Below are 72,089 nucleotides of genomic sequence, written 5' to 3'. Positions count from 1 at the left end.
GAGTAAATGACATAAAAATCCACTTCCGGGCCCACATGGTGTGTGCTTGGGCTGAGCATTGAAGCATTTTCGTGTAGAGACTCTTCTTGGAGTTAAACGCCAGCTTTGGTGCCAGTTTGGGCGTTTAACTCCCATTCTTGTGCCAGTTCCGGCGTTTAACGCTGGGAATTCTGAGGGTGACTTTGAATGCCGGTTTGGGACATCAAATCTTAGGCAAAGTATGGACTATCATATATTGCTGGAAAGCCCAGGATGTCTACTTTCCAACGCCATTAAGAGCGCGCCAATTGGGCTTCTGTAGCTCCAGAAAATCCACTTCGAGTGAAGGGAGGTCAGAATCCAACAGCATCTGCAGTCCTTTTTAGTCTCTGAATCAGATTTTTGCTCAGGTCCCTCAATTTCAGCCAGAAAATACCTGAAATCACAGAAAAACACACAAACTCATAGTAAAGTCCAGAAAAGTGAATTTTAACTAAAAACTAATAAAAATATACTAAAAACTAACTAGATTATACTAAAAACATACTAAAAACAATGCCAAAAAGCGTACAAATTATCCGCTCATCAGGTATACAGACACGAGTAAATGACATAAAAATCCACTTCCGGGATCCACTTGGTGTGTGCTTGGGCTGAGCATTGAATCTTTCATGTGTAGAGGCTTTTCCTGGAGTTAAACACCAGCTTTTGTGCCAGTTTGGGCGTTTAACTCCAATTTTTGTGCCAGTTCCGGCGTTAAACGCTGGGAATTCTGAAGCTGATTTGCAACGCCGGTTTGGGTCATCAAATCTCAGGCAAAGTATGGACTATTATACATTGCTGGAAAGCCCAGGATGTCTACTTTCCATCACAATTTAGAGTGCGCCAATTGGGCTTCTGTAGCTCCAGTAAATCCACTTCGAGTGCAGGGAGGTCAGAATCCAATAGCATCTGCAGTCCTTTTTTAGCCTCTAAATCGGATTTTTGCTCAGGTCCCTCAATTTCAGCCAGAAATTACCTGAAATCATAGAAAAACACACAAACTCATAGTAAAGCCTAGAAGAGTGAATTTTAAATAAAAACTAATAAAAACATACTAAAAACTAACTAAAATGTACTAAAAACATGCTAAAAATAGTGCCAAAAAGCGTATAAATTATCCGCTCATCAGAAAGCCGGAGCTGAACGGAAGTTGTAACTACAAGAATTAGAGAACCTTTGCCTAGAAGCTTATGAAAACTCCAGGCTGTATAAAGAGAAGGTGAAGGCTATGCATGACAAGAGCATTAAGAGAAGAGAATTCCAACCTGGGGACTTAGTCCTACTTTACAACTCCAGAATGTGACTCATGCCAGGCAAGCTGAGATCCAGATGGGATGGTCCCTATCGAGTAGAGAGGGTGGAACTATATGGAGTCTTTCACTTGAGCCATCCTTCAAGCTCTGAACTTATCAAAGTCAACGGACATCACTTGAAGTTATTCCATGGCGAAAAGATGGCAAAAAACCAGGAACTAGAGATCTTCCTCTTGGAAGATCTGCCCACAGCAGATGACTGAGCTAGTGGAGCGTCCAACTTAAGGACGTTAAAGCAAAGTGCTAGGTGGGAGACAACCCACCATGGTATGATCGTTCCTCCCCCTCTCCTTATCTTCCCTCGTCCATAACTCTTCTCAATACTAATGCCTATATTTTGCATCTCATCCGCATACTGCATATTGCATACTTTTACTTTAAAAAAACGCACGCGACGCGACAGTGTCGCTAACGCATCCGCGTCAAATGAGCGTTGGGAAGAAAATAAAATGAATAGAGAGTCACGCGAAGGTGTGGCTGGAGGTGTGCCTTCGGCACGATTTGACCCACGCGACCGCATGGAGGACGCAATCGCGTCATTTGTAAAATGGCCTCCCCACGCGTTCGCGTCAACCACGCGAACACGTGGCCCTGCAATTCGACTTAAAAAGGGTGTTTGGTAGTGAGTTGCGCTGGAGCTGGGCTGAACCTGTACTAGCCGCACAAGCCCTGTTGTGCGAATGCGTGCCCCACGCGTCCGCGCCATTTTCTCAAGTTGACCACTCACACGATCGCGTCAACCACGCGACTGCGTCACCCTGAAATTTGGCAAAAACATTTTTTAAACAGAGAGTTATGCGAGCGCGAAGCTACCCCTGTGCCCTAGCGCAAATCATATCACGCGTCCGTGTGACCAACGCGTCCGCGTGACCAACGCGTCCGCGTCATTTCCTTCAAGGGCTCTTCGCGTGACCGCGTCACTTGCACTGCCCAACCCATTCAAATCTGCCAGATTGTCTTTTCTTTTCTCACCCCAATCCTATTTCTCCCCCTTCTTCTTTCTCCTTTCTCCCTCCCTTCTACTCCCTCTTTCCTACCCCCATTATCAAGGTTTTTCTTCTCTTCTCCGCTCTCTACTTCTTCATTCTTCTTCTTATTTTCATGTTTTCTTTCTCTTTCTCTTCTACTTTCCTCATCCATATTTTCTTTTTTTATTTCTTCTTCCTCATATTGGTGTTGGAGATTTATTTGGGTCATTATTTTTATATGTTGCTTGTGGATTGTTTAGGACTTGTTTAACAATTATATAATATTATTATAGGATTGCTTGCATGTTCAATTTAATAATTTCCATACTTTATTTAACATGCATGCTATGTGTTTGTGAAATCGCCCATATGGCATTGTGCACTATTTTTTCTCCTACCCTAAATGCTTGCTTTTCACAAAACCTTTTTTTCTATTTTATTAATTAAATATAATTGTTATTACAAACATATTGTTAGTTTGAATGACTTGGTAATCTAACTTGGACATTGAATGCTTGATCTATGCTACTCATGCCCTTGCCGGCATGCCAATAAACACCTACCATTTAACTGTCTTCACATGCACTTGCTATATTTCAGTTGTTAATTTGCCACATGTAGTCATGACCATGTGTTCACATCATTATCCATTCTTGTGCATTGATTGCCACCTTCCATATTCTTTTCCTTGCTATAACCCTTGAAATATTCATATCTTTACTCGTTTCCTTTCAGGATGGCCACCAAGAAAGGCAAGGAGAAAGCCACCCCCAAATCCACAGCAAGGAGAGGAACAAAAAGAGCATTAGTGGAAGAGCCATCTTCAACTGCAGTTAAGCCCTCAACAAAAAGAATTAAAAGGATTATAAAGGTCGATGAAAAGGAGAAAGCATTCCCAGCAAAGGACACTGCAAGATTTCCCAATCGCTACTGTGAGCAGATGTTTCCCATTCTGGCAGCTCAGAATTACAACAACAAACACCTTCTTATCCTTCCACCTCGTATTGCTGAATTTGTTGAGCCGCAAATTGCAAAAAGACATTGGGAATTCCTACAGAGACAGCCACAACAGGTTAATCTTTCTTGGGTAGTTGAGTTCTACTCCAACTTCCACCTGCCGACCCTGTAGTCTGTTTATGTTCGTCAAAAATAAGTCCCCATTACAGAAGAGGCCATTTAGCGAGCCTTAGATCTTCCTCCTGCTCCAGAAAGACTGGACACATTTCAAGAAGCCGCACTCAAGCGCCAGGCGTACAAATTTGACTGGGACGCTATTCTCAGTGTTATCGCACAACCTGGCAGCAGATGGATTTTTGGATACCATCGTTCCCGTCCTAAGGGAATATCGGCTTCCGCACTCACCTTAGAGGCTCACGTATGGGCACAGATTATGTCCCATTACGTCTTTCTGAGCACTCATGAGTCCTCCTTCACTACTGACATGGCCGTTCTACTATGGTGCATACTCACAGACCAGCCTCTAAATCTACCAAGACACATCCGGAATGCTATGGGACACGTGCAAATTACGGGCAACCTACCTTTTCCCGCCTTAGTCTCAGATCTTGTCTCAGCAGCCAGAGCATCCTACAGAGCTGGGGTCACCAAGGCCATACTCCCATGGGATGATCAATACGTCCCCAACAGGAGATATTTCAGGCCACCACTAGCCACTACCAGCCAGTCCGCAGAACATGTTGCAGACATTCCACCTTCTACTAGTCAGCTGCTACAACAAATACTGGAGAGGCTAGACCGGCAAGACCAGAAAGCGAAGCTACGAGAGTGCCGTAACCACCGCCGCTTCAAATACCTCAAGGAGCTACTCACAGGCAACCACAGACCTGACGAGGACCCAGGAACTCCAGACTCCACTTCCTTTACCAGCACAGGGAGCCATGACGGTCCTGACTGTGGAGATACTGCCACAAGCCCACCCTTGTTCCTGACAGATGGCACCGAGGACGGTGCAAAGCCTTAAGTGTAGGGAGTTCGGTCAGTACCTGACTTCCAGAGGTAATTCTTCCCCCTTAACACCAATTTTTTTCTTTAGAATAGGATAGATTGCATAGTAGTAGGTTAATTGCATGCATGTTCTACCTAATTGAAAAGATAATAAGTTTCTTTTAAGACCATATATCTTTTTAAGAATTTCACTAATTTAAATCAAAACAATTATGTTAAATTTGTTTGAAGTTGAAATTGGAATAGGATTTTTGAGCTAAAAGAACACACAACCCGTGAGACTTTGAGACTAAATACATGGTTACACTATTTAACCATAAATATCTTTTCTTGTGTGTTTACTTCTCTATTATTGTAATCTGAATTTTGTTTTATCCTATATGTCCAATGTTAATGTGTTATGTGCATGCATATGATTGAGGCCATTGTTTGTTTAGCTCACGTATCCCAAATAAGCCGACCATTGTAATTACCTTTGTTAACCACTTTGAGCCGTTTTTAATCCCATTTGTTCTATATTTTACCACATTACTATCCTTAAGCAGAAAAACAATTGAAAATCCCTATTGAATCTTTGGTTAGCTTAAGATAGAATTTGTGTGTTAACTGAATATGGGAAAATTGTGGGAATAAAAGGTAATAGGAAAATATGTCATGATAAAATAAAGGAAATTTGGGCACCTATTCATGTGAAACCATAAAAGAAAGATTACAAATCTATGTGCATTGATATATAAAAAAATTTCTTTATTTTAGTGAATAAGGGGATAAAATCACCCCAATGATAAGTCAGAGCTTAATGATCAATGCACATGTGATAAAATTAAAATAAAGGTTGATGCATGAGTATGGAATGTGAAAAAGAAATTTGGGTAGCTAAGTATGAATGTTGAAATTATATAGAATATATGTATGTTAGGTAAGAGCTTAGGTTAATTAAAGATTCAATGTATAAGCTCACTTAGCCATATGTGTACCATCACCCTTACCTTAGCCCCATTACAACCATGAAAAGGCTTCATGATGTTTGCATTGGCATTTTAAAATTGTTGATTGATTAGATGAGAAACAAAATTTTTGAAAGCATGATTAGAGAAGGATAGAGTGATTACCCCATATGCTAGAGATGATTAGAGTGAACACGTACCAACAGTAAGGGTTCAATGCTCGATCTTGTGTTCCCTGCTTTCACGAGCTATCTTCTTACAAATTTACCTGCCTTTACTACATGATTTGAATTACTGAAATCTGCCCCATGTTTTGTCTTAGAGAACTTATCTATTTTTAATCATATAGACAAAATCATATAGTTGCATTCATATGTATATAGGTTGCATTGCATTGCATGAGTCTTACATGTCACTGTTCATTCAAATTTATCTCCTTCAACTTAGCATGAGGACAAGCTAATGTTTAAGTGTGGGGAGGTTGATAAACCACTATTTTATGATTCATATTGTGTTTAATTGTGTGGTTTTATCAAGTCTTCACCCGCTTATTCATATGATTTGCATGTATTTATAATTCCTTCCTAAAAATATTCTATGATTGAAAACTTGCTTCCTAAATACCTTTTAGTTGTATATTTTTATTTTCCTTCGTACCATTCGATGCCGTATTCTGTGTGTTAAGTGTTTCAGGCTTCATAAGGCAAGGATGGCATAAGGAATGAAGAGGAAGCATGCAAAAGTGGAAGGAATACAAGGAATTGAGGAGATGACCAGCGAGAAGTCACGCGGTCGCATGGCTCACGCGACCGCGTGAAATGGAAGAAATTACAGTGACGCGCACGCGTACCTAATGCGACCGCGCGGATTGGAAGCTACACGAATGACGCGAATGCGTGGACGACGCGCACGCATGGTATGAAAAACGCTGAGTGACACGAACGTGTGGACGACGCGGCCGCGTGACGTGCACGATCTGCAGAATTATAGAAGTCACTGGCATAGATTCTGGGCCGCATTTCAACCTAGTTTTTGGCCTTGAAACACAGATTAAAGCCAGGGAACATGCAAAGACAAAGGCAATAATTCATTCCGCATAATTTCAAGTTTTTTTAGATCGGATACTACTCCTCCCCTAGGTTTCTCTTTTTGACATTCCTAAATTAGGATTTGAATATTTTTGACATTAGCTTTTGAGAAGAGTCTACCTCTGGAACTGGTCATCATAGTTTGTTATCTATTTTTCACCTACTCTTCCATATTCTTAATTTGCCCAGAGTTGATATTGGATTATTTTCAGAATTTATTAGTACAAAAACTATTTTTACTTTTAATTAATCTCTTTCATTATTGTTTATTATGTCTCTTCTTATTTCCCCCATTGATTTTGTGAAGTATATATTTATGATGACGGAGTAGTCTCCCAACTTGATTGGGAGTTGATTAAAAGGAGAACCTTGAGTTGGAATACTCAAGAGCTCAATTGTAATTGGTTCATTGTTGGTCGGCTTGTTAGTCACTAACTCTAATCCTTCCCAAGGGAGAGGATTAGGACTTGTGAATAGGAGTTAACTTTTAATTTGACTTTCCTTCATTCGTTGAGGGTTAACTAAATGAAAACAATGACTAATTATTAATTAATCTTGACAAATTTCCAACAAGGATAGAACTTCCAATTAATCTTCTCCTGATCAAGATTTTATTTAATTCATATAAATTCTCTAATTTAATTTTCTGTTCATCAAACTCAAAACCCATTTTGAAAACCTCTTATTGATAAAATAGCACATGTTCCTGCAACTCGTTGGGAGACGACCTGGGACTCATACTCCTAGTATTTTATTTCAAAAAAATTTGTGACAACTCTTTTCTAAATTGATAAGTGGATTTTCGCCGGTTAAGAACTGTACTCGCAACGCCATTTTTCTAATTAATTCTTAATCTGCCAATTTTCGCTCACATCACTACCTAAAAACAATGCCAAAAAGTGTATAAATTATCCACTCATCACAACACCCAACCTAAATTCTTGCTTGTCCCCAAGCAACTGAAAATCAAATAGGATAAAAGGAAGAGAATATACTATAAATCTCAAAATATCAATGAATATTAGTTCTAATTAGATGAGCGGGACTTGTAGCTTTTTGCTTCTGAACAGTTTTGGTATCTCACTTTATCCTTGGAAGTTTAGAATGATTGACATCTATAGGAACTCATAATTTTAGATAGTATTATTAATTCTCCTAGTTAAGTATTTTGATTCTTGAACACAGCTACTTTATGAGTCTTGGCCATGACCCTAAGCACTTTGTTTTCCAATATTACCACCAGATACATAAATGTCACAGACACATGACTGGGTGAACCTTTTCAGATTGTGACTCAGCTTTGCTAAAGTTCCCAGTTAGAGGTGTCCAGAGCTCTTAAGCACACTCTTTTTGCTTTGGATCACGACTTTAACCACTCAGTCTCAAGCTTTTCACTTGGACCTGCATGCCACAAGCACATGGTTAGGGACACCTTGATTTAGCCGCTTAGGCCTGGATTTTTTTCCTTGGGCCCTCCTATCCATTGATGCTCAAAGCCTTGGATCCTTTTTACCCTTGCCTTTTGGTTTTAAGGCCTTCTTGAAGGACCAATGATGTCCTTGAGCTCCTCTATATCTCTTCCTTGCCTTTGTTGCTCCTCCCTCATAGCCATTTGATCTTCTCTAATCTCATTGAGAATGATGGAGTGCTCTTGGTGTTCCACCCTTAGTTGGTCCATCTTGTAACTCAAGTCTTCTAGAGAAGTGTTGAGTTATTCCCAATAGTTGTTTGGAGGAAAATGTATCCCTTGAGGCATCTCAGGAATTTCTTGATGATGAGCTTCCTCATGCGTCTCTTGAGATCCATGAATAGGCTCTCTTGTTTGCTCCATCCTCTTCTTAGTGATGGACTTTTCCTCTTCAATGAGGATGTCTCCTTCTATGACAACTCCAGCTAAGTTGCATAGATGACAAATGAGATGAGGAAAAGCTAGCCTTGCCAAGGTGGAGGGCTTTTCGTCTACCTTGTAGAGTTCTAAAGAGATGACTTCATAAACTTCTACTTCCTCTCCAATCAGGATACTATGGATCATGATGGCCCGATCAACAGTTACTTCGGATCGGTTGCTAGTGGGGATGATGGAGCATTGGATGAATTCCAACCATCCTCTAGCCACATGCTTCAGGTCCAGTCTTCTCAATTGGACTGGCTTGCCTTTTGAGTCTCTTTTCTATTGAGCTCCTTCCACACATATATCCATGAGAACTTGGTCCAACCTTTGATCAAAGTTGACCCTTCTAGTGTAGGGGCGTGCGTCTTCTTGCATCATAGGCAAGTTGAATGCCAACCTTACGTTCTCCGAACTGAAATCTAAGCATTTCCCCCGAACCATTGTAAGGTAATTCTTTGGATTCGGGTTCATACTTTGATCATGGTTCCTAGTGATCCATGCATCAGCATAGAATTCTTGAACCATTAAGATTCTAACTTGTTGAATGGGGTTGGTAAGAACTTCCCGACCTCTTCTTTGGATCTCATGTCGGATCTCCGGATACTCATTTTTCTTGAGCATGAAAGGGACCTCAGGGATCACCTTCTTCTTGGCCACAACTTTATAGAAGTGGTCTTGATGTGCCTTTGAGATGAATCTCTCCATCTCCCACGACTCGGAGGTGGAAGCTTTTGTCTTTCCTTTCCTCTTTCTAGAGGTTTCTCCGGCCTTAGGTGCCATAAATGGTTATGGAAAAACAAAAAGCTATGCTTTTACCACACCAAACTTAGAATGTTGCTTGCCCTCGAGCAAAGAAAAGAAAGAATAGAAGAAGAAAAAGAAGATATAGAGGAGAGGAAGAGATGTATGGGTTTCGGCCAAGGGAGAGAAGAGAGGGTAGTGTTGTGTGAAAATGAAGAAGGATGGAGGGGTTTGTATAATCGAGGGAGAGGGAATGAGGTTTGGTCATTTAGGGTGGGTTTGGGTGGGAAAGAGATTTTAAATTTAAAGGTAGGTGGGGTTTATGGGGAAGAGTGGATGGATGTGAGTGGTGAAGATGTGATGGGAAAGAGAGATTGAGGTGATTGGTGAAGGGTATTTGGGGAGGAGTGTTATTGGATTGTGTGAAGAAGAGAGAAGGTGAGTTGAGGTAGGTGAGGATCCTGTGGGGTCCACAGATCCTGAGGTGTCAAGGATTTATCATCCCTACACCAATTAGGCGTGTAAAACGCCTTCTGCATGCAATCCTGGCGTTTAATGCCAGGCTGAAGCTTATTTCTGGCGTTAAACGCCCGAATGAAGCATGTTTCTGGCGTTTAACGCCAGCCTTATCTTTCTGTATTGAGAGAAGCTTTTCATGCTTCCTCTCCATGGTTGTAGAGGAAGATCCTTGAGCTTTAAACACAAGGTAGTCCCCATTCAATTGAAGGACTAGTTCTCCTCTGTCAACATCAATCACAGCTTTTGCTGTAGCTAGGAAGGGTCTTCCAAAAATGATAGATTCATTCTCATCCTTCCCAGTGTCTAAGATTATGAAATCAGCAGGGATGTAAAGGCCTTTAACCTTTACCAACACGTCCTCTACCAATCCATAAGCTTGTTTTATTGATTTATCTGCCATCTCTAATGAGATTCTTGCAGCTTGTACCTCAAAGATCCCCAGTTTCTCCATTACAGAGAGTGGCATAAGGTTTATACCTGACCCCAGTTCACACAGAGCCTTCTCAAAGGTCATGGTGCCTATGGTACAGGATATTAAGAATTTACCAGGATCTTGTTTCTTTTGAGGTAGAGTTTGCTGAACCTATGTATCTAATTCACTAATGAGCAAGGGAGATTCATCTTTCCAAGTCTCATTACCAAACAGCTTGGCATTCAGCTTCATGATGGCTCTTAGATATTGAGCCACTTGCTCTTCAGTTACATCTTCATCCTCTTCAGAGGAAGAATAGTTCTCAGAGCTCATGAATGGCAGAAGGAGGTTTAATGGATTCTATATGGTCTCTATATGAGCCTCAGATTCCTTTAGGTCCTCAATAGGGAACTCCTTTCTATCTGGGAGACGTCCCAAGAGGTCTTCCTCATTGGGATTCACGTCCTCCCCTTCCTCTTTGGATTCAGCCATTTTGATAATATTAATGGCCTTGCACTCTCTTTTTGGATTCTCTTCTGTATTGCTTGGGAGAGTACTAGGAGGAATTTCAGTGATTTTTTTACTCAGCTGACCCACTTATGCCTCTAAATTTCTAATGGAGGACCTTGTTTCATTCATCAAACTTAGAGTGGCCTTAGATAGATCAGAGACTATGTTTGCTAAGCTAGAGGGACTCTGCCCAGAATTCTCTGTCTGTTGCTGAGAAGATGATGGAAAATGCTTGCTATTGCCGAGCCCGTTTCTTCCACCATTATTAAAGCCTTGTTGGGACTTTTGTTGATCCTTCCATGAGAGATTTGGATGATTTCTCCATGAGGGATTATAGGTGTTTCCATAGGCTTCACCGATGTAATTCACCTCTGCCATTGTAGGATTCTCAGGATCATAAGCTTCTTCTTCAGAAGATGCCTCTTTAGTACTTTTGGATGCATTTTGCAATCCATTCAGACTCTGAGAAATCATGTTGACTTGCTGAGTCAACATTTTTTTCTGAGCCAATATGGCATTCAGAGCATCAATTTCAAGAACTCCCTTCCTCTGAGGCATCCCATTACTCACAGCATTCCTCTCAGAGCTGTACATAAATTGGTTATTTGCAACCATGTCAATGAGTTCTTGAGCTTCTGCAGGCGTTTTCTTTAGGTAAATGGATCCACCTGCAGAATGGTTCAGTGACATCTTAGAAAACTCAGATAGACCATAATAGAATATATCCAAAATGGTCCACTCTAAAAGCATGTCAGCAGGACACTTTTTGGTCAATTGCTTGTATCTTTCCCAAGCTTCATAAAGGGATTCACCAGCTTTTTGCTTGAAGGTCTGAACATCCACTCTAAGCTATCTCAGCTTTTGAGGACGAAAGAACTTGGCCAAGAAGGTCGTGACCAGCTTATCCCAAGAGTCCAGACTATCTTTAGGTTGTGAGTCCAACCATGTTCTAGCTCTGTCTCTTACAGCAAAAGGGAAAAGCATGAGCCTGTAGACTTCAGGATCTACTCCATTAGTCTTAACAGTCTCATAGATCTGCAAGAACTCAGTTAAAAACTGATAGGGATCTTCTGATGGAAGTCCATGAAACTTGCAGTTCTGTTGCATTAAAGCAACTAGTTGAGGCTTTAGCTCAAAATTGTTTGCTCCAATGGCAGGGATTGAGATGCTTCTTCCATAAAAATTGGAAGTAGGTATAGTATAATCACCAAGCATCCTCCTTGCATTATTGTTGTTGTCATTATTTTTGGCTGCCATCTCCTCTTCTTTTTCGAATATTTCTGCAAGGTTGTCTCTGGATTGTTATATTTTAGCTTCTCTTAGTTTCTTCTTCAGAGTCCTTTCAGGTTCAGGATCTGCTTCAACAAGAATGTTCTTGTCCTTGCTCCTGCTTATATGAAAAAGAAGGGAACAGAAAATAATAACAGGGATCCTCATTACCACAGTAGAGAGATTCCTTTATGTGAGTATAAGAATAAAAGAATAGAAGAAGGAGAAGAGAAAAATTCAAACACAGAAGGGAAGAGAGGGTTCGAATTTTGAGATGAAGAAAAGTGTTAGTAAATGAATAAATAAATAGAAAAAGATGAGAGAGAGGAGTTTTCGAAAAATAACTAAAATAAAAGAAAAATATTTTTGTTTTTATTTTAAATTAAAGTTAAAATTCGAAAATTAAGAAAAGGAATAAGATAAAAAAGTTAAAACAATTAGTTAAATAAAAAGATTTTTGAAAAAGAGGGAAGTGACTTTTGAAAATTAGAGAGAGGAAAGTAGTTAGGTGATTTTGAAAAAGATAAGAAACAAACAAAAAGTCAATTAGTTAGTTGAAAAAGATTTGAAAATCAATTTTGAAAAGATAAGAAGTTAGAAAAGATTTTTGAAATTAAATTTTTGAAAAAGATATGGTTAAAAAGATATGATTGAAAATATATTTTTAAAAGTTAAAATTGATTACTTGAATAACAAGAAACTAAAAGATATGATTCTAGAATTTAAAGATTGAACTTTTCTTAACAAGAAAGTAACAAACTTCAAATTTTTTAATCAATCACATTAATTGTTAGTAAGGTTTTCAAAAAATTGAAATGAAATTAAGAAAAAGATTTTGAAAAACAATTTTTTGAAATTTTCGAAAATAATAAAAAAATGAAAAAAGATTTGATCTTTGAAAAAGATTTTGAAAAGATAAGATTTTTAAAATTGAAATCTTGACTTGACTAACAAGAAACAACTTATTTTAAAAATTTTTGACCAAGTCAACCCAAAGATTTCAAAATTTATGAGAGAAATAAGGAAAAGATATATTTTTTATTTTTGAAATTTTAATGATGAGAGAGAAAAACACAAATATGACCCAAAACACAAAAATTTTGGATCAAAACCAATGAAGCATGCAAGAACACTAAGAATGTCAAGATGAACACCAAGAACACTTTGAAGATCAAGATGAACATCAAGACTTATTTTTTAAAAAATTTTCAAGAAAAAGATACCAAACTTAGAAAATTTTCATGTCTAGACACTATGAATGCAAAAATGCATATGAAAAACAAAAAAAAAAACACAAATCAAGAAAATATGAAGATCAAACAAGAAGACTTACCAAGAACAACTTGAAGATCATGAAGAACACATGCATGAAGTTTTCGAAAAATGCACAAATTTTTAAAACATGCAATTGACACCAAACTTAAAAATTGACACTAGACTCAAACAAGAAACACAAAATATTTTTGATTTTATGATTTTATAATTTTTTTTCGAAAAGTATTTTTAGAAAAACGAAAAAAATAAAAAAATATTTTAAAAATATTTTTGAAAACATTTTGAAAACAGAATTACCTAATCTGAGAAACAAGATGAACCGTCAGTTATCCAAACTAAAATCCCCGGCAACGGCACCAAAAACTTGGTGAACGTAAATTGTGATCATCAACAATGGCGCCAAAGACTTGGAGCTCTCAAACGTGAATCATAATTTGTCACAACTTCGACAACTAACCAGTAAGTGCACTGGGTCGTCCAAGTAATACCTTACGTGAGTAAGGGTCGATCCCCCGGAGATTGTTGGTATGAAGCAAGCTATAGTCATCTTGTAAATCTCAGTCAGGCAGATTATAATGGTTACAATGGTTTTCGAATATAAAGGTAAATAAAGCATAAAATAGAGATAGAGATACTTATGTAATTCATTGGTGAGAATTTCAGATAAGTGCATGAAGATGCTGTGTTCCTTCTGAATCTCTGCTTTCCTACTGCTTCATCCAGTCATTCTTACTCCTTTCCATGGCAAGCTGTATGTAGGGCGTCACCATTGTCAATGGCTACATCCCATCCTCTCAGTGAAAATTGTCCAAATGCTCTGTCACAGCACGGCTAATCATCTGTCGGTTCTCGATCATGTCGGAATAGAATCCAGTGATTCTTTTGCGTCTATCACTACGCCCAACACTCGCGAGTTTGAAGCTTGTCACGGTCATTCAATCCCTGAATCCTACTCGGAATATCACATACAAGGTTTAGAATTTCCGGATTCTCAAGAATGGCCGCCAATCGATTCTAGCTTATACCACGAAGATTCTGATTAAGGAATCCAAAAGATACACACTCTAGCTCTCGCTTGTAGAACGGAAGTGGTTGTCAGGCACACGTTCATATGGATGGATGATGATGAGTGTCACGGATTATCACATCTATCAGGTTGAAGTACGAGTAATATCTTAGAACAAGAATAAGCGTGAATTGAATAGAAAACAGTAGTACTTTGCATTAAAACTCGAGGTACAGCAGAGCTCCACACCTTAATCTATGGTGTGTAGAAACTCCACCGTTGAAAATACATAAGAACAAGGTCTAGGCATGGCCGAAAGGCTAGCCTCCAAGACGTGATCAAAGGGTCATAAGGTAATCCAAAAATGTGGTCAAAAGACACCTAGTACAATAGTAAAAAGTTCTATTTATACTAAACTAGTTACTAGGGTTTACAAAAATAAGTAATTGATGCAGAAATCCAATTCCGGGGCCCGCTTGGTGTGTGCTTGGGCTGAGCTTGAGCTTTACACGTGCAAAGGCTTCTCTTGGAGTTAAACACCAAGTTGTAACGTGTTTTTGGCGTTTAACTCTGGTTTGTGACGTGCATCTGGCGTTTTACTCCAGAATGCAGCATGGAGCTGGCGTTGAATGCCAGTTTGCGTCATTTAAACTCGAATAAAGTATAGACTATTATATATTTCTGGAAAGCCCTAGATGTCTACTTTCCAACGCAGTTGAGAGCGTGCCATTTGGAGTTCTGTAGCTCCAGAAAATCTATTTCAAGTGCAAGGAGGTCAGAATCCAATAGCATCAGTAGTTCTTTGTCAGCCTGAATCAGAATTTTGCTCAGATCCCTCAATTTCAGCCAGAAAATACTTGAAATCACAAAAAAACACACAAACTCATAGTAAAGTCCAGAAATGTGAATTTTGCATAAAAATTAATGAAAATATCCCTAAAAATAGCTAGATCCTACTAAAAACTACCTAAAAACAATGCCAAAAAGCGTATAAATTATCGGCTCATCAGTGTAAACCAAAGGTGGAACAATAATTACCAAAAAAACCGGTATCAACAAGACCCTCCTTACCAATAACAAAACCAAGGTCAAAGATACCAACCACCTCACCAAAGGCAAGCCCAAGTACTTCAAATCATCCAACCACAAGTCCCTCAAATTACTTACCCTTCTTCATCCTCCAACCAAGCTCCCGCGGACGATACCCTTCGCACTATTCTTCAAGGGCAAAAGGAGCTTCAAACCATACTTAACTCTACCCCTCACTGGTTTCACCCATGCCCTCCAAGACCTTATATCCCATATGGCCCCACCCTCTACCTCCAATACTCATCCTTCAAGCTCTAATGCACTTCCCTCTCAACTCTTACCTAACTCCAAAGGTGGCATTGATGAATCCAATTCACTACCCCTTTTCAAAAATTAATGAATTAGTTATTTTGGCAAGCACACCAAAATTATCGCCAAGTAATAACCCATAGTGGAGTGGGATCGTATCCACAGAGATTGGCAAATCCAAGCAGTTTTAATTGATTGATGAATTAGTCAATCAGATCAATAAGATTGTTAAGTGCAGAATTGTAAATGATGACTTAAATGTAAATGACTAGAATATAAAGAGAAACAATAAAGTGCAGAAATGGAAATTGCAGAATATAAAGTGCTGAATCATAAATGACTTGAATGTAAATGGGAGTGGGGAATTGCTGAATGTAAAATTAAGCTGTAAAGAAATGGATAGATAAGAATGGGGAAGTTCATTGAGATTGGGAAATGTTGTCTCTTTGGATCAAATCTAGCTTATATCTTCTTCAATAATGCAACTCATTGACCTCTTGGCAATCATGATTGATTGAGCCCCAATCCCTTGGTGACTCAATCTCTCAGATCTTGATCAATAGCCAATTCCTTGGTCTAATTGCTCATGAAGAGAGATATGCTTGGTCCCTGATTATACCACACACCCTCATAGGTCTAGGTAGAAGGGGGATTATATGTCACGTATCCCATCACCAAAACCCAGATTTTACTCAAGTGTGAGAAGGAATTTCAAGCATGGTTTCATGTTTCCTTTCCCAAGGTTCCCATGAAACCCAATTGCATTCAATCTCTTTCCCAAGATAATTGAACACTAAGCATTAAGAACGAAATTCCTTCTAGCAAATCAAGAGAAGATGAAGAGAAGAAGAATTTCACTATTATCAATCCATCAAGTACAACAGAGCTCCCTCTCTCAATGAGAGGGAAGTTAGCTACTCATAGCTTGAAAAGTACTCAAAAGTGGAGTGTAAAAGTGGATCTAAAACTAACTGCTTAACCCCTCTTCAGTACTCCTTGGTGGTATTTATACTACTCCTAGTAAAATTAAAAGAATTACAAAAGTGAAAAAGGGAAAATTACATTTTGGAGGGAAAGAAGACACTCAATAAGCATGACTTCTTAGCTGGCGTGTGGCTGGCGCTTTACCGGCGTGCACATGGCCTTCAAACTAGCTTGGCGTGCCACGCACAATCCTTCAAGTGGCACGCTCGTCCCTTTATCAACCTTGGCGTGCCATGCCTTTGAACTCAAGTGGCACGCCATAGTGGAATTCTTGTGTTGGCGTGCCACGCCTTCGAGCTCAAGTGGCACGCCCTTTGCTTTTTCCACCTTCCTTTGCCTCTGAAAACTTGAACTAGCGTGGCACGCCCAGGGTCAGGCGTGCCACGCCCTTGTTATGTGCTTGGATAAGCTCCTCTGGAAAGTTGCACTAGCGTGGCACGCCCAGGGTCTGGCATGCCACGCCCCTTTGTGAGTGAATGGTTCCTCTATTTGGTGTGCCACGCCACGAACTCAAGTGGCACGCCCCAATGCTTCTTTACCCTCTGAATGATACTGGCGTGCCACGCTTGGTTGCTCAAGTGGCATGCCTAAGTGAAGAATAGTGAATGGCGTGCCACGCTTTCGATACCAAGTGGCACGCCCCATGTAATTGGCCTCTTCCATCCTCTCTGGAAACTTATACCAACATGCCACGCCTAAAGGTTGGCGTGCCACGCCCATGATCTTGTCTTGTTCCAGTAGTTGGCGTGCCACGCCTCGGCCTTCAAGTGGCACGCCATAGTGACATGCTCGAATTGGCATGCCACGCCTTCGACACCAAGTGGCATGCCCAGTCCTTGCTCATGTTATCTTGCACATTGGCGTGCCACGCCTGGTTGCTCAAGTGGCACACCTAAGTGAGGTTGAGAGGTTGGCGTGCCATGCCTTTGACTTCAAGTGGCACGCCCAGTATTCAATTGCCTTTAGCCCCTTCTCTGGATCATTGTACCAGCGTGCCACGCCATGCTGCTCAAGTGGCACGCCCATGCATTTGTGCACTCTTCAAGCTTGGCGTGCCACGCCTGGGTCTTCAAATGGCATGCCAAAGTGAATTTTTGGAGCTGGCATGCCACGCCTTCGACACCTAGTGGCACGCCATAGTGGACGTTCTTCTTGAGATGGTGAGTTGGCATGCCACGCCTTCGACTTCAAGTGGCACGCCCATAGTAGTTGATGGGTTAGGCGTGGCATTCCACGCCCCCTTTTTGTCCTCCATTTTGCTCTCTGGAATTTTGTACTAGCGTGCCACGCCCACATGCATGCTTGTATCTCCCTTCTGGAATTTAGTACTGGCGTGCCATGCTAGTGCATTTTTGTGGCGTTTACTCCAAGTGGCACGCCAGTTTCACACGCCCAACTTCTTGTTTGTCTTCTTCCCATTTCTGATGCCTTTTTCACCTGAAATTCAGCACAACTCATCTTAAAGTAGTGTACCATAATATTCATCAAATAATGCATGAATTGTATTAATCAAATGAGATTTGTGCTTTTTTATGGTCTTCTTTATGCAAGAAAGAAGGATAGATAATGCAAGTCATCACAACACCAAACTTAAGCTTTGCTTGTCCCAAGTAAATCAATGTGAGTAAACTTTTATATCTTGAGGCCTTGGCTTCAAATGATTGCAATATAACTAAGAGTAAAACTAAGTGTCTAACACCTGTATGAATGTTTTAATTGTCATGGAAAGCTCTTGGATCCTTGAGGGTTCCCTCAAGTATAGGCTTTAGGGGTCCTTTCTATTGATTGTCACCTTGAAGTAGTAAAGGTTGTTTTGCTTTCTTGACCACGACTCTAAGTGTTTTGTCTCAAGACAACCCTTTAATTAGGCTTTCAATTAGCACTCCCAAACCAGTTGGTTTTAGGGTACTGGGTGTTGAGATACTCCTAAGAATTTACTTGCCCAGGTCTCTTCTTGACACATCTTCACCACAAGCATCTACTAGGATCATTAATTCTTTTTGAGCTTTTTAATGTTTCTTTTTCTATCCCAGTAGTTGATGCTCAGAGTCTTGGGTCTTTATTGCTTACTACCTCTTGGTTCTATGGATATTCAAGGAACACCCCTTAGCCTTCCCTTGTTATACCTTCTAGGACTAGTTGCTCTCCATGACTCATTTTTTTTAGTTCATCCAAGGTTCTACACTTAGCTTCTTGTTTCTTAATTTGTTTGATGATCCCTCTTGGCCTTGGTCTCTCTTATTGTTTTTGCACAACTCACAGTAACTCTTATGGAGACAAGTTCTACTTTTATTTAAGTTGAAATGAAGACTTGAAATACATGACATTTTCTTTCTTGTAAAAAAATAACTCATGAAGACTTCAAACAGGAATTGAAACTAAGCATAAAACATAAATTATCTTAGCATGATTATTCAAGAAGTAAATAAAGCAAAAGCTTAAACAAAATTCAGAAATTGGAAAGTGTCAACCATGGGACTCAACAACCTTGAGCAGCTTCATCTTTAGTTCATTGGCCCCTTCCCCTTGTCCTTCTTCTTGGGAGGGGATGAGCCACCTTCATCTGGCTTGGAGGAACCTTCTTGAGCCTTGGTGTCCTTGGGCTTCCAAAATCCTAGTCTCCTCATATAATTTCTCTCATCTTCCTTATGTTTGGCTAGGATTTCCTCTTATCTTGCACTTAGCTCTTCCATCCCTTGCATGAAGGTTGGGTATCCTGGGTTTAGAGCGGCAACAGCGTTACACAAGTGATTCAGCTTTACTTGTGTGTTGATGTCATACTGCCTCCTGGATATGGTCCTGGCATCATAGAGATGTCTGAATTCGGCCAAGTTCCTCTGTTGCCACTTCCCTTGCTCTCCTATTTTGTCCAGTGCGCTTCGCACCTCTCCCCAGTCAAATTGTTCTTGCTGCTCCTTCCTCATATGCTCCCAATTCTTTTGGAGTTATTGAATTTTTTGGTTAACTTGGCTCCATTGTTGTTGCTGAGCCTCCTTGAATTGATTGACATCTTCCATCAAGTGGTGTAGGTATCCCTTCATTTGGTGTACATCTCCTCGCAATTGCTCCCAATTGAATCCCTCTGGAAATTGCTAATATTGGTAGTGTGGTGGTGGTTGAAGTGCTAGAAAGTGAGTTTGCTCTTCTGCCTCTCTCTCTTCTTGTTATTGTTGTGGTTCATGAGCATGAGCTCTTCGTTCTCTAGCCCTATTGAGTGGGTGGATAGCCACCACTTTGGCCATCTTTTTAGAAGTTATGAACTTTTCTTGCTTCACAAGCACCTCATCAATGATCTTTTCAACACCAGCCTCATTACATAGCCTCTGTATAATGCTGGGGAATGCCAACCTTGTGTTGTCACTGGTGCTTTTCAGCACTTTGTTGATGTTGTTGGCGATCATCTCTCCCACGTTGATGTTTTCTCCTCTCATGATGCTGTAGATAAGCACAGCTCTCTCCTTGGTCACCTCTGAAGTGTTGGATGTGAGGATTAGGGACCTCCTCACAAATTCTAGCCACCCTCTAACTTGGGTGCTCAAATCTCTTCTCCTCAATTGGTTGGGTATCCCATCCTTGTCATTTATCCAATGCACATTCATCACGCAGATTTCAATCAGAATCTCCTCAAACCCAGGGTCTTGCTGCTTCATTCTCTCTTCATAGCTCCGAGTGGAGCTTGTCCTCTTCACCATTAGCATTCTTTCTATGCTAGAGGGGCTGTAGTCAATGGACTTCCCCTCACATAGCTAATGTAGCCATATTGTTGCCCTGGTTGAGGTACTGTGTTGGCATAGAACTCCCTCACCAAGCTCTTTACCACTTTTCTTGGTGGGTTGCATAGAAGTGATCAACCTCTCTGTTCAATCTCAATGTTGATTTCAATATGCTCATTCCTCCCTAGTTGAAACCCAACTTTTGGAATGATTTCCCTCTCACTCACCCAACCATAAAATTAATTTTGGTTGAATGCGGAGAGGAACTTGTAGTCATTTTTTTTAAAAGAGCTTGAGGATCCAAAGGTTGGTTCCTTGGTTTTTCTTTTCTTTGAGGCTGAGCTTTTTGGTGGTGCCATTAGGTTGGGAGAGTGTGAAAAAATAGGGGTTGAAAGAAAAAGAAGGCAAAATAAGGTTTTGCTCCAACACCAAACTTAGGACTTGATTGTCCCAATCAAGAAAAAGAAGAAAGTAGGGGATAATAGAAGATGAAAAGAGAAGCGAAGGTGAGTGGTGTAGGGGTTGTTGAAGTGGGAGAGGAGATGGGGAGTGAAGCTTTTATAATGGGTGAATGATGTGGTTCGAAGGTGGGAAATAAAAGAGATTAAATGTTTTTCCACTTTGGGAAGTGGCGCCTAGCGTGGGAAGAGGCGCCAACTCTTTTCTCACAGTGTCTTCTGTGTGTGTTGAATTCCAAAGTGCAAGTACACTTTGACTTCCTTGTTTTGTGAGTTGTTTACCATGTGAGCCCCATCTTCTCTCCTGAAATTGAAACTGAACCCATTAGTGATGACAAAAGAACCCCTTCACATTCCTTCTCATTAAGAATAAATTGGGTTACAACTGATGGGTGTCCCTTGGGACACCAAACTTAATTCTTTGGCATCTTAACAAATAGGTTTCATTATTGTGTATTTAATGTGTTCATAATAGTGGAATAACATCAATCTTTTCATTTTCTTTTGATTCCAACTCCTCTGAACTCATTAAATCACGTTCATGTTCTTACCCAAAGCATTAAGTGCTTTCAAATTGCGTGATTTGGGCTGCTATGTGCTCATTGGTGGTGGCCACACCAAACTTAATCTCTGGGCTTACTCTTCAAAATCAAACTATTAATTGTTTGTAAGCCTAGATTAAGTGGGTAAGGGGCCACACCAAACTTAGCACTTTAGCTAGTTCTTAGCCTATTCACTCATCATTAGTTATGGATTCATCAAGTTACAACTCCCAAATAGAAAGAAATAAGAGAGTGTAAAGAAAATATAACTATCAAAGCTAATATCAAACTTCCTAATCTACAATTGTAACTAATCCTAATTACTGAAAATTAAACTATCTATAGCAACAGAATTTAAACTACTTCTAAGAAAAGCAATTAAATCAAAAAGGATAAAGTGTTGGGTGCCTCCCAACTAGCGCTTCTTTATTGTCATTAGCTTGACATTCCTTCATCTTTAGCTGAGCTTGTAGCTCACTCTCTGCTCCTCCAATGAGCCTCCCAAGTAGTGTTTGAGTCTATGGCCATTGACAGAAAAAGTTCTCTGCGTCTTGTCCTCCATGAGCTCCACATGACCATAGGAAAACACTTTGAGTATAGTGAAAGGTCCTGACCATCAAGACTTAAGTTTTCCAGGGAAGAACTTAAGTCTTGAGTTGTAGAGTAACACCTTCTATCCTTCAGTGAACTCCCTTCTTGCTATCTTTTGGTCATACCACCTTTTTGTGTTCTCTTTGTAGATTTTTGCATTCTCATATACTTGATTTCTAAACTCCTCCAGTTCATTGAGTTGCATCAATTTCTTTTCTCCAGCAGCTTGCTCATCAAAATTCAGTAGTTTTAGAGCCCAGAAGGCTCTATGCTCCAGTTCAAATGGCAAGTGGCAAGCCTTGCCAAATACTAGTTGGTATGGTGACATCCCAATGGGGTCTTGAAGGCTGTCCTGTAGGCACATAGAGCATCGTCTAGCTTCTTAGACCAGTCCTTTACTGAGCTTCCAACAGTTTTTTCAATGATTCATTTTAGCTCTCTGTTGGAGATCTCAGTTTGCCCATTAGTCTGTGGGTAGTATGGAGTTGCCACTTTGTGCTTTACTCCATATCTGAAAAGGAGTGCTTCCAGTTGTTTGTTGCAGAAGTGTAACCCTCCATCATTAATGAGAGCTCTGGGAACTCCAAATCTGCTGAAGATATTCCTTCTCAAGAAGCTTATCACAATCTTGTTGTCATTTGTTGCAGTAGCTATGGCCTCTACCCATCTTGAAACATAATCAACAGCCACTAATATGTAGCTATTTAAGTAGGAGGTTAGGTAGGGCCCCATGAAATCTATGCCCCAAACGTCAAATAGTTCCAGCTCTAGTATGTATTGCTGTGGCATCTTATTCCTCTTGGTTAGATTACCAGCTCTTTGACATTCATCACACCTTGACACCATTTCCTTGGCATCCTTGATTAGCTTCCTCCTCATGTGCTTATTGATGTTAGTTGGTAGCTCCCCAACAGCCTTGAAGTTAGTTATGTTTGCGAACCAAGGGGCTACTCGAATCATCATTAATTGTTCATCAGGAAAGCTTTCATTTACTGCTACTTGCTGCATTTTTTCTTCTTGTGGGATCCTTGAGAGGCGGTCAACTACCTTGTTCTCTACTCTGCTCCTATCTTTAATCTCAATATCAAATTTTTGGAGCAGCAAGATCCACCTTATTAGTCTGGGCTTAGATTCTTGTTTGGTAAGCAAGTATTTGAGTGCTGCATGATCAGTGAACATAATTACTTTTGAACCAATGAGATATGATCTAAACTTATCAAAAGCAAAAACTATGGCTAAAAGTTCTATCTCTGTGGTGGTATAGTTCCTTTGATTCTCATTAAGGACCTTGCTAGCATAGTAAATAACATGTACTAGCTTGTCTTTCCTCTGTCCTAGAATAGAACCAACAGCAAAATCAGATGCATCACACATTAGTTCAAAGGGAAGATCCCAGCTTGGTAGTGCTATAATAGGTGCAGAGGAGAGTTTCTTTTGAGTTCATCAAAGGCTATCATGCATTCTCTATAAAAAACAAAGGGAGTATTTGAGACAAGTAGGTTGCTAAGGGGTTTTGCAATCTTTGAAAAATCTTTAATAAACCTCCTATAGAGCCCAGCGTGTCCCAAAAAGCTTCTGATTGCTTTGACATTGCAAGGTGGAGGTAATTTTTCAATTACTTCCACTTTTGCCCTGTCTACTTCTATGCCATCTTTTGAAATCTTGTGACCAAGAACCACCCCTTTAGTCACCATAAAATGGCACTTCTCCCAGTTTAAAACCAGGTTGATTTCTTGACACCTTTTCAGCACAAGAGAAAGATGGTATAGGCAATCAGAGTATGAGTCCCCAAATACAGAGAAGTCGTCCATAAATACTTCTATGAACTTCTCAATTATATCTGAAAAAATGGAGAGCATGCATCTTTGGAGTGTTGCAGGTACATTGCACAATCCAAAGGGCATTCTCCTATAAGCAAATACACCATATGGACAAGTAAATGAAGTTTTTCCTGATCCTTAGGGTCTACAACAATTTGGTTGTAGCCCGAGTATCCGTCCAGGAAATAATAATACTCATGTCCTGCCAATCTTTCAAGCATCTGGTCCATGAAGGGCAGGGAAAAGTGATCTTTTCAGGTGACTTCATTAAGTTTTCGGTAGTCAATGCACATACGCCATCTGGTTACCGTCCTTATGGGTATCAATTCATTCTTCTCATTTGCCACAACAGTGATCCCTCCCTTCTTATGGACTACTTGCACCAGGCTTACCCAAGGGTTGTCTGAGATGGGGTAGATCACCCCTGCTTGCCATAATTTCAACACTTCTTTCTGAACCATTTCATTCATAGTTGGGTTCAGCCTCCTTTGTTGCTATCTTGAGGTTTTGGCATCCTCTTCAAGTAAGATTTTATGCATGCATATTGAAGGACTGATCCCCTTTAAATCTGAAAGTGTCCAGCCTATGGCATCTTTGTGTTGTCTTAGCACTTGGATAAGTTCCTCTTCTTGTTCCTTACTCAGACTTGAACTTATGATTACTGGGTGAGTGTCGTTGCCACCCAGATATGCATACTTCAAGCTGGGTGGTAAGGCTTTCAGCTCTAGTTTTGGTGACTCTGCATCTTTGTTATTTGTGGTAGTTGGCATGATTGAGTTCCTCATGGTTGCTTGTGGTAGTTTTCCATCTGGTGCTTGCTCCAGCTCAATGCTTTCTTCATATTGTTTTTCTCCCATGACTTTTTGAACTATCTGTTCCATGGTGTCCACCAGCATGCATTCTCCTATGGGTTCCTTGGGGTAACTCATTGCTTTAAAGACATTGAAGACCATTTTCTCTTCATGCAATCTCAAGACTAATTCCCCTTTCTGCACATCAATGATGGCTCCAGCAGTAGCTAGAAATGGTCTTCCTAGGATAATTGACGTGTTGGCCTCTTCTTCCATGTCTAGCACAACGAAATCAGCAGGGAAAATGAATTCTCCTACTTTTACTAGCAAGTCTTCCACCACCCCATGTGGAAACTTAAATGTTCTGTCAGCCAATTGGAGTGCAATTCTTGTTGGCTTGGCTTCCTCAATCTTCATCCTTCTCATCATGGTTAGGGACATAAGATTTATGCTAGCCCCCAAATCACACAAAGCTTTCTCAATAGTGATGTCCCCTATGATGCAGGGGATTTGAAAACTCCCTAGGTCTTTCAGCTTTTGAGGAAACTTCTTCTATATGATGGTGCTGCACTCTTCAGTCAATACTATGGTTTCTTTTGCCTCCCAGTTCCTCTTTTTGGTTATAAGCTCCTTCAAGAACTTGGCATAGAGTGGCATTTGTTCTAATGCCTCAACAAATGGTATGTTGATTTGGAGCCTCTTGAAGATCTCTAAGAACTTAAAGAACTGGCCATCCTTCCCATCTTTTCTCAGTCTTTGTGGGTATGGTGCCTTTGGCACATAGGGCTTCAAAACTGGTTTTGGTGAAGGTGAAGCTGGAATCTCCCCTTCATCCTTGTTTCCATGTTTTGGTGCAACCTCTTCATGATTATCTTTGCTTGGGGTTCCTTCCTCTACAACCTTCCCACTTCTTAGAGTTATGGCTTTGTATTCCCCTCTTGGGTTAGCCATGGTATCACTGGGAAATGTGTGTGTGGAAAGTGGGATTCGCTTGGACAAAATCCCCACTTATGCTTCTAACTTTGAGATTGCTGCACCTTGATTTTTCATATTTGACCTGTATTCCTCTTGATTAGCATCTATCCTTCTGTCAGTTTGTTCTTGTCTGTCCATGAGGGAGGAGCCTGTCCCTGAAATCTGGGATGACAGTTGTGCTATTGCAGCCTCCATCCTCTCAAAGTTGCTCTTGATTTCGCATGGTTGCATAGTTGAGGATGGTGCATCTTGATTGAGGTTGTTGTGTATGGGTTGGTTGTTATGGTATGATGTGTTTTGTAAGTTATGGTAAGGTCTATGGTTCCCTGTTTGATGGTTGGGGTTGTGGTTGGGATGCTGATTTGATGGGTAAGGCTTGTTGTGGTCTTGGTTGTGGTTTTGTTGATTTCCCCACCCAAAGTTTGGGTGGTTCTTCCAACCTGGGTTGTATGTCTTAGAGTGTGGGTCATATGGTGTTATGGATGAATTATGCACATAATTAGCCTGTTCCCAGTCACCTTCAGATTCTAATGCATTACCTTCTTGAACGACTGAGGCTTGGTTGGCCTCTGTCCTCTTAGTTAAGGCTGCTATTTGAGCTGCAATTGCCTTGTTCTGAGCTAACAGAGCATCTACAGAATTGAGTTCTAGTACTCCCTTCTTCTGAGTCCTTTCTGAAGCATAGAAATACTCATTTTCAGCTACAGTTTCAATGACATCTATGGACTCTTCAATGGTTTTCTTTTTGTTGAGTGAGCCTCTTGAAGAATGATCCACTGCCTTCTTTACTTCATAGGATAGTCCCTCATAAAAGATATGTAGTGGTACCCACTCATTGAACATTTCCGGTGGGCATTTTCTTGTCAGATCTTTGAATCTCTCCTAGGCCTCATAAAGTGTTTCTCCATCTTGTTGTCTGAAAGTTTGCACCTCAGCTCTCAGCCTATTGATTCTTTGTGGAGGGTAAAATCTTGCAAGGAATCTCTTCACGACCTCCTCCCATGTAGTTAGGCTATCCTTGGGGAATGATTCCAACCACTTTGCTGCCTTATCTCTGAGTGAGAAAAGAAATAAGAGTAGTTTGTGGATGTCAAGGTGTACCCCATTGGACTTTACAGTATCACATATCCTCAAGAATGTGCTGAGATGTTGATTAGGATCTTCTTGGGCACTTCCTCTATATGAGCAATTATTCTGAACAAGTGTGATGAGCTGAGGCTTCAGCTCAAAGTTATTGGCATAAATTATTGGTTTTAGGATGCTGCTTGATGCTAGGGCATCTTGGCTAGTTTTACTAGCCATTTTTTGTATGCTTTAGGTTGGTTTCATGCATTTTCTTAGGAATTAAGCAGGTATTTGGTTGAAAATGCAATCATACCATGATTCAAGCAAACATTGTGAATTTTGAATGATTTCATGAGAATTATGCATAAATTGAATGATAAATTGGATGATGCATGATCCCATGATTAAGAGCAAGACTTTGATGCACTTTGTTTGATTGATTTCAGGCCAAAAGAAGAAGAGAAGAGCCACGTTAGTGGCTACGTTAGTTACACTAACGTGGGCACTAATGGGGAAGGAAGGAAAGCCCCAACGTTAGTGAGAAAAGTCAGTGGCATTAACTTTGAAGAAGGAGAGCATGGAACGTTAGCAAGGAAGACCCACGTTAAGAGTCACGTTAGCTACATTAACGTTAACTCTAACGTAGAGACAAAATTCACCAAGCAACGTTAATGGGAAAGGTGAGTCCCAATAACGCTTGCGAAAGGGGTATATGCCAACGTTAGTGGAAAAAGTGAGTGCCACTAACGTTGGCGAAGCAAAAAGACCCACGTTAACAGCCACGTTAACTAAGTTAACGTGGTAGTTAACGTGGAAGGAAAGGGAGATGCCAACGTTAGTAGAAAAAGTGAGTGCCACTAACGTTGGCGAGGAAAAAAAGACCCACGTTAACTTCCACGTTAACTTAGTTAACGTGGAAGTTAACATAGGCAAAAGTCCCACCTGGCAGCCTGACCATGCCTTCTTCAAACACGCATAACTTGAGCCATAAAGCTTCAAATGAGGTGATTCCAGTGGCATTGGAAAGTCGGATTCATGAGATTTCTAAGCATATATGGCACCACATGGTTGACACTAAATTTGAGGTAAAAAACCTGCCCCAAAAGTGCAAAGATGAACATGGTATCAACCTGTAGCAAGGCCAACTGACCTCTTCACCTTCCAAGAAGTGTAACTCGAGTTGTAGAGCTCCAAATGATGCGCTTCCAAAGGCGTTGGAAAGTAGACATCTAGAGCTTTCCAAAAATATATAATAGTATGGGGTGGACATTAATTTTAAGCTCCAGAACCTGGAAACATTAAGCCCCTGGTCGCTAGCGTTATCGGGACTCACGTTTTCCATTAACGCTAGAGACTATGCCAGCGACCATGTCCACTTCAAAAGAATATAACTTGAGTTACAGAGATCCAATTAAGGTGATTCTAGTTGCGTTAGAAAGCTGACATTCAAAGCTTTCCAAAGATATATAATAGTTTATAGTGCGCATGAAATTGAAGCACAAACAAGAGGCATCTTTTAAGCCCCAAAAATACCAACTGGGCAGCATTTCACCATGAGCCTCAATTTGATCACTTCTCTTTCAAGGACCACCCAACCTCAAGGAAGCAAGCCCACAAGTGTCAACCAATCAAAGGCCAAAAGAAGCATCTTGAATAGGAATTTTCATTTAATTGTAATTTGCTTTTAATTTCATTTTGTAATTTAGGAGGGCCTATATAAAGGCCTTAGTTTTTACTTTAAGGAGGGAGAGAAGATAGTGTTATAGACGGACTGAGGCTGGGAAATTGGGGATTGAAGAGGAGTCTTCGGACTCCCTCCCCTCACACACTTTTCCTTCTCTTTCTTTTTCTTTGTATTTTTCATTTATGAATTTGGAAGTTTCATTTTTAGTTTGAATCTTCATCTTTACTTTTCTGCACTTTCTTTCTTTTCAATTTTGGTAGAGCAATGATCAACTAACTCTTTCCATTGGGTTAGAGAGCTCTATTGTGATACAATGGATCAATATTAGTTTTCATTCTTCTTCTTCTATCTTTTCTCTTGATTTTACTAGAGAGCTTTCGATCTTCATCCAATTGGGTAGTTATCTTGGAAAAGAAGCTATTCATACTTGGATCTCTTCTGAACCTTGGAAGAGGAATGAAGAGATCATGCTAGAAATGCTTTCTCATGCTGGACCAAATTGGGTTTGGATGGATATGTGACTATAATCCTACCAACACTTGATTTGGGAATGCATGTGGTATAATCAGTGACCATACTTCATCTCTTCTCATGAGCAATTGACCAAGGAATTGGCTATTGATCAAGATTTGAGAGATTGAATTCCAAGGAATTAAGATCCAATCACTTAAGATTGCCAAGGAGATCAATGAATTACTTGATTGAGGAAGAAGATGAGAATAAACTTGATCTGGAGGATTGCAATATCTCTTGATCCCAATGTTCATTTTATTTTTAGTTCTTACATTTACTTTTCTTGCCATTTTACTTCTCTGCACTTTATTGCTTTCTTTACTTTTATGCCATTTACATTTCCTTGTTGCTTATCACTCCAATATGATTCGTCTAACTAGGATAATCAATTAATCATTGTTTGTTTAATCAGTTAATCTCTGTGGGATTCGACCTTACTCTATTGTGAGTTATTACTTGACGACAATTCGGTATACTTGCTGAAGGGAAATTTGTTATGAGACGAATTTTCCGTGCATCACTGCTGCCACAATTTCTTGGGTTTGGGTTGATGTAGGAGCCTAAGACTCTCCTTTCTTGCCCATCATGATTGACTGGGACTCCCCTGGCATGGTTATGAACTTCTTCCTCATGATGATTCTCCATTTTCTCCTCCATGTTTATTTCAAAATACTCTTCCTCTTCCTCAGCACCAACGACTCTCTTCCCTCTTACTTCCCTCCTCAATCTAAGGAATGTCCTCTCAGGTTTAGAATCAAAGGAAGTTGAAGCCCCACTTCTCCTACCTGTCATACAACCAATCAAGGCAAACAGCAAGAAAGAAAATGGATGAAGAAATTACTATTGTTAGAGTAGTTGTTAGTGTGAGTGGTGCAATTGATCAAACAGTTAGAAGAGTGGAACTATGGATAATCAAAGAAGAAGGAAATAGAGCTCAAAATAAAATAAAAAAGTTGCTAAATAAAAGAAATTGAAATAACAAGGAAATTAAATTGCTTAATCTAGCTCTCCAATCAATTTAATCACTAACATATTTAAGCCAATCCCAGGCAACGGCACCATAAAACTTGATGAATCCAATTCACTACCCCTTTTCAAAAATTAGTGAATTAGTTCTTTTGGCAAGCGCACCAAAATTATTGCCAAGTAATAACCCACAGTGGAGTGGGATCGTATCCACAGAGATTGGCAAATCCAAGCAGTTTTAATTGATTCATGAATTAGTCAAGCGGATTAATAAGATTGTGAAGTGCAAAATTGTGAATGATGACATATATGTAAATGACTAGAATATAAAGAGAAGCAATAAAGTGCAGAAATGGAAATTGCATAATATAAAGTGCAGAATCATAAATGACTTGAATGTAAATGGGAGTGGAGAATTGCTAAATGTAAAATTAAGCTATAAAGAAATGGATAGATAAGAATGGGGAAGTTCATTGAGATTGGGAGATGTTGTCTCTTTGGATCAAATCTAGCTTATATCTTCTTCAATCATGCAACTCATTGACCTCTTGGCAATCATGATTGATTGATCCCCAATCCCTTGGTGACTCAATCTCTCAGATCTTGATCAATAGCCAATTCCTTGGTCTAATTGCTCATGAAGAGAGATATGCTTGGTCCCTGATTATACCACACACCCTCATAGGTCCAGGTAGAGGGGGGATTATATGTCACGTATCCCATCACCAAAACCCAGATTTTACTCAAGTGTGAGAAGGGATTTCAAGCATGGTTTCATATTTCCTTTCCTAAGGTTCCCATGAAACCCAATTGCATTCAATCTCTTTCCCAAGATAATTGAACACTAAGCATTAAGAACGAAATTCCTTCTAGCAAATCAAGAGAAGATGAAGAGAAGAAGAATTTCACTATTATCAATCCATCAAGTACAACAGAGCTCCCTTTCTCAATGAGAGGGAAGTTAGCTACTCATAGATTGAAAAGTACTCAAAAGTGGAGTGTAAAAGTGAATCTAAAACTAACTGCTTAACTCCTCTTCAGTACTCCTTGGGGGTATTTATACTACTCCTAGTAAAATTAAAAGAATTACAAAAGTGAAAAAGGGAAAATTACATTTTGGAGGGAAAGAAAACACTCAATAAGCGTGACTTCTTAGCTGGCGTGTGGCTGGCGCTTTACCGGCGTGTCACGTGCCCTTCAAACTAGCTTGGCGTGCCATGCTCAATCCTTCAAGTGGCACGCTCGTCCCTTTATCAACCTTGGCGTGCCATGCCTTCGAATTCAAGTGGCACGCCATAGTAGAATTCTTGTGTTGGCGTGCCACGCCTTCGAGCTCAAGTGGCACGCCCTTTGCTTTTTCAACTTTCCTTTGCCTCTGGAAACTTGAACTAGCGTGGCACGCCCAGGGTCTGGCATGCCACGCCCTTGTTGTGTGCTTGGCTATGCTCCTTTGGAAAGTTGCACTAGCGTGGCACGTCCAGGGTCTGGCGTGCCACGCCCCTTTGTGAGTGAATGGTTCCTCTGTTTCGCGTGCCACGCCACGAACTCAAGTGGCATGCCCCAATGCTTCTTTACCCTTTGAATGACACTGGTGTGCCACGCCTTGTTGCTCAAGTGGCACGCCTAAGTGAAGAATAGTGAATGGCGTGCCACGCCTTCGATACCAAGTGGAACGCCCCATGTAATTGGCCTCTTCCATCCTCTTTGGAAACTTATAACAGTGTGCCACTGGTGCACGAAATTGTGATTATCAATGGCGCCATCAACATGGTACGCACAATTGTAATCTCAACTCTTTATCACAACTTTGCACAACTAACCAGCAAGTGCACTGGGTCGTCCAAGTAATAAACCTTACGCGAGTAAGGGTCGATCCCACAGAGATTTTTGGTATGAAGCAAGCTATGGTCATCTTGTAAATCTCAGTCAGGCAGACTCAAATGGTTATGGATGATTTATGAATAAAGCATAAAATAAAGATAGAGATACTTATGTAATTTATTGGTGAGAATTTCAGATAAGCATATGGAGATGCTTTGTCCCTTCCATCTCTCTGTTTTCCTACTGTCTTCATCCAATCCTTCTTACTCCCATCCATGGCAAGTTGTATGTAAGGTTTCACCGTTGTCAGTGGCTACCTCCCATCCTCTCAGTGAAAATGTTCAACGCGCTCTGTCACAGCACGGCTATTCAGCTGTCGGTTCTCGATCATGTCAGAATAGAATCCAGTGATTCTTTTGCGTCTGTCACTAACGCCCTACAATTGCGAGTTTGAAGCTCGTCACAGTCATTCAATCCTTGAATCCTACTCAAAATACCATAGACAAGGTTTAGACCTTCCGAATTCTCTTGAATGCCGCCCTCAATTCTAGCTTATACCACGAAGATTCCGATTAAGAAATCCAAGAGATAAACATTCAAGCCTTGTTTGCTTGTAGAACGGAGGTGGTTGTCAGGCACGCGTTCATAAGTGAGAATGATGATGAGCGTCACATAATCATCACATTCATCATGTTCTTGGGTGCGAATGAATATCTTAAAACAAGAATGAGCTGAATTGAATAGAAGAACAATAGTAATTGCATTAATACTCGAGGTACAGCAGAGCTCCACACCTTAATCTATGGTGTGTAGAAACTCCACCGTTGAAAATACATAAGTGATAATGGTGATCATTGGCTTCGGCCCCAGAGAGGGAACCCAAAGAACCAAGATGATCTAAGAACTAGACGTCCAAAGATGAAAAATACAATAGCAAAAGGTCCTATTTGTAGAGAACTAGTAGCTTAGGGTTTACAAAGATGAGTAAATTACATAAAAATCCACTTTCGGGCCCACTTGGTGTGTGCTTGGGCTAAGCATTGAAGCATTTTCATGTAGAGACTTCTCTTGGAGTTAAACGCCAGCTTTTGTGCCAATTTAGGTGTTTAACTCCCATTCTTGTGCCAGTTCCGGCGTTTAACGCCGGGCAGTTTTGAGCTGATTTGGAACGCCAGTTTGGGCCATCAAATCTCGGGCAAAGTATGGGCTTCTGTAGCTCCAGAAAATCCACTTCGAGTGCAGGGAGGTCAGAATCCAACAGCATCTGCAGTCCTTTTCAGCCTCTGAATCAGATTTTTACTCAGGTCCCTCAATTTTAGCCAGAAAATACCTGAAATCACAGAAAAACACATAAACTCATAGTAAAGTCCAGAAAAGTGAATTTTAATTAAAAACTAATAAAAATATAATAAAAACTAACTAAAACATACTAAAAACATACTAAAAACAATGCCAAAAAGCGTATAAATTATCCGCTCATCACAACACCAAACTTAAATTGTTGCTTGTCCCCAAGCAACTGAAAGTGAAATAAGATAAAAAGAAGAGAATATGAAATGAATTCCAAAAACATCTATGAAGATCAGTATTAATTAGATGAGCGGGGCTTTAGCTTTTTGCCTCTGAACAGTTTTGGCATCTCACTTTATCCTTTGAAATTCAGAATGATTGGCTTCTCTAGGAACTCAGAGTCCATATAGTGTTATTGATTCACCTAGTTAAGTATGATGATTCTTAAACATAGCTATTTTATGAGTCTTGGTCGTGGCCCAAAGCACTCTGTCTTCCAGTATTACCACCGGATACATACATGCCACAGACACATAATTGGGTGAACCTTTTCAGATTGTGACTCAACTTTGCTAGAGTCCCCAATTAGAGGTGTCCAGGGTTCTTAAGCACACTCTTTTTGCCTTGGATCACAACTTTATTATTTCTTTTTCTTTTTCTTTTCTTTCTATTTTTTCATTTTTTTTTGTATTCACTGCTTGTTCTTGCTTCAAGAATCATTTTTATGATTTTTCAGATCCTCAGTAGCATGTCTCCTTTTTCATCATTCTTTCAAGAGCCAACATTCATGAACAGAAAATTCAAAAGACATATGCACTGTTCAAGCATACATTCAGAAGTCAAAGTATTTCCACCACATCAAAATAATTAATCTGTTATAAAATTCAAAATTCATGCAATTCTTCTCTTTTTCAATTAAGGACATTTTTCATTTAAGAAAGGTGATGGATTCATAGGATATTCATAACTTTAAGGCATAGACACTAAGACACTAATGATCATAAGACACAAACATGGATAATCATAAGCATGAAAATTTCGAAAAACAGGAAAATAAAGAACAAGGAAGTTAAAAAACGGGTCCACCTTAGTGATGGCGGCTTGTTCTTCCTCTTGAAGATCTTATGGAGTTCTTGAACTCCTCAATGTCTCTTCCTTGCCTTTGTTGCTCCTCTCTCATGACTCTTTGGTCTTCTCTAATCTCATGGAGGAGGATGGAATGTTCTTGGTGCTCCACCCTTAGTTGTCCCATGTTGGAACTCAACTCTCCTAGGGAGGTGTTGATTTGCTCCCAATAGTTTTGTGGAGGAAAGTGCATCCCTTGAGGTATCTCAGGGATTTCATGATGAGTGGGATCTCTTGTTTGCTCCATTCTTTTCTTAGTGATGGGCTTGTCCTCATCAATGAAGGTGTCTCCCTCTATGTCAATTCCGACTGAATAACAGAGGTGACAAATGAGATGAGGGAAGGCTAACCTTGCCAAGGTAGAGGACTTGTCCGCCACCTTATAAAGTTCTTGGGATATAACCTCATGAACTTCTACTTCTTCTCCAATCATGATGCTATGAATCATGATAGCCCGGTCTATAGTGACTTCAGACCGGTTGCTAGTGGGAATGATTGAGCATTGAATAAACTCCAACCATCCCCTAGCCACGGGCTTGAGGTCATGCCTTCTCAGTTGAACCGGCTTTCCTCTTGAATCTCTCCTCCATTGAGCGCCCTCTTCACAAATGTCTATGAGGACTTGGTCCAACCTTTGATCAAAGTTGACCCTTCTAGTGTAAGGGTGTTCATCTCCTTGCATCATGGGCAAGTTGAATGCCAACCTTACATTTTCCGGACTAAAATCTAAGCATTTCCCCCGAACCATTGTAAGCCAATTCTTTGGGTCTGGGTTCACACTTTGATCATGGTTCTTGGTGATCCATGCATTAGTATAGAACACTTGAACCATTAAGATTCCGACTTGTTGAATGGGGTTGGTAAGAACTTCCCAACCTCTTCTTCGGATCTCATGTCGGATCTCCGAATATTCACTCTTTTTGAGTTTGAAAGGGACCTCGGGGATCACCTTTTTCATGGCCACAACTTCATAGAAGTGGTCTTGATGCACCCTTGAGATGAATCTCTCCATCTCCCATGACTCAGAGGTGGAAGCTTTTGCCTTCCCTTTCCTCTTTCTAGAGGTTTCTCCGGCCTTAGATGCCATAAATGGTTATGGAAAAAAAAAGCAATGTTTTTACCACACCAAACTTAGAAGGTTTGCTCGTCCTCGAGCAAAAGAAGAAAGAAGAGAGTAGAAGAAGAAGAAGAAATAGAGTAGATGGAGGTGGCTTTGTGGTTTGGCCAAGGGGGAGAAGTAGTGTTTAGGTTGTGTGAAAATGAAAGAGTGAAGATGGGTTTATATAGGAGCGGAAAGGGGGTGTATGGTTCGGTCATTATGGGTGGGTTGGGAGGGAAAGTGGTTTGAATTTGAATGATGAGGTAGGTGGGGTTTTATGAAGGATGGATGTGAGTGGTTAAGAGAATAGTGGGATTTGATAGGTGAGGAGTTTTTGGGAAAGAGGTGTTGAGGTGATTGGTGAATGGGTGAAGAAGAGAGAGAGTGGTGGGGTAGGTGGGGATTCTGTGGGGTCCACCGATCCTGAGGTGTCAAGGAAAATTCATCCCTGCACCAAGTGGCGAGCAAAAAATGCTCTTTACGCCAATTCTGGCGTTAAACGCCAGGCTGGTGCCCATTTCTGGCGTTTAACGCCAACTTCTTGCCCTTTTCTGGCGTTTAACGCTAGTTTGGTGCCCCTTTCTGGCGTTAAACACCCAGAATGGTGCCAGACTGGGCGTTAAATGCCCATTTGCTACCCTTACTGGCGTTTAAATGCCAGCAAGTTTTCCTCCAGGGTATGCTGTTTTTCTTTCTGTTTTTCATTCTGTTTTTGCTTTTTCAATTGATTTTGTGACTTCCCATGACCATCAACCTATAAAAACATAAAATGACAAAAGGAGAATAGATAAATATAACATTGGGTTGCCTCCCAACAAGCGCTTCTTTAATGTCAGTAGCTTGACAGTGGGCTCTCATGGAGCCTCATAGATACTCAGAGCAATGTTGGAACCTCCCAACACCAAACTTAGAGTTTGACTGTGGGGGCTCTGTTTGACTCTGTTTTGAGAGAAGCTCTTCATGCTTCCTCTCCATGGTTACAGAGGGATATCCTTGAGCCTTAAACACAAGGGATTCTTCATTCACTTGAATGATCAATTTTCCTCTGTGAACATCAATCACAGCCTTTGCTGTGGCTAGGAAGGGTCTGCCAAGGATGATGGATTCATCCATGCACTTCCCAGTCTCTAGGACTATGAAATCAGCAGGGATGTAATGGTCTTCAATCTTTACCAGAACATCCTCTACAAGTCCATAAGCTTGTTTTCTTGAATTGCCTGCCATCTCTAGTGAGATTCTTGCAGCTTGTACCTCAAAGATCCCTAGGTTCTCCATTACAGAGAGAGGCATAAGGTTTATGCTTGACCCTAGGTCACACAGAGCCTTCTTGAAGGTCATGGTGCCTATTGTACAAGGTATTGAGAACTTGCCAGCGTCCTGCCTCTTTTGAGGTAATCTCTGCCTAGTCAAGTCATCCAGTTCTTTGGTGAGCAAAGGGGGTTCATCCTCCCAAGTCTCATTACCAAATAACTTGTCATTTAGCTTCATGATTGCTCCAAGGTACTTGGCAACTTGCTCTTCAGTGACATCTTCGTCCTCTTCAGAGGAAGAATACTCATCAAAGCTCATGAATGGCAAAAGTAAATCCAATGGAATCTCTATGGTCTCAGTGTGAGCCTCAGATTCCCATGGTTCCTCATTAGGGAACTCATTGGAGGTCAGTGGACGCCCATTGAGGTCTTCCTCAGTGGCGTTCACTGCCCCTTTCTCCTCTCCAAGTTCGGCTATGTTGATGGCCTTGCACTCTCCTTTTGGATTCTCTTCTGTATTGCTTGGAAGAGTACTAGGAGGGAGTTCAATAACTTTCTTACTCAGCTGACCTACTTGTGCCTCCAAGTTTTTAATGGAGGACTTTGTTTCAGTCATGAAACTTTGAGTGGTTTTGATTAGATCAGAGATCATGGTTGCTAAGTCAGAGTGGCTCTGCTTAGAATTCTCTGTCTGTTGCTGAGAAGATGATGGAAAAGGCTTGCCACTGCTAAACCTGTTTCTTCTACCATTATTATTGTTGAAACCTTGTTGAGGTCTCTGTTGATCCTTCCATGAGAGATTTGGATGATTTCTCCATGAAGGATTATAGGTGTTTCCATAGGGTTCTCCCATGTAATTCACCTCTTCCATTGAAGGGTTCTCAGGATCATAAGCTTCTTCTTCAGATGAAGCATCCTTAGTACTGCCTGGTGCAGCTTGCATTCCAGACAGACTTTGAGAAATCATATTGACTTGCTGAGTCAATATTTTGTTCTGAGTCAGTATGGCATTCAGAGTATCAATCTCAAGAACTCCTTTCTTCTGATTTGTCCCATTGTTCACAGGATTCCTTTCAGAAGTGTACATGAATTGGTTATTTGCAACCATTTCAATTAGTTCTTGAGCTTCTGCAGGTGTCTTCTTCAGATGAAGAGATCCTCCAGCAGAGCTATCTAATGACATCTTGGACAGTTCAGACAAACCATCATAGAAGATACCTATGATGCTTCATTCAGAAAGCATGTCAGAAGGGCATTTTCTGATCAATTGTTTGTATCTTTCCCAAGCTTCATAGAGGGATTTACCTTCCTTCTGTCTGAAGGTTTGGACTTCCACTCTAAGCTTACTCAATTTTTGAGGTGGAAAGAACTTTGCCAAGAAGGCATTGACTAGCTTTTCCCAAGAGTTCAGGCTTTCTTTAGGTTGTGAGTCCAACCATATCTTAGCTCTGTCTCTTACAGCAAAAGGGAATAGCATAAGTCTGTAGACCTCAGGGTCAACCCCATTGGTCTTAACAGTGTCACAGATTTGAAAGAACTCAGCTAAAAACTAATGAGGATCTTCCAATAGAAGTCCATGGAACTTGTAATTCTGTTGCATTAGAGAAACTAATTGAGGCTTAAGCTCAAAGTTGTTTGCTCCAATGGTAGGGATTGAGATGCTTCTCCCATAGAAGTCGGGAGTAGGTGCAGTAAAGTCACCCAGCACCTTCCTTGCATTGTTGGCATTGTTGTTGTTTTCGGCTGCCATATATTTTTCTAGTTTGAAGATTTCTGTTAGGTCCCCTCCAGAGAGTTGTGCTTTAGCTTCTCTTAGCTTTCGCTTCAAGGTCCTTTCAGGTTCAGGGTCAGCCTGAACAAGAATGCTTTTGTCTTTGTTCCTGCTCATATGAAAGAGAAGAGAACAAGAAAATATGGAATCCTCTATGTCACAGTATAGAGATTCCTTGAGGTGTCAGAGGAAAAGAAAAATAGAAGGAAGAGGTAGAAGAATTCGAACTTAGAAAGATAGAGTTTGAATTTTGCATTGAGTAGGAGTGTTAGTCCATAAATAGAAGGATGCGAGAAGAGGGGAAAAAATTTTCAAAAATAAATTAAAAAGATTTTAAAAACATTTTGAAAAAAAAGTGATTGATTTTCAAAAACTAAGAGTGGGAAAGAAATTAAGTGATTTTGAAAAAGATTATTGAAAGTAGAAATCAAAAAGATATGATTAAAAACTTATTCTGAAAAAGATGTGATTAATAAGATATGATTGAAAAGATATAGTTTTAAAAAGATATGATTGAAAAACAATTTAAAAAGATTTGATTTTTAAAATCAATGACTTGGCTAACAAGAAAAGATATGATTCAAACATTAAACCTTTCTCAACAGAAAAGGCAACATACTTGAAATGTTAAATCAAATCATTAATTGTTAGCAAGTATTTTTGAAAAATGGGAAGAAATTGATTTTGAAAAGATATGATTGAAAAGATATGATTTGAAAAAGATTTGATTTTGAAAAATTTTGAAAACTTAAAAAAAAATTTGCATTAAAAACAAAATCTTCCCTCTTGTGCCATCCGGGCGTTAAACGCCCAGAATGGTATACATTCTGGTGTTTAATGCCTAAAATGCTACCCTTTTGGGCGTTAAATGCCCAACCAGGTGCCCTGGCTGGCGTTTAAACGCCAGTTTTCCTTCCTCACTGGGCATTTTGAACGCCCAGCTTTTTCTGTGTAATTCCTCTGCTGTATGTTCTGAATCTTCAATTCTCTGTATTATTGACTTGAAAAGACACAAATTAAAAATTTTTTTGGATTTTTTAATGATGAGGAATAATCAAAATGCAACTAAAAATCAAATAAACAATGCATGCAAGACACCAAACTTAGAAGTTTGTATACTACTGACACTAACAAATGGAGAATACATATGAGAAACAACAAAACACTCAAGACAAGAGAATTTAAAGATCAGAGTAAGTAAATCATCAAGAACAACTTGAAGATCACTGAAGACACATGAAAAATGCAAGAAGAACAGAAACATGCAATTGACACCAAACTTAAAATGAGACACTAGACTCAACAAGAAATATTTTTGGTTTTATATGATCTTGTAATTTTTTGTGCTTTTTCGAAAATTGAGTGGAAAAGAAAATAAAGAGATTCAAAATTTTTAATAAGAATTCCAAGAATCATGCAATGTTAGTCTAAAGCTTCAGTCTAAAAGAATTAGACATGGCTAGCCAAGCTTCAGCAGGACATTGCATTCAAGAGCTAAATTGATGAAGATCAATCAGCTTTGGTGATGATAAGAACATCACCTTGAAACACTAGAATTCATTCTTAAAAATTCTGAAAGATACCTAATCTAAGCAACAAGATGAACCGTCAGTTGTCCAAACTCGAACAATCCCCGGCAACGGCGCCAAAAACTTGGTGCACAAAATTGTGATTATCAATGGCGCCATCAACATGGTACGCACAATTGTAATCTCAACTCTTTATCACAACTTCGCACAACTCACCAGCAAGTGCACTAGGTCGTCCAAGTAATAAACCTTACGCGAGTAAGGGCCGATCCCACGGAGATTGTTGGTATGAAGCAAGCTATGGTCATCTTGTAAATCTCAGTCAGGCAGACTCAAATGGTTATGGATGATTTATGAATAAAGCATAAAATAAAGATAGAGATACTTATGTAATTCATTGGTGAGAATTTCAGATAAGCGTATGGAGATGCTTTGTCCCTTCCATCTCTCTGCTTTCCTATTGTCTTCATCCAATCCTTCTTACTCCCTTCCATGGCAAGCTGTATGTAGGGTTTCACCGTTGTCAATGGCTACCTCCCATCCTCTCAGTGAAAATGTTCAACGCGCTCTGTCACAGCACGGCTATTCAGCTGTCGGTTCTCGATCATGTCAGAATAGAATCCAGTGATTCTTTTGCTTCTGTCACTAACGCCCCACAATCGCGAGTTTGAAGCTCGTCACAGTCATTCAATCCTTGAATCCTACTCAGAATACCACAGACAAGGTTTAGACCTTCCGGATTCTCTTAAATGCCGCCATCAATTCTAGCTTATACCACGAAGATTCTGATTAAGAAATCTAAGAGATAAACATTCAAGCCTTGTTTGCTTGTAGAACGGAGGTGGTTGTCAGGCACGCGTTCATAAGTGTGAATGATGATGAGCGTCACATAATCATCACATTCATCATGTTCTTGGGTGCGAATGAATATCTTAGAACAAGAATGAGCTGAATTGAATAGAAGAACAATAGTAATTGCATTAATACTCGAGGTACAGCAGAGCTCCACACCTTAATCTATGGTGTGTAGAAACTCCACCGTTGAAAATACATAAGTGATAATGGTGATCATTGGCTTCGGCCCTAGAGAGGGAACCAGAAGAACCAAGATGATCTAAGAACTAGACGTCCAAAGATGAAAAATACAATAGCAAAAGGTCCTATTTGTAGAGAACTAGTAGCTTAGGGTTTACAAAGATGAGTAAATTACATAAAAATCCACTTCCGGGCCCAGTTGGTGTGTGCTTGGGCTGAGCATTGAAGCATTTTCGTGTAGAGACTTCTCTTGGAGTTAAACGTCAGCTTTTGTGCCAGTTTGGGCATTTAACTCCCATTCTTGTGCCAATTCCGGCGTTTGACGCCGGGCAGTTTTGAGCTGATTTGGAACGCCAGTTTGGGCCATCAAATCTCTAGCAAAGTATGGACTATTATATATTTCTGGAAAGCCCAGGATGTCTACTCTCCAATGCAGTTGAGAGCGCGCCAATTCGGTTTCTGTAGCTCCAGAAAATCCACTTCGAGTGAAGGGAGGTCAGAATCCAACAGCATCTGCAGTCCTTTTCAGCCTCTGAATCAGATTTTTGCTCAGGTCCCTCAATTTCAGCCAGAAAATACCTGAAATCACAGAAAAACACACAAACTCATAGTAAAGTCCAGAAAAGTGAATTTTAATTAAAAACTAATAAAAATATAATAAAAACTAACTAAAACATACTAAAAACATACTACAAACAATGCCAAAAAGCGTATAAATTATCCGCTCATCAGCCACGCCTAAAGGTTGGCGTGCCACACCGATGATCTTGTCTTGTTCCAGTAGTAGGCATGCCACGCCTCGGCCTTCAAGTGGCACGCATAAAAGTCGGCTTGAATCAAACAGTGGTTATCTTGTAAATCTTAGTTAGGCGAATAGAAAAGTTGTTTAATTGTTTAGACGCATAAAAGGAAAATAAAGAAACATTACTCTGTAATTGTGAATCTAATGATAAGAAGGTGGTTAAGGCTTCAGAGATGCTTTGTTCTTCTGGATCAATACTTTCTTACTGACTACTCCAACTATGAATGATTTCTTCTATAGAAGGCCGGTGCAAAATTTATAACCCACAAACTAACCGGCAAGTGCACCAGGTCATACCAAGTAGTACCTCAAGTGAATGAGGGTTGATCCCACGAGGATTGATGGACTAATCAACAATGGTCAAGTGGTTTACTTAGTTAGGCAAACAGAAAATGGTGTTTGAGAATTCAATTGCATTAATCAATAAATTCAGTAATTCAGAAAGTAAACAGTAAACAAGTGGTGAATGATATATGGAGAAACAGTTAAGGCTTCAGAGATATCTATCTTCCAGATTGACTTTTCTTACTAACTATTTTAATCATGGAAGATTTAATTCATGGAAAACTATATGTGACTAAACCCTAATTCCTTATACCTTTTTAGTCTCCTCTAAAATTCATCAACCGCCAATTCCTTGGTCACTTAATTCTAATTAGAGGGTGAAGTTCAATTCTAGTTATATGCCACAGAAATCCTAATTACCCAAATATAAGAGGATTATATGTCATGTATCCCGTTAAATCCGGATAATTAGAAATTTAGGAGAATATATTTTCAAGCTATTGTTCAAGTAAAGAGCTTTCCCAAGTTATACAACAACTCAATTAGAAAGAGGGTTATACTTCTGTTCCACCCAATTTCATAAAATAAAGAACGAAAACAATTCTTGAATTATATGAATCAATACATGAACTAAAATAGAAAAATAATAGAATCAATCCATACAATAGACAGAGCTCCTAACCTTAACAGTGGAGGTTTAGTTGCTCATGATTCAGAGTGGAAACTAGGATTCTCTTAAATTGTGAATTGTGAATAATGTGGAATCATGTAGAAGAGAAGAGATAAGATTCCTTTTATATCTAATCCTAATTAATACAAAATATATATTCTAAAACTAAATAATATCTTTTCCTATTTGTAATTAAAATAAAAGATTTAATCAAAAATTAAATCAAAAACAATCGTGCAGCATCAAGTAGATGGAAGGGGGACCACTGCTCCCTTTTTAACTGGCGCCTGTAATCATGTGCTTTTGGAGAATTTGTGGTTTTGGTGCCTAACTTGAAAAATTCCAAGTTAGCACCACATTGACCGTACAGCTAGACGAGAAGTGTATACTATTATATATCGTTGAAAATCTCTAGAAGTTAGCTTTCCAATGTCACTGAAATCACATCAATCGAATCTTTGTAGCTTGAGTTATTCAGGTTTGAGTGCAGAGAGGTCAGGGTTGACAGCATTATTCGCCTTCTTCTCTTTTTCTGCAGAAACTCCATCAAATCTAGTCGAATGCTACCTAAAATAAATAGAATTGCACACGACTCAAAGTAGCATCCGTGGTGGCTAAAAGATAATTAATTCTTGATTAAACTCAACAAATTGAATGCAAATTCACTAAGAAAAGATAGGAAAGATGCTCACGCATCACAACACCAAACTTGAATTGTTGCTTGTCCTCAAGCAACCAAAATTAACATAAGCTTAGGATGTGAGTTTGCATGTGAGTGAGAGTTCAATTAAGCTCATGTTTCTTTTTGAAGTGGGGTTTACAACTGCAATCCGGAATAGTTTTGGCATCTCTCTCTCCTTTGAATCAAAAGAATGTCACTATCATTCGGAATTAGAATCTGGATAATATTATGAATTATCTACTCTTTTATACTTCAGTTAAATCCTTGAGCACATCAAATTCCTTTTAATTCTCTTTTCTTTGGTGCTTTGCACCTTGAGCCTAGTCCTGACTTTAAATGTTTTGTCTCAAGGATTACTTGACACAAAAACACCACAAGCACTTAATTGGGGAACTATCTTTAAGTTCTATTTTTTTAGTTACTCCCTGACAGTGGTGCTCAAAGCCTTGGGCATACTCTACTAAATGCACTTGATCTTGACTCTTAGTGCTCTGTCTCAAGGATTATTTGACACAATTACACCACAAGTATATGACTAGGAGAACAACTCTTTGAACTTTTAATCATGTCAGACCTCCCTTGTCATTGATGCTCAGAGCCTTGGACCTTGCTCTTATGCTTATTTGCTATCTCTTTTGCTTCAAGGATTAAATTTTTGTTTATTTCAGAGAAGTCATAACAGTTCTCTAAATTCTTATTCCTCATACATCAACATCCCTTGATTCAAATTCAAATATGCATTGTTCATGTCATTCATTCAGAATCACAAATAATACCATCACATTTAAGTAAATAAGACTACTCTTAAACATAAACTCAATTTCTCATGCAATACATTACTTCTTTTCTTTTGAATTCAAGCTCAGTGAGTAATACATGAGACAAATTTTTTTTAACTAAAAGCAAATGACAGAATGAAACCAAATCTAAGAACTGAAAGTACTAAAAATCATGCAGGCAATCAAAGCAACAGAAAATAGAAGACAACAAAATAAGAATGGAAGAGAAATAGAATGAAAGGAACTCAACCACCTCAGTTATGCTGGTGGCCATCTTGTTCCTCCATGAAGAACATTCATTTCCCTTTGGTGCTATTAAAATAAACAGAAAAGGCCAAAAGCAAAGGGACAACACCAAACTTAAAAGTTTGCTTGTCCTCAAGCAAAGGAAATCTGAAGACAGGGTGTTAAAAATTCTTCTTAATTACTCATGTTCCTGTTTTAATCATTCTGCATGACCAAAACACATGTAAAACAAGAAAAATTCTAAAAAAATTAGATAAAGTAATTTAAAACCAAAACTAAAATAACTATAATGCTAAAATCAAAATAACTATAAAATTAAAACCAAAGTAACTGCAAAACCAAGGATACTAGTAGTTGGGTTGCCTCCCAACAAGCGCTTCTTTAATGTCACTAGCTTGACACTTGATTGTAGAATTTTCTTCCTCTTCTTCTAGTTGGTTAAAAGAAATGACTCCAAGGGCGGAGATGTGAAGATTAGTGCCCCCTGATATAAAGTCCTCCTAACAAGCTTTCTTGTATTGTGATTAGCTTGATTCACCTTGCTTGTTGGGGTAGAGATTGGATTATTTTTTGATGACCTTTTCTTCTTCATAGATATTTTCTTCTGTTTCTTGGTCACAATCCCTTTTTCAGTGCTTTCCTTGGTTGCTTTCACTTCTTTGATTTCAAAATTTGGGTGTTGTATGATGGTTAGAGTGTACCCTTCATCAAGAACTTCTTGAATTGGTGGTTCAATAAACTCACCCTCTATGCCACTCTCTGCTTCATTGGAGTGCAGATTCCCATAATTGTTTTCATCCCTTACAACGTCCTTTGTTTGTGCATCTTCCTCCTTTGTTTTTGCATCTTCCTCTTTTTCCATGTGTGAGGATGAAAAGTTCTCTAATTCACTAGAGTATGGACTCCTTTGATTGATTTCCTCACTTTCTTCCATAGGATCTTATATTATATCTCTTGGGAATGAATTTGCTTGTTCCTCTTCCTGGGACTTGATAATCAACTGCACATATTTCTTTATATTTTTGACACTCGTCATTATATCATGTATGAATTCTTTCATGAGAAGCTCAAGAGATGATGGTTCTTGATATGAATAAGGAGATGGTGGCTCATGATATGAATAAGAAGGAGATGATGGTTCTTGATAAGAGTAAAAAGAATATGGTTCTTGGTATGAATAGGGAGATGGTGGCTCTTGATATGGGTAGAAAAACGATGGTCCTTGATATGGATAGAAAGGTGGGGGTTCTTGGTATGAATATGGAGATGGTGGTTCTTGATATGAATATGGATATGGTAGTTCTTGATAGTTGAAACATGGAGCACTAAAATTTCTTTGGTTTTGACTTTGCCAACCAAAATTCGGATAGTTCCTACATCCACAATAATATGAATCACTACTTGGGTGTGAGTAGTAACTAGGGGTGCACATGGGCCAGGTGAAGCTGGGTTTGATGGGATCCAGACCCGACCCGAAATATACACCGGATCTATTTATTAGACCCGAACCCAACCCTAGACCCGATGAAACCAATACACTTTCGGGCCACAATTATACCGGGTAAAAACCGGGTGAAAACCGGACCGTTAACATTACATTACGTTGATACCTTCTTGTAAGCTAGCATGTAAAAATATCCAAATTTCCAAGACTCCAACCATTATTTAACATGTTAAAATTCACTTAGAAAAATATAATAAGAACCAATCATTTTTTAAAATTAAAGCATAACCACAATCAATACTAAAGCAAAACCACAATCAATACTAATATTGTCTAATAATATCAAATATTTAAATCAATACAAATAACATAATATTATGCATTAGTCTAAAGTCTTATGCATTCTAAACATAAAACATTAACTTATAGTCTTATAATGACTAATAACACAAAATATTAAGGTTTACAATACTTAAATTCCAGATAAGAATAGTCATGATCCATCACTAATAACACAAAATATTAATTGTGTATGATAACCGGGCCGACTTCGGGTGACCCGAGCCATGGTCCGGACCCTACCCGAAATAATGACCGGGTCTATTTTTGAGACCCTTACCCGGCCCTAAACCCGATGAAATCACACCAAATTAGCCCCTAAAATGTTCGGGACCGGGCCGGGCCTTCGGGCCGGGCCGGGTCTGTGCACCCCTAGTAGTAACCCATGTGTTCTTTCTCTATTATTTTTCCTTAGCATAAAACACCAAAAAGAATTAAACGCACCAAGTGGTAAATAGGCAAGCAAAGAGGAAAGAACATAAAAAAAATAAAAATAACAAAAAAATGAAAATAAAATAAGGTATAAAAGAAAACGAGATAAAATAAAAATAAAATAAAGAAAATAAACTAAATAAAAAAAATAAAATAACTAATAAGCAAAACGGAGTATAAAATTCAAACTCAATAAGTAAAATAATTAGGAAGAATAAAACAACTAAAGGGATACCAAACTTAATTTTAAAAATTAAGAGAAAAAATTAAATAAAATAAATCAAAATATTTTTTTAATTAAAGATAAAAATAAAATAAAACCAATAAAATATAAAAAGATAAAAAATAATAGTAATGGACAGAAACAAAACAAAAATAAAAGAAAATGAAAATAAAAAAATATTAGGAAGGAGAATAAATATTAGGGGTGGCAAAGCGGGCTGGCCCGCCCCGCCCCGCCCCGCCCTGTATTTGGGCGGGCTAGCCCGCCCCGCCAAATTAATATGGGCTCAACTTGCTACCCCGCCCCGCCAAAGGGCGGATTGGCAGGTTGGCGGGCAGGCCCGCCTCTTTTTTTTTTTACCAAAATTTTTTTTATGATAAAATTCAATAAAATTCAATTTACCAAATTTTTACTTTATAATAAAATTATTCCATCAAATTTGTTTTTTAATATATAGAATAATATCTTTAATTAATTATTAATCCATTAAAAAATTATAATCAACCATAATAATTATTTTGATTGAAATTAACAATAATAAAAATAGGACATAACAAATAATAAGTCTCAAAATCTCAAACATAAGTGCATAATAATAACAAAACAAACACATAATCCACACATAAATTCTACCATAATTAAAACAAAACACAACATAATTCATAAATCAATAAGACACACAAAAAAATCCTTAAATCAACACACATAAATCAATTATCAACTTCTAAATCAGTAAAATTTGAATATGATCCAGAAGTTGAAACACCGCCTCTCCTAACACCTTGAGGATTCACATCTTTACCTTCGCCTTCACCTGCAATTAGAAGAATACCCAAATTTAGAACAAGATATAAATACTTATAAATATTAAATTAGTAAATAACAATGTAATTACCATCAACAAAGCCTTTATTCCAATTGCGAGTACAAATCACAGCCTCAACATTTTCTGGAAACATTCGACTTCTATATTTGTTAATGACATGAGCTCCAATACTGAAGGCAGATTTCGATGCAACCGTAGTAATTGGAATACTCAATAAGTCACGTGCCATGATTGATAACTTCGGATAACGACTCTCATATAATTTCCACCATTCCAAAACATCTAAATCTTCAAAGCAATCCTTTGACAAAAGTGGCTCCTCCAAGTATGTATCAAGTGGATTCTTTCCACTAGAGACCTCAGCTTGATGGTTACGTTTCATCAATTTCTATCAAAATAGAAATAATCACATCTTGTTAGTATAGAATAATGACAATTAATAAGAGAATTTAAAAATGTTAAACATTACTTACACCAACAATTGCGAGTCGCTTCTTGGTTGCACTTTCAGGGGTATGGGCCATGGATGAAGATTGAATACTAGGTCCTTGTGCTTGAACAGTTGGAAGAGAATTCTTGTCATATTTTTCAAAAAGTTTGTATAATTTTTTTTCACATGTTCCACCTTCCCTTTTGCAGTCTCAGCATCAATCTCTTCATACATAAGCTCTAAAGTAGAAATCTTAAGTCTAGGATCAAGAATAGCACCAAATGCAAGAATGACACTATACTTTTCCCAATACTTCTTAAATTTGTTCATCATCTTTTCTCCCATGCTCCTTAGAAGCTCATCTTCACTTCTCAAACTTCCCATCAAAACACATTGAATATGATAGACTTGTAGAAAATACAAATTCGAAGTAGGGTAAGATGTGCCAGAAATCAAATTAGTAGTTTCATAAAAGGGGTATAAAAATTCACATATCTTTTCAGCTCTCCCCCATTCATCAACTAAAGGACAATACTTATAAGCATGATCGGTTGCCTTCAAATACTCAAAGGCCTTCCGATACTTGATAGCACTTTCGAGCATAATGTACGTAGAATTTCATCGAGTAGTAACATCTAGATGCAACCCACTTGTAAAATTTAAACCCTGAATCGCTGAAACACATTCTTTAAACCTTATCATTCTACTTTCCGATCCCCTTACATATTTCACACTTTCCCTAATCTTATCCAATGCATCATGAGCAATTTTTAATCCATCTTGCACAATAAGATTTAAGATATGAGCAGAACAACGAATATGAAAGAACTCTCCATCACACAACAACCAATCATGCATATTTAATGTACTTTTCAAATGATCTTGGCATGTATCATTAGCAGATGCATTATCTAGTGTAAGAGTCATAATCTTCTTTTCAATTCCCCATTCATTTAAAAGCTCAAAAATCTTGGAAGACAATTCAAATCCTATGTGAGGAGGAGGCATATGACAAAAACTCAAAATTTTACTTTGCAATTTCCAATTCAGATCAAAAAAGTGAGCAGTTAGGCATAAATAACCCTCTGTAGTGATGAATGTCCACAAATCAGAAGTCAAACAAACTCTATTAGGAATGGCTAATAAAGTACTTTTAAGCTTTTCTTTTTCCCTTGAGTAAATTTTCAACACATCCTCCTTAAGAGTATTTCTAGTAATTAGGCCTAGAGTTGGACTGATGTGTTTGACCCAATTTCTAAATTTCTTATTATCAACAATAGAAAAGGGAACATCACAATCAATCACAAAGGCAGCAAACATCTCACGCGACACATGATTATCTATCTTGAGAGCCCCCATTTTATTTTGCATTTCTATCAAAGTTTGACCAATATCCTCGAAATCTATTTTCACGCACCTGTCCAAATGACGCTTAAGTGACGATGTCCCATATTATTTACCGCCAGCCTTAAACTTCTGTTTGCATCCATCACATTGAGCACGATCTATTCCATCATCACCAGGTCCATGCTTTGTGAAATATCTCCACACATCAGATGTTACAGCCTTTGTCTTTTTCTTTTTAATATCTTCTTCCATTTCAGATCTTTCCATATTTTCAGGATTTTGTGTTACATTCCCACCATCAACTTCCATAGAGACAGAATCATCCATCACAGAATCAACAACTCAACCTAAATAACACAAATACATAACAATATCTAAATCAGCAATAAATCAATAATGTTGCATCAGAAGTCAGAACACATCCACCAAGCAAACTAGCAAAGCATCACAGAAAGCAACAAAGTAAAAGTTCAAACTAAAGTTACATACTTAAAATGATACAAATACAGTAAATCAGTAATACTCTAATAGAAGCCACAAAAAGATAAGCAAGAAATAAGATGAATAGCACTATAATTTCTGGTGTAATTAATGTAATTCTTTTCTTTTTTTTCTGGACTATTTCAGTAGATCATAAGCTTTGCATAAATTAATGAACATAGGCCTTCAGATTAGTACTATGCTTATGTTTTCAATTCATAGGTGAATTTCAAGGGAGGCAAAATAATGAAATGGTAGCAGAATTATTTTATATATATACGGCCATCTAAATACATATAATGCTTCTATAACAAATTCATAAATTCATAAACAAATCCACAGTAATTTATAAATTCATCAATGCTTCCTGCCTGCATAATAAGTACCAGTAAAACAAACTTCAAAATCCTTCCTGCCTACTCTCAAAATTCATAAACAAATTTCATAAACAAATTTTAAAAACAAATACCAGTAAAACAAATTTCATAAACAAATCCACAGTAATTTATAAATTCATCAATGCTTCCTGAATCCTGCCTACATAACAAGTACCAGTAAACAAACTTCAAAATCCTTCCTGCCTACTCTTAAAATTCATAAACAAATTTCATAAACAAATTTTAAAAACAAATACCAGTAAAACAAATTTCATAAACAAATCCACATTAATTTTCAACAGCATCAAAGAAGCTGTTGACAAACCCCATTTGTAGGGTTTATCTTCTATTGGTTTTAAGAGCTTTTATCACCTTTTACCCACATTTATTCAATGAAATAGCATGGTTTTGTGATTGTCTCCTTATTTGTGCTTAGATGTGAAAACATGCTTTTTAGGACTTAAAATAGCTAAATCTAATTCTCTTTGATTCCACTAGATGCCTTGATATGTTTGTTAGTGATTTCAGATTGAAAAGGGCTAGGAATGGATCGAAGGAGTGAAGAGGGAAAGCATGCAAAGTGGAGAAATCATGAAAAGTCAAAGAAGTTGAACTCGCCCTTGGACGCACGCGCGCACTTGGCGCTCGCGCGCACCTGCGAATCACCCCATGGACGCGTACGCGTGCTGTGCACGTACGCGTCGGTGCTGTTTTATGATTTTTTAATGAAAACGTGGCCAACAAATTCTGAAGGGTTGTGGGGCCCAATTGCAACCAACTTTGGCGCCAAAGATGCTATTTAAAGCCAAGGATTGAAGAGCAAAGGGGGAGATCACACATTAGTTCATTTCCACACATTAGGATTAGTTTAGAAGTAGTTTTTTAGAGAGAGAAGCTCTCACTTCTCTCTAGAATTAGGATTAGGATTAGGATTAGTTCTTAGATTTAGGTTTTAATCATTGCCTTCTTCTACTTCTACATTTCAATTCCTTGTTGTTAGATTCATTCTTCTCCTATTCTTTTGGTGTAATCTCTTTTATGTTGTTCTTATACTTTGTTGTAGATCTAGTATTGTTCCTTCCATTTTCTTTCAATTCAATAAGAGGTAATCCATAATAATTGTTCTTCTTTGCTTTTTTTTATTGTTGATCTCTTATTTTTGTAGTTGTAGATCCCTTTGATTCTTGCACTTAATAATGTTTACTTCTATTGCACTCTATGTGTTTGTTGAAATGTCTCTTTTAGTTTTAGTGTAGATTTTGTTCCTCTTGGCCTAGGTAGAGTAATTAGTGACACTTGAGTTATCTAATTCCTTTGTTGATTGATAATTGGAGAGATTGCTAATTGGTTTGGAGTGCACTAAAGCTAGTCTTTCCTTGGGAGTTGGCTAGGACTTGTGGCTCAAGTCAATTCATCCACTTGACTTTCCTTTATTTAGTAAGGGTTAACTAAGTGGTAGCAATGAACAATTCTCATCACAATTGAGAAGGATAACTAGGATAGGACTTCTAATTTTCATACCTTGCCAAGAGCCTTTTATAGTTGTTAGTTTATTTTCATTGCCATTTACTTTTCATGCTTCTTATCCAAAACCCCAAAACAACTCAAACCAATAACAAGACACTTTATTGTAATTCCTAGGGAGAACGACCCGAGGTTTGAATACTTCGGTTTATAAATTTTAGGGGTTTGTACTAGTGACAAACAACTTTTTGTATGAAAGGATTATTGATTGGTTTAGAAACTATACTTCGACGAGAATTCATTTGTGAAATTCTAAACCGTCAAAAATCCAATCGTCAAAATGGCGCCGCTGCCGGGGAATTGCAATGGTGTTATGTTATTGGTTATTGTATATATGTGAATATTGTGAATATGTTTGCTTTTTGCTTCTTTGTTAGTTTTTAGTTTGTTCTCGTTATTTGTTACTATTTTTGTTTTTGCCCTCTCTTGCTATCATGAATTCTCACTTTGGCTATGAGTGTAGTTACAATTATGTTGTAGGTGATGAGAACTATAATGCAGTTGTGTATCAAGAATGGGATAATCAAAGGTGGGAGGAGCCATATGCTTATGATCAATCCTCATGGCAACAACCTCCACCAATGCACTATGAAGAAGAGCCATTCTATGATGCACACCAATCCAATGGCTATGGTGAATCTCCTTGTGATTTTCAAGAACCACCACCATATGCCTATGAGTCATATCCTCAACTTGAACTTCAACCACACTCACAAGCCTATTTTCAACAAACACCTCCCTATGACCATGATCCTTATCCATCACACCAACCAACTTTTGAACCATATGAGCCATACATGGAACCACAATTCCAAGATTACTACTCCCAAGAACCACCTCAATACACACCACCACCTTACCAAGAAGAACCACCTTCCTATAATGAACCCTTCCTCCAAGACAATGAACCCTCTTATCCACTCCAATCTTCAATGGATGAAATCCTTAGCCTTATACTTCAAGGGCAAGGAGAAATGCAAAGGGAGACACTAGAATTTATGGCTACTTTGACCAAGGTAGTAAGCAATTTAGTCTCCCAATATTTGAGTACTCAAGGCACTCCTATGGTTACATGTGGAGAATCAATTGAAAAGCATAGCATGAAGGAGAGATTGGAAACTCCGGTGGAGAATGAGGAATGCTACTTTGTGTTAGAACAATTGGAGGAACCTATGGTCATTGAAGAAGAGGAAGAAGTGGTTGAAGACTTAGGAGATGCGGAACCCCCTTGGGAACTTAGAATTGAAGAAAACCCCTCCAAGAAGATTGAATTTGATGTTGAGGAGGAAAGTGCACAATCTCCAAAACAATTTTTGAATGAAGACTTGGAAGGAATGAAGCAAGAATTGAGTTCCCTTGGTAATGAAGATCATGCATCCAATTTTCTTGGTGGAAAATCCTTTAAATTTGAAGAACCTTCTCCCAATGAATTTGAAAGTGATGTGGAGGTAGATTTCTCTTGTCCTCCAATTTATGATTTGAGTGAAGGAGAAGAGCTAGATGAATATGATGATCAAAGGATTGAAAATGAAGAAGTTTATGAAGAGGTGGAGGTTGACAAGGAAGAATACAAGGGAGGAGAGCTTGCAAGCACATTGGAGATACCTCTCCCCAAGCCACCACCATCTATCTTTTCATTCAAGTGGGTAAATTTTTTATACTTAAGCTTTATTATTCCCCTTGAATATGGTTTGCTTGAGACGGATGGTCAACTTAGACATATTTGTGGCTTTAAGAGTAAAAAGGAGATGGTTAGTGGTTTGAAATATCATTCTAGGTTCATCATGGTTGCATACTCAAAGCTTAATTGTAAGAGTTGGTGTAGAACTAGATTGCTTGGGTCTAGAAGGATGTTTGGTCACTTTGTTGAGAATTCACCTTGCTCACCACCCACATGGATTAATGATAATCAACTTGGAGATGGGTGTGAAGACAAAATATGGGATCCGGGAACACATGAGGATCAACATTGGGAGCCCATGGTTTGTGAAGAACTCCATCAAAGCTTGGAGGTATTAATCTTAAATGATGGAGCTTATTGGAAGTCCAAGCATTGGTGGAAGTTCCAAGATGAGTACAAGCACAAGCCACCTTGAGAGGAGCTCCCCATAAGTCCAACTTAAGGACAATAAATAAAAGTGCTAGGTGGGAGACACCCCACCATGGTAAAATCTTTTCATTTTCTCTTTTGAATATATGGGTAGAATTAGTTTAATTTCATGTTTTGGTAGTTTGTTAAGTGCATTTGATAGTTTAGTATGTTAAATAAGGTTTTATGGTGTTTTGGTAGCTATTTGGAGGTTTGGAATGCCTGGATTGGTGTCAAAATATACCAAAAAAAAAAACTTTTTGAAAAAACAGAGCACCATCCACGTGTACGCGCACTGCACGCGTACGCGTACATTGAGCATTTTCGACCATCCACGCGAGCGCGCCATGAACGCGTACGCGTGGGTTGAGAAGTTCCACCTTCCATGCATTAACCCGAGAGTTAGGCCCGCACTGTGCGCGCGTCGTGCCTTTAGCACAACCCCACTTGCGCGTACGCGCACAAGGCGCGTACGCGCCACTCTCGAAATAAACCATCCGCGCGCGCGCGCCATGCGTGCGTACGCGTGGATGCCCTTCCTTCACTACATTTCTTTTCTTCTCATTTTTCCATTTCTTTCCTTCTCCTTTCTTCTTTCCTTCTTCTACCCCTCATCCAACATTTCCAAACACCATGGATAACCATTTATTTTAGTTAGTTAATTAGTTAGTTAGTTAGTTTGTTAGATAGCTTTAGTTTAGTTTTCATTTTATTTTCTTTCTTTTCATCATAAGTGTTGGATTATTGACTTTGTTTACTATACATTGTTGCCTCCTTATTGCCTAAATGCTATTTTAGCATGAATGTTTTTAGATAACCTTTGTTGGATTCTATGATTGAGGTATATTTTTCTACTTGGTTTTGAGTTCTTTATGCTTACCTTTTGAAAAATACCAAGTGATGAGAATTGCCTTCGAGCTTGTAACTCTTCTTGAATTACATGATTTGGCCACCATGTGATTTGAGCCTTATTTTGTGATGAGGCAACCTCTTGATGATGGATGATGATGTGCATTTACCTTAATGCATGGTATTTCATGATCATATGCATCCATATGTGTTTAGCTTGAATGCTTTCATGCTTCTCTAATACTTGTTTTACCTTACAAGTTCACTTAAAGCATCTCAAGCACACTAGAATGAGTAAAGTGCATGCTTCTTTTGTGACATAGCTTTTTATGCTAATGTGTGCTCTAAACCGCGCAATTTAGGATTCACACACCTACTTGTCATCAATGTCACACTAATTAACTCACTCAATTCTAGTGATTCACCTCATTCCAACAATTATGCTTCCTTGCTTTTGTTTTCCCACCTTATGGTGTTATATTTTTGTTTTTCATGATGAATGCACCACAAGCAATAACGGAAGCAAGACTAAGAACACGCAGCAATCCGGAGAGTCGCCGTACCCCCTTGCTCATCTTTGAATGCACCGAGGACGGTGCAAACTTTTAAGTGTGGGGAGGTCGTCCGACCGATCGGCGATTTTGGGTGACAAATTTCTAATCCCAATACTTTTGCATTTCATTTTAGGTTCTTAGGATTTTTACTTGCATTTTCTTATTTTTTGCATATATATACACAATAAGCTTAGTCAAAATAATGAAATTTTTCAAGGATTTCTATCTGTAGGGCACCTCAATTGATTTGAGTAAAAACTCTTCATAAAACTTGCTTGAATTATATATCTTGTGGATCATGTTTTTGAGCTAAGAACACAAGCAAGTGAGATTTGAGCCTAATGGTGTGGTTACATCTTATAACCACTTATTTTTCCTTCTTGTGTGCATTATTCTCTTTCTATGAATGTAATCTTTGATTTGTTTGATTCTTTATGTCCATTATTTTGTGTATTCATGCATTTATATGATTGAGGCCATCATTTCATTTAGCTCACTTATCCAAATAGCCAACCTTTTATCTTCCATTGTTAGCCAAATTTGAGCCTACGATTAACCCACTTGTTCTTAATTTAGCACATTACAAGCCTTAAAGCGAAAAAACAATAAATGTCCTTATTTGGATCTTTGATTAGCTTAGGCTAGTGTGTGTGAGTATCATTCAAGTGTGGGAACCTTGGGACATTGGGTGAATAAAAGGGTAGTTTTGTATTATTATTGGAAATATTGGGAATTGGGTACATACTCATGTATTGATCAAATGTAAAACCTTATGCATTGAGGTTCTTGTATATAGAAAGAAAAAAATTTGAAAAACAAAAGAAAAAGAAAAAAAATAGTATGGAAAAGAAAAAAATATAGAAAAAGAAAAAAATAGAAAAAAAAGAAATAAAAAGGGGACAAAATGCCCCAAATCAAAGTATAGTCCAATAAAATCAATGCATAAGTGTTGTGAAATGAAAAGGAAATGCATGAGTATGTGAAAGAGTGAAGAATGGGTAGTTAGATTAGAACTTAATTGTATAGGATGTCATAGGCTAGGTGGGAAGTTTAAGCTTATCAAAGATTCAAATTCCAAGCTCACTTAACCAAATATGCATCCTACCTTGACCCTAACCCCATTACAACCTATGAAAAGACCTCATGATATATGTATGCATGCATGAAATATTTGTTGATTGTTAGAAGAAGAACAAATCTTGGAAAGCATGATTAGGAGAGAATTGAGTGAATCAACCCTAAACACTTGAGCGAATAGAGTGCAAACACATCCGGTGAGGGTTTGATGCTCAATTACATGTTTTCACCTATGATCATAATTTTCATGCAAGTTTGTAAAAATATTTAATAACTCAATTCAATTGTGGATTAGACTTGTTAGTCCTTAGCCCTTGAGCATATATGCTTCTTGGGAATTGATTTATTTTGACCAATGCATTCATTTAGATAGTTGCATATAGTTAGATTGCATTTAGTTAGTTTCCATTGAATAAATGCCATACCCTTACTTCATTCTTGGTTTAAGCATGAGGACATGCTTGGTTTAAGTGTGGGGAGGTTGACAAACCCCATTTGTAGGGTTTATCTTGTATTGGTTTTAAGAGCTTTTATCACCTTTTACCCACATTTATTCAATGAAATAGCATGGTTTTGTGATTGTCTCCTTATTTGTGCTTAGATGTGAAAACATGCTTTTTAGGACTTAAAATAGCTAAATCTAATTCTCTTTGATTCCACTAGATGCCTTGATATGTTTGTTAGTGATTTCAGATTGAAAAGGGCTAGGAATGGATCGAAGGAGTGAAGAGGGAAAGCATGCAAAGTGGAGAAATCATGAAAAGTCAAAGAAGTTGAACTCGCCCATGGACGCGCGCGCGCACTTGGCGCTCGCGCGCACCTGCGAATCACCCCATGGACGCGTACGCGTGCTGTGCGCGTACGCGTCGGTGCTGTTTTATGATTTTTTAATGAAAATGTGGCCAACGAATTCTGAAGGGTTGTGGGGCCCAATTGCAACCAACTTTGGCGCCAAAGATGCTATTTAAAACCAAGGATTGAAGAGCAAAGGGGGAGATCACACATTAGTTCATTTCCACACATTAGGATTAGTTTAGAAGTAGTTTTTTAGAGAGAGAAGCTCTCACTTCTCTCTAGAATTAGGATTAGGATTAGGATTAGTTCTTAGATTTAGGTTTTAATCATTGCCTTCTTCTACTTCTACATTTCAATTCCTTGTTGTTAGATTCATTCTTCTCCTATTCTTTTGGTGTAATCTCTTTTATGTTGTTCTTATACTTTGTTGTAGATCTAGTATTGTTCCTTCCATTTTCTTTCAATTCAATAAGAGGTAATCCATAATAATTGTTCTTCTTTGCTTTTTTTTATTGTTGATCTCTTATTTTTGTAGTTGTAGATCCCTTTGATTCTTGCATTTAATAATGTTTACTTCTATTGCACTCTATGTGTTTGTTGAAATGTCTCTTTTAGTTTTAGTGTAGATTTTGTTCCTCTTGGCCTAGGTAGAGTAATTAGTGACACTTGAGTTATCTAATTCCTTTGTTGATTGATAATTGGAGAGATTGCTAATTGGTTTGGAGTGCACTAAAGCTAGTCTTTCCTTGGGAGTTGGCTAGGACTTGTGGCTCAAGTCAATTCATCCACTTGACTTTCCTTTATTTAGTAAGGGTTAACTAAGTGGTAGCAATGAACAATTCTCATCACAATTGAGAAGGATAACTAGGATAGGACTTCTAATTTTCATACCTTGCCAAGAGCCTTTTATATTTGTTAGTTTATTTTCATTGCCATTTACTTTTCATGCTTCTTATCCAAAACCCCAAAACAACTCAAACCAATAACAAGACACTTTATTGTAATTCCTAGGGAGAACGACCCGAGGTTTGAATACTTCGGTTTATAAATTTTAGGGGTTTGTACTAGTGACAAACAACTTTTTGTATGAAAGAATTATTGATTGGTTTAGAAACTATACTTCGACGAGAATTCATTTGTGAAATTCTAAACTGTCAAAAATCCAATCGTCAGCTGTCCACAACCAAAATCACAGATTCACAGTTCCTTACTAAAATAACAAAAAAAAATAAAGATCTTTACTTACTGGCTCAGAGCCGTCGAGAGGTAGGGGAGGAGAGAGTAGCGCCGCCGGGATCCGTGATGAGCGGATAATTTGTACGCTTTTTGGCATTGTTTTTAGTATGTTTTTAGTATGATCTAGTTAGTTTTTAGTATATTTTTATTAGTTTTTAGTTAAAATTCACTTTTCTGGACTTTACTATGAGTTTGTGTGTTTTTCTGTGATTTCAGGTATTTTCTGGCTGAAATTGAGGGACCTGAGCAAAAATATGATTCTGAGACCAAAAAGGACTGCAGATGCTGTTGGATTCTGACCTCCCTGCACTCGAAGTGGATTTTCTGGAGCTACAGAAGCCCAATTGGCGCGCTCTCAACGGCGTTAGAAAGTAGACATCCTGGGCTTTCCAGAAATATATGATAGTCCATACTTTGCCCAAGATTTGATGGCCCAAACCGGCGTTCAAAGTCACCTCAAGAAATCCCAGCGTTAAACGTTGGAACTGGCACCCAAATGGGAGTTAAACGCCCAAACTGGCACCAAAGCTGGCGTTTAACTCCAAGAAGAGTCTCTACACGAAAATGCTTCAATGCTCAGCCCAAGCACACACCAAGTGGTCCCGGAAGTGGATTTTTATGTCTTTTACTCATCTCTGTACACCCTAGGCTACTAGTTTTCTATAAGTAGGACCTTTTACTATTGTATTAAGAATCTTTTGATCTTTGGAACCTTTTTCTTTAGATCTTTTGATCACTTTGGGAGGCTGGCCATTCGGCCATGCCTAGACCTTGTTCTTATGTATTTTCAACGGTGGAGCTTCTACACACCATAGATTAAGGTGTGGAGCTCTGTTGTACCTCGAGTATTAATGCAATTACTATTGTTCTTCCATTCACTTCCGCTTGTTCTTTATCCAAGATATCACTTGTTCTTCAACTTGATGAATGTGATGATCCGTGACACTCATCATCATTCTCACCCATGAACAAGGTGACTGACAACCACTCTTGTTCTACAAGCGTTCAAGGCTCTAGTGAATATCTCTTGGATTCCTGATTGCACGATGCATGGTTGATCGCCTGACAACCGAGTGCTCGCCTGACAAACGAGCCAACCATTCCGTGAGATCAGAGTCTTCGTGGTATAGGCGAGAACTGATGGCAGCATTCAAGAGAATCCGGAAGGTCTAACCTTGTCTGTGGTATTCTGAGTAGGATTCAATGATTGAATGACTGTGACGTGCTTCAAACTCCTGAGGGCGGGGCGTTAGTGACAGACGCAAAAGAATCACTGGATTCTATTCCGGCCTGATTGAGAACCGACAGATGAATTCCGCTATGCTGTGACAGAGCATATGCAATCGCTTTCACTGAGAGGATGGGAGGTAGCCACTGACAACGGTGAAACCCTTGCTTAAGCTTGCCATGGAAAGGAGTAAAAAGGATTGGATGAAGGCAGTAGGAAAGCAGAGAGACGGAAGGGAAGGCATCTTCATGCGCTTATCTGAAGTTCCTACCAATGAATTACATAAGTATCTCTATCTTTACCTTTGTGTTATTTTCGTTCATCACCATTACCATTTGAGTTTGCCTGACTAAGATTTACAAGATGACCATAGCTTGCTTCAATACTAACAATCTCCGTGGGATCGACCCTTACTCGCGTAAGGTTTATTACTTGGACGACCCAGTGCACTTGCTGGTTAGTTGTGCGAAGTTGTGTAATGCCATGGTATTGAGCTACCACGTTTTTGGAGCCATTACCGGGGATTATGAGAGTTGTGAAAAAGTATTGTTCACAATTTCGCGCACCAAGTTTTTAGCGCCGTTGCCGGGGATTGTTCAAGTTTTGAGCAAGCTTTTGGTAACATCAGTGCCAAGATCCGGCAGCAACATCAAGTTTTTGGTGTTATTGCCAGGGATTGTTCAGGCTGGACAACTGACGGTTCATCTTGTTGCTTAGATTAGGTATTTTTTTTTTCAAAATTCTTAAAGATGAATTCTAGAGTTTCATGATGATTTGTTGAAATATGCCTGGCTGAGAAGCCATGTCTAATTTCATTGGACCGAGGTTTCAACTTATCACCACAAGAGCTTGTTGATTTTTTATCAATCTTGCTTTTGGAGCAATGATCTGCTAAGGCTTGGCTGGCCTCTGGCCATGTCTAGTGTTTTGGACCGAAGCTTTCTTTGAAAGCTTGGCTGGCTGTGAAGCCATGTCTAATTCCTGGACCGGAGTCTTAGACTAACATTGCACTGATTCCTGGAATTCTCATTAAGAATTTTGATATTTTTTTCCACTTAATTTTCGAAAAACACAAAAAAAAATTTTACAAAATTATAAAATCCAAAAATATTTCTTGTTTGAGTCTAGTGTCTCATCATAAGTTTGGTGTCAATTGCATGCATTCATATGTCTAAGTGATCTTCAAGATGTTCTTGATTATTTACTTGCTCTGATCTTTGAAATTCTATTGACTTGATTGTTTTGTGTGTCTCATATGCATTTTCATTTTGTTAGTGTCAGTGGTATACAAACTGCTAAGTTTGGTGTCTTGCATGCATTGTTATTTGATTCTTGTTGCATTTTGGTTTGTCCTTATTATTAAAAATCCAAAAATATTTTTAATTTGTGTCTTTTCAAGTCAATAATACAGAGAATTGAAGATTCAGAACATATAGCAGAGGAATTGCACAGAAAAAGCTGGGCGTTCAAAACGCCCAGTGAAGAAGGACAGACTGGCGTTTAAACGCCAGCCAGGGTACCTGGTTGGGCGTTTAACGCCCAAAAGGGTAGCATTTTGGGCGTTAAACGCCAGAATGGATACCATTCTGGGCGTTTAACGCCAGGATGGCTAGAAGGGAAGATTTTGTTTTCAAATCAATTTTTTTCTAAGTTTTCAAAATCTTTTCAAAATCAAATCTTTTTCAAATCAATTTTCCAATCAAATCTTCTTCAAAACCAATTTCCTTCCATTTTTAAAGATACTTACTATCAATTAATGATTTGATTCAACATTTCAAGTATGTTACCTTTTCTGTTGAGAAAGGTTTAATGTTTGAATCATATCTTTTCTTGTTAGTCAAGTTTTTAATTTTCAAATCAAATCTTTTTAAAATGTTTTTCAAATCATATCTTCTCAATCACATTTTTTTTAAAACAATCATATCTTCTTAACCACATCTTTTTCAAAATAGTTTTCAATCAAATCTTTTTGATTTCTAATTTCAAAATCTTTTTCAAAAATCACTTGATTTCTTTTCCACTCTTCATTTTCGAAAATTAAGTGATGTTTTTCAAAAATGTTTTCAAATTTTCTACTTAATTTTCGAAAATCACTTCCCTCCTTCTCACATCCTTCTATTTATGGACTAACACTATCCTTTAATGCAAAATTCGAACTCCATTCTCTCTGATAAGTTCGAATTTTCCACTTTTGTCTTCTACTCTTCTTTTCCTCTGACACCTAAAGGAATCTCTATACTGTGACATAGAGGATTCCACATTTTCTTGTTCTCTTCTCTTTCTTATGAGCAGGAGCAAAGACAAAGGCATTCTTGTTGAGGCTGATCCTGAACCTGAAAGGACCTTGAAGAGAAAGCTAAGAGAAGCCAAAGCACAACTCTCTTTAGAGCACCTGACCGAATTCTTCAAGGAAGAAGAACAAATAGCAGCCGAAAACAACAACAATGCCAACAATGCAAGGAAGGTGCTGGGTGACTTTACTGCACCTACTCCCGACTTCTATGGGAGAAGCATCTCTATCCCTGCCATTGGAGCAAACAACTTTGAGCTTAAGCCTCAATTAGTTTCTCTAATGCAACAGAATTGCAAGTTCCATGGACTTCCACTGGAAGATCCTCATCAGTTTTTAGCTGAGTTCTTGCAAATCTGTGACACAGTCAAGACTAATGGGGTTGACCCTGAGGTCTACAGACTGATGCTATTCCCTTTTGCTGTAAGAGACAGAGCTAGAGCATGGTTGGATTCTCAACCTAAAGAAAGCCTGGACTCTTGGGAAAAGCTAGTCAATGCCTTCTTGGCAAAGTTCTTTCCACCTCAAAAATTGAGTAAGCTTAGAGTGGAAGTCCAAACCTTCAGACAGAAGGAAGGAGAATCCCTCTATGAGGCTTGGGAAAGATACAAACAATTAATCAGAAAGTGTCCCTCTGACATGCTTTCTGAATGGAGCATCATAGGTATTTTCTATGATGGTCTCTCTGAACTGTCCAAGATGTCCTTGGATAGCTCTTCTGGAGGATCTCTTCATCTGAAGAAGACGCCTACAGAGGCTCAGGAACTGATTGAAATGGTTGCAAATAACCAATTCATGTACACTTCTGAAAGAAATCCTGTGAACAATGGGACTAGTCAGAAGAAAGGAGTTCTTGAGATTGACACTCTGAATGCCATTTTGGCTCAGAACAAAATATTGACTCAACAAGTCAATATGATTTCTCAAAGTCTGTCTGGAATGCAAAATGCACCAAGCAGTACTAAGGAAGTTTCATCTGAGGAAGAAGCTTATGATCCTGAGAACCCTTCAATGGAAGAGGTGAATTACATGGGAGAACCCTATGGAAACACCTACAATCCTTCATGGAGGAATCATCCAAATCTTTCATGGAAGGATCAACAGAGACCTCAACTAGGTTTCAATAACAATAATGGTGGAAGAAACAGGTTTAGCAATAACAAGCCTTTTCCATCATCTTCTCAGCAACAGACAGAGAGCTCTAAGTAGAATACCTCTGACTTAGCAACAATGGTCTCTGATCTAATCAAAACCACACAAAGTTTCATGACTGAAACTAGATCCTCCATTAGGAATTTGGAAGGACAAGTGGGTCAGCTGAGCAAGAAAATTACTGAACTCCCTCCAAGCGCTCTCCCAAGCAATACTGAAGAAAATCCAAAAGGAGAGTGCAAAGCCATCAACTTGGCCGAATCCTGGGAGGAAGGAGAGGCAGTGAACGCCACTGAGGAAGGCCTCACTGGACGTCCACTGACCTCCAATGAGTTCCCCAATGAGGAACCATGGGAATCTGAGGCTCAAAATGAGACCATAGAGACTCCATTGGACTTACTTCTGCCATTCATGAGCTCTGATGAGTATTCTTTCTCTGAAGAGGATGAGTATGTCACTGAGGAGCAAGTTGCTAAATACCTTGGAGCAATCATGAAGCTAAATGACAAGTTATTTGGAAATGAGACTTGGGAGGATGAACCCCCTTTGCTCACCAAAGAACTGGGTGACTTGTCTAGGCAGAAACTGCCTCAAAAGAGGCAGGATCCTGGGAAGTTTTCTATACCTTGTACCATAGGCACCATGACCTTCAAGAAGGCCTTGTGTGACTTAGGGTCAAGTGTAAACCTCATGCCCCTCTCTGTAATGGAGAAATTAGGGATCTTTGAGGTGCAAGCTGCAAAAATCTCACTAGAGATGCCAGACAACTCAAGAAAACAAGCCTATGGACTTGTAGAGGATGTTCTAGTTAAAGTTGAAGACCATTACATCCCTACTGATTTCATAGTCCTAGAGACTGGGAAGTGCATGGATGAACCCATCATCCTTGGCAGACCCTTCCTAGCCACAGCAAAGGCTGTGATTGATGTTGATAGAGGAGAGTTGATCATTCAAGTGAATGAAGAATCCTTGGTGTTTAAGGCCCAAGGATATCCCTCTGTCATCATGGAGAGGAAGCATGAAGAGCTTCTCTCAAAACGGAGCCAAACAGAGCCCCCACAGTCAAACTCTAAGTTTGGTGTTGGGAGGCCACAACCAAACTCTAAGTTTGGTGTTGAACCCCCACATTCAAACTCTAAGTTTGGTGTTGGGAAGTTCCAACACGGTTCTGAGCATTTCTAAGGCTCCATGAGAGTCCTCTGTCAAGCTAGTGACAATAAAGAAGCGCTTGTTGGGAGGCAACCCAATGTTTTATACTTAATTATTTTCTTTTCTTATTTTATCTTTTTTGTAGGTTGATGATCATAAGAAGTCACAAAAACAATAGAAAAAGCAAAAACAGAATGAAAAACAGGAAGAAAAACAGCACACCCTGAAGGAAGATGCTGCTGGCGTTCAAACGCCAGTAAGCCTAGCAGTTGGGCGTTTAACGCCCAGTCTGGCACCATTCTGGGCGTTTAACGCCAGAAAGGGGCACCAGACTGGCGTTAAACGCCAGGAAAGGGCAAGATCCTGGCGTTAAACGCCAGGAATGGGCACCAGCCCGGCGTTTAACGCCAGAAATGGCTCAAAACGTGGATTTTGATGCCATTTGGTGCAAGGATGCCTTTTCCTTGACACCACAGGATCTGTGGAACCCACAGGACCCTACCATCACTCTCTCTCTTCTTCCCCCATTCACCAATCACCTCAACACCTCTTCCCCAAAAACCCTTTACCTATCAAATCCCATCTTTCTCTTCACCAATCACATCTATCCTTCATAAATCCCCACCAACCTCACCCTTCAAATTCAAACCACTTTCCCTCCCAAACCCACCCATAATGGCCGAACCATTACACCCCTCTCTCCTATATATACCCTTCTTCAACCCTTCATTTTCACACAACCTAAACACCTCTTCTTCTCCCTTTTGGCCGAACACAAAAGCCATTCCCTTTCCCCTCATTTCTTCTTCTTCTACTCTCTTCTTTCTTCTTTTGCTCGAGGACGAGCAAACATTTTAAGTTTGGTGTGGTAAAAGCATTGCTTTTTGTTTTTCCATAACCATTTATGGCATCCAAGGCCGGAGAAACCTCTAGAAAGAGGAAAGGGAAGGCAAAAGCTTCCACCTCCGAGTCATGGGAGATGGAGAGATTCATCTCAAGGGTGCATCAAGACCACTTCTATGAAGTTGTGGCTTTGAAGAAGGTGATCCCCGAAGTCCCTTTTTCACTCAAAAAGAGTGAATATCCGGAGATCCGACATGAGATCCGAAGAAGAGGTTGGGAAGTTCTCACCAACCCCATTCAACAAGTCGGAATCTTGATGGTTCAAGAGTTCTATGCCAATGCATGGATCACCAAGAACCATGACCAAAGTGTGAACCCGAATCCAAAGAATTATCTTACTATGGTTCGGGGGAAATACTTGGATTTTAGTCCGGAAAGTGTGAGGGTGGCGTTCAACTTGCCTATGATGCAAGGAGATGAACATCCTTACACTAGAAGGGTCAACTTTGATCAAAGGTTGGACCAAGTCCTCACAGTCATATGTGAAGAGGGCGCCCAATGGAAGAGAGATTCAAGAGGGAAGCCGGTTCAATTGAGAAGGCATGACCTCAAACCCGTGGCTAGAGGATGGTTGGAGTTCATCCAACGCTCAATCATTCCCACTAGCAACCGGTCCGAAGTTACCATAGACCGGGCTATCATGATCCATAGCATCATGATTGGAGAAGAAATAGAAGTTCATGAGGTTATAGCTCAAGAGCTCTATAAGGTGGCGGACAAGTCCTCTACCTTGGCAAGGTTAGCCTTCCCTCATCTCATTTGTCACCTCTGTTATTCAGTTGGAGTTGACATAGAGGGAGACATTCCTATTGATGAGGACAAGCCCATCACTAAGAAGAGGATGGAGCACACAAGAGACCCCACTCATCATGAAATCCCTGAGATTCCTCAAGGGATGCACTTTCCTCCACAAAACTATTGGGAGCAACTAAACACCTCCCTAGGAGAATTGAGTTCCAACATGGGACAACTAAGGGTGGAGCATCAAGAACACTCCATCATCCTCCATGAAATTAGAGAAGATCAGAGAATCATGAGAGAGGAGCAACAAAGACAAGGAAGAGACATTGAGGAGCTCAAGCACTCCATAGGATCTTCAAGAGGAAGAAAGAGCCGCCATCACTAAGGTGGACCCGTTCCTTGATTTCCTTGTTCTTTATTCTTCTGTTTTTTTCGAATTTTATGCTTATGTTTATCTATGTTTGTGTCTTGTGATCATTAGTGTCTTAGTGTCTATGCCTTAAAGTTATGAATGTCCCATGAATCCATCACCTTTCTTGAATAAAAACGTGCTTAATTGAAAAGGGAAGAATTGCATGAATTTTGAATTTTATAACAGTTTAATTAATTTGATGTGGTGGCAATGTTTTTGTTTTCTGAATGTATGCTTAAACAGTGCATATGTATCTTGAATTTGTGGTTCATGAATGTTGGCTCTTGAAAGAATGATGAAAAAGGAGACATGTTACTGAGGATCTGAAAAATCATTAAAATGATTCTTGAAGCAAGAAAAAAGCATTTCTATTCAAAAAAAATCGAAAAAAAAAAGAGAAAAAGAAAAGAAAACGAAAAAAAAAAAGAGAGAAAAGAAAGAAAAATAAAGTTGTGATCCAAGGCAATAAGAGTGTGCTTAAGAACCCTGGACACCTCTAGTTGGGGACTCTAGCAAAGCTGAGTCACAATCTGAAAAGGTTCACCCAACTATGTGTCTGTGGCATGTATGTATCCGGTGGTAATACTGGAAGACAGAGTGCTTTGGGCCACAGCCAAGACTCAATAAGTAGCTATGTTCAAGAATCATCATACTCTACTAGGAGAATCAATAACACTATCTGGATTCTAAGTTCCTAAAGAAGCCAATCATTCTGAATTTCAAAGGATAGAGTGAGATGCCAAAACTATTCAGAGGCAAAAAGCTAAAAGCCCCGCTCATCTAATTAATACTGATCTTCACAGATGTTTTTGGGATTCATTGCATATTTTCTTCTTTTTATCTTATTTGATTTTCAGTTGCTTGAGGACAAGCAAAAATTTAAGTTTGGTGTTGTGATGAGCGGATAATTTGTACGCTTTTTGGCATTGTTTTTAGTATGTTTTTAGTATGATCTAGTTAGTTTTTAGTATATTTTTATTAGTTTTTAGTTAAAATTCACTTTTCTGGACTTTACTATGAGTTTGTGTGTTTTTCTGTGATTTCAGGTATTTTCTGGCTGAAATTGAGGGACCTGAGCAAAAATATGATTTTGAGACCAAAAAGGACTGCAGATGCTGTTGGATTCTGACCTCCCTGCACTCGAAGTGGATTTTCTGGAGCTACAGAAGCCCAATTGGCGCGCTCTCAACGGCGTTGGAAATTAGACATCCTGGGCTTTCCAGCAATATATGATAGTCCATACTTTGCCCAAGATTTGATGGCCCAAACCGGCGTTCAAAGTCACCTCAAGAAATCCCAGCGTTAAACGCTGGAACTGGCACCCAAATGGGAGTTAAACGCCCAAACTGGCACCAAAGCTGGCGTTTAACTCCAAGAAGAGTCTCTACATGAAAATGCTTCAATGCTCAGCCCAAGCACACACCAAGTGGGCCCGGAAGTGGATTTTTATGTCTTTTACTCATCTCTGTACACCCTAGGCTACTAGTTTTCTATAAGTAGGACCTTTTACTATTGTATTAAGAATCTTTTGATCTTTGGAACCTTTTTCTTTAGATCTTTTGATCACTTTGGGAGGCTGGCCATTCGGCCATGCCTAGACCTTGTTCTTATGTATTTTTAACGGTGGAGCTTCTACACACCATAGATTAAGGTGTGGAGCTCTGTTGTACCTCGAGTATTAATGCAATTACTATTGTTCTTCCATTCACTTCCGCTTGTTCTTTATCCAAGATATCACTTGTTCTTCAACTTGATGAATGTGATGATCCGTGACACTCATCATCATTCTCACCCATGAACAAGGTGACTGACAACCACTCTTGTTCTACAAGCGTTCAAGGCTCTAGTGAATATCTCTTGGATTCCTGATTGCACGATGCATGGTTGATCGCCTGACAACCGAGTGCTCGCCTGACAAACGAGCCAACCATTCCGTGAGATCAGAGTCTTCGTGGTATAGGCGAGAACCGATGGCAGCATTCAAGAGAATCCGGAAGGTCTAACCTTGTCTGTGGTATTCTGAGTAGGATTCAATGATTGAATGACTGTGACGTGCTTCAAACTCCTGAGGGCGGGGCGTTAGTGACAGACGCAAAAGAATCACTGGATTCTATTCCAGCCTGATTGAGAACCGACAGATGAATTCCGCTATGCTGTGACAGAGCATATGCAATCGCTTTCACTGAGAGGATGGGAGGTAGCCACTGACAACGGTGAAACCCTTGCTTAAGCTTGCCATGGAAAGAAGTAAGAAGGATTGGATGAAGGCAGTAGGAAAGCAGAGAGACGGAAGGGAAGGCATCTTCATGCGCTTATCTGAAGTTCCTACCAATGAATTACATAAGTATCTCTATCTTTACCTTTGTGTTATTTTCGTTCATCACCATTACCATTTGAGTTTGCCTGACTAAGATTTACAAGATGACCATAGCTTGCTTCAATACTAACAATCTCCGTGGGATCGACCCTTACTCGCGTAAGGTTTATTACTTGGACGACCCAGTGCACTTGCTGGTTAGTTGTGCGAAGTTGTGTAATGCCATGGTATTGAGCTACCACGTTTTTGGAGCCATTACCGGGGATTATGAGAGTTGTGAAAAAGTATTGTTCACAATTTCGCGCACCAATCCGCCGGAAGACAGAACCACCGAGACAGCGTAGAGGCAACACGAGACAGTGTCGCCTGGACTTCAGTTTGGTGAGGACAGGTGAGATGAAACAGCAACCGGCGAACCGCGAACCGCCACGAACTGGAACGCGCCGCCACGAAGCGCGACGGTGTGATGCTGCCTGTGCAGGAAGCTCAGGGAACACCTGAACACAGCAAAGCCGAGGAGTGAGGACAGACGAGGGAGCTGAGTTGTTGAAGGATGAAGTCGGGGGTCAGGGTCCGTCGGTCTGAGGTCTCACCATCTCAGGGAGTCAAGGTCAGGGAAGGGAAAGTAAGGGATGAAGATTGAAGGGTTAGGCCATTAGGGAGCTAGGGCCGGCTGTTTGTGGGGAGGAGGGGAAGGAAAACCTAATTTTCCTATTTATATATCACTTGCAAAATTACGAAATTACCCTTAAAAAATAATATGTCAGTCCGCCAGGCGAGCCCGCCCCGACCCGCTTTGGCCTGCGATTTTGGCGATGCGGTTTTGGGGGGTTTTTAAAATTTGGCGGGGTCAAAATCTCGTCCCGACCCGCCGTTTTTGGCGATTTTAGCGGTTTGACCTGGCGAGTTCGACCCGTTTTGCCACCCCTAATAAATATATATATGTATATATAATGTAATTTTTCGAAACTAATGACAAAAAACAAATAAAACTAAAAATAAAAAAAATGGAAGTTAAAAAAAAGAGAAACAACGTAAAAGAATAAAAAAGATAAATAAAATAAAACAAAAACAAAAAATGAAATAAAAAGAAAGAATGCAAAAGGAAATTTAAACAGAAAACCTAACGAAAAAAAACGAAAAAGAAAATTTAGAAAGGAAGATAAAAATAGAAATCAACGGTGGTTTTTTTAATAATAAAAATAAAAAAATAAACAGAGAAAAGTAAACGAAGAAAAAAAGAATAAAGAAAAAAAGAAAAATAAAAATAAAATTAATAATATTAAAAAAATTAATTAAAGAAAAAATTATCTAATCTAAATAATCAAATAACGAGTAGTTGTTAATTATAGTCAATTCCCGACAACGGCGTCAAAAATTTGGTATGGAATTTATAACTCACAAATTAGCCGACAAGTGTATCAAGTCGTACCAAGTAGTACCTCAAGTGAATGAGGGTCGATCGCACGAGGATTGATGGACTAAGCAACAATGATCAAGTAAATTCAGTAATTCAGAAAGCAAACAGTAAACAAGTGGTGAATGATATATGGAGAAACAGTTAAGGCTTCAGAAATACCTATCTTTTAAATTGACTTTTCTTACTAACTATTTTAATCATGCAAGATTTAATTCATGGCAAACTATATGTGACTAAACCCTAATTCCTTAGACATTTTTAATCTCCTCTAAAATTCATCAACCGCCAATTCCTTAGTCATTTAATTCTAATTAGAGGGTGAAGTTCAATTCTAGTTATATGCCACAGAAATCCTAATTACCCAAATATAAGAGGATTATATGTCACGTATCCCGTTAAATCTGGATAATTAGAAATTTAGGAGAATATGTTTTCAAACTGTTGTTCAAGTAAAGAGCTTTCCCAAGTTATACAAGAACTTAATTAGAAAGAGGGTTATACTTCCGTTCCACCCAATTTCATAAAATAAAGAACGAAAACAATTCTTGAATTATATGAATCAATACATGAATTAAAATAGAAAAACAATAGAATCAATCCATAAAATAGACAGAGCTCCTAACCTTAACAGTGGAGGTTTAGTTGCTCATGATTCAGAGTGGAAACTAGGATTCTCTTAAATTGTGAATTGTGAATAATGTGGAATCATGTAGAAGAGAAGAGATCATATTTCTTTTATATCTAATCCTAATTAATGCAAAATATATTTTCTAAAACTAAATAATATCTTTTCCTATTTGTAATTAAAATAAAAGATTTAATCAAAAATTAAATCAAAAACAATCGTGCAGCATCAAGTAGATGGAACGGGGACCACTGCTCCCTTTTTAACTGGCGCCTGTAATCATGTGCTTTTGGAGAATTTGTGGTTCTGGCGCCTAACTTGAGAAATTCTAAATTAGGTGCCACCTTGACCATACAGATGGAAGAGAAGTGTATATTATTAAATATCGTTGGAAAGCTTTGGAAGTTAGCTTTCCAATGCCACTGGAATCACATCAGTCAGATCTCTGTAACTCAAGTTATTCAGGTTTGAGTGCAGAGAGGTCAGTGTTGACAGCATCATTCGCCTTCTTCTCTTTTTCTGCGGAAACTCCATCAAATCCAGCCGAATGCTACCTAAAATAAACAAAATTGCACACGAATCAAAGTAGCATCTATAGTGGCTAAATGATAATTAATTCTTGATTAAACTCAACAAATTGAATGCAAATTCACTAGGAAAAGATAGGAAAGATGCTCACGCATCACAAGCTGTATGTGATCAACGCTGGTTTGAGCAGCCGCTAATCCTCCTCTAGGATGAACACCAGGTTTAGTGCGCATCTAGTCTGAATAAGGGTGAAGCGTTTGCAGCTCATTCCCTTGGTGATCCTACTTAAAACGCCACAGACAATGTCAAAACTTCCAGATCAGAGAATGTTGCGCTTTGATTCCAGCCTTTACCACGAAGACCCTAATCTCCTCATACCTCGACTGAACTGATGTCTCGAAAAGTTCCCAACAAAATCATGAATTAGCCGTCTAAAAGATGTTAAAAAAATAAAAATAAAAAAAATAGCATATCTATTCACAAACACAAATAGTGCTTAAGGAGCACCTACTTAATCACAAGGCTATGTAACTACATTGATAGCTCAAATTACAAAAATAGGTATTTGCAAAATATTCAAATATTATTTACATTTATTTATATTATCCTATCTAGTGTAACATACATGTATCCTACTCCACCTGTTAGGATAAGGCTTTGTTGTTATCATTGTTACTTATATTATCCCAATCAGTTCTTGACCTAAAATAATATAATTTCCTTTGAAGACTCCCTTTGAAAAACCATTCTTTAAATCTCTCCCTTACATGATATCATACACTAAAATCATAGCACATATCAAACTCGAAAGCAACATACATGGTAACAGAGCACTTTCCATTCCCACAGTTTTGTCATAAGGTACATAAAGGAAATTTTATTTGTAACACTATCATAAAAGGATTAGTCACTCACAGTTCTTGATTTGTGGAAGAACACTTAGCTCTTCGGAATTACTTGGCTACTGGTTGATCTGCACCATATATCACAAAATCACTTATAAACATATGTACAACATTCCATTTCTTATCTCAAAGCATGCATAAATAACACTTGTCACTCAAATATTCACACAATTATTCCTCTTCATACCCAAAAATATAGGTGCAGCCAAATACTTACAAAATCTTAGTCATTTTTCAATTTCCATTCAAATTCGCCGTCTCTAATAAACCCTTAAAATCATTCTTACCAAATTATACCCTGCAATAATTATCTTTACTCCTAAGTTACCTTATGAAACTTGAATTGACAAGCATGTATAATTTTCTTTCTAGAATTAACAAACCTTTAGAATATAACCCCCAGAATCACTTGAGCAAGATATGAACTAATGATTACAGAAAAGCTACAATCTGCTAGCACCACTACAAACACTCACACACATATTTTTGCTTACCTTGTTAAAATGATCCCTTATTAACTGATACTGAATGGAACAGAATAATCTAAAACTCACAAATTACAACCTTCAAAATTCTAAGCAGTCTATAGTTAAATCAAAAGCAAAGATATATAACAGAACAAAAAACAAATAAATTAAGCCAGTGACG

At 38.9% G+C, this 72,089-nt stretch overlaps 1 protein-coding gene and 1 non-coding gene across 2 annotated transcripts; one reads left to right on the top strand and one right to left on the bottom strand.

Moving 5' to 3' along the window:
- Positions 1-37,187: 37,187 nt before the first annotated feature.
- LOC112704734 (small nucleolar RNA R71) lies at positions 37,188-37,295 on the top strand. Its single transcript, XR_003155343.1, has one exon. It is a non-coding gene; the product is annotated as a small nucleolar RNA R71 (small nucleolar RNA).
- Positions 37,296-46,897: 9,602 nt separating this feature from the next.
- On the bottom strand, positions 46,898-48,046 carry LOC112701361 (zinc finger BED domain-containing protein RICESLEEPER 3-like). Its single transcript, XM_025752129.1, has 4 exons — positions 47,630-48,046; positions 47,487-47,588; positions 47,083-47,401; positions 46,898-47,001 (listed from the first exon to the last, which is right to left on the bottom strand). Exons 1-4 carry the CDS (start codon positions 48,044-48,046, stop codon positions 46,898-46,900), a joined length of 942 nt encoding a protein of 313 aa, XP_025607914.1.
- Between the last annotated feature and the right edge of the window lie 24,043 nt (positions 48,047-72,089).

Source organism: Arachis hypogaea, chromosome 7, assembly GCF_003086295.3.
Source record: "Arachis hypogaea cultivar Tifrunner chromosome 7, arahy.Tifrunner.gnm2.J5K5, whole genome shotgun sequence".
NCBI lineage: Eukaryota > Viridiplantae > Streptophyta > Magnoliopsida > Fabales > Fabaceae > Arachis > Arachis hypogaea.
Note: the sequence above shows the minus strand (reverse complement) of the source record. Positions and strands in the feature narration are given on the sequence as shown.

Bases quoted from the DNA above. Each gene is read 5' to 3' on its own strand.
- LOC112701361 (XM_025752129.1), bottom strand. From the start codon at position 48,046: ATGCTCGAAAGTGCTATCAAGTATCGGAAGGCCTTTGAGTATTTGAAG. The intron at 47,589-47,629 runs GTGAAAAAAAAT...AAATATGACAAG, and splicing joins CAAAAGGGAAGGTGGAACAT to AATTCTCTTCCAACTGTTCA. The intron at 47,002-47,082 runs GTAATTACATTG...TTCTAATTGCAG, and splicing joins GAATAAAGGCTTTGTTGATG to GTGAAGGCGAAGGTAAAGAT.